The sequence below is a fragment of the Sturnus vulgaris genome, chromosome 3 (genome assembly GCF_052056855.1).
Source record: "Sturnus vulgaris isolate bStuVul1 chromosome 3, bStuVul1.hap1, whole genome shotgun sequence".
NCBI lineage: Eukaryota > Metazoa > Chordata > Aves > Passeriformes > Sturnidae > Sturnus > Sturnus vulgaris.
The window spans coordinates 58,962,778-59,030,073 of NC_142245.1; the positions used below are offsets into that span (position 1 = coordinate 58,962,778).

Consider the following 67,296-nt stretch of genomic DNA (forward strand, 5'->3'; position numbering starts at 1 on the left):
TCTAAGGTGTGGGATGGTAAACCTTCCACAATTGTTTGTGTTCGCGAGCACATAGAAAGTATTCCAGCATTTTTTTCCCCCTTGTCAGCAGCTAGTTATTTTAAATTTATCTTTACAAGTGTAAATTACATTTGTGGGAAAATATGCTAGCTGATCAAGAGGCAGGCAGCCAGGGGCATGTAAAGATAAGTGGAATCAGCCTGCAGAGCTTAATATTCTGGGCTGCCTTTCTTCTTTACTTTCAAGTTAGTAAGTGTATTATCAGGCTACACCTATAATTTTTGTTTAGGAAAATAAGGGCAATGATTTGATAACCAGTCCCCCGATATCTTTGGGAAGATGACATTTAACTGAAATACTCTTTTGTTCTGTTTGCTCATCACATTACACAGTGAGAACTAACCTGGAACTTTTTAGTGCTGCTGGAACAAACATGTCGACACCCGCCTTGGGTTGTGTTTACAGTGTGGTAACTGGAGTAAATTAGCTTTTCAAGTAATTGGTGGTATCCTAACCCCCAGCAGTAGCATTGGTCCTTGATGAGAGGGCACATCATGATCTATCCAAAAAAAGCCAAAATTCATATATTGATTCATCTGTAATGATAAAATGGAATAGGAACCAGATTATGAATGTGTGGGCAGCATAGCTCACTGGGTTTTAGGTTCCTTGAATGATGGTGTGTTACTCATTAACTTAATTATCCATTAACTGGATGGCTCCTCCTTGGTTTTACCAGCTCAGTTCTGGGTTTTTATTCCACCCCTTGGTTTCACACAGAAGCTCTCTGAACCAACACAAATACCACAATGTTTCCTAGCTCCAAGGGATGCTGTTCGTCCCTGAGGAAGGCAGGCTCTGAGAGAAAACGCTTCCGAGTGTGAAACACTCATAAAAAAATTAGTCTGCAGATCAGGAAAGTGAGGAATTAGGGGGATAATGACATAAAGCCTTTTTCAAAAGTTTAAAAAAAAAAAAAAAAAAGAAAAAGTTTAGAGTACTGTTCATACTCGTGGCATTTTAAAGGACCTTGAAATACCAGGAACTAAAAAAAGGCCAATTGGCTGTTGCAAAGGCTGTCCTTGACTTGCAAGGACTGGAGATGGAGCAAGGCAAACCCGTGGTACATCTGCAGCAGAGAATGAGCTCTCAGGCACACCAGAAAAGGCTGCTGCAGCCTACAAGTGTGGGATAAAGATAAAACCTATGGATTGCACTGAGAGGAAAGTGATACAGAGAGGCCCTTTGGGTAAATGCTAGGTAAAGACCTGGGCTGCGGTAAGCCCAAATTTGACATCGGAGAACACTCTCTTTTAGAGAAGCTTCCTGAATGCTAGGCTGCAGACTTAACACTGTCTTTATACTCCCTGCCAACATGCTTTTAAGGTTCTTAGTGGAATTATCACCTATTTTTCTTACATCTTTATAGAAAGAAGTAAGTAAACTTCTTCAGAAAGCTCTTGAAATAATTACTTTCTAATTACCAGTAAATTTTATTTATTTATTTATTTATATGTAATGAGTGAACTCCAGAGCCTGTCCTGAAGACATCCCCTAACTGATAATCCATCCAGATACAATTGCAACCAAATGGTAACTCAAGCTAAATTCATTTTTGGGGATGCTTTATAAATAGTGCAAGCTTGCATTTGGAGTACAGGTGTGTATATAGTGGCTAAGGATACAAGATAAGATTAGATTAGATTGTGAACTAATTCGATTTTGAACATTCCCTTACAAAGATGGATTCAAGGAAAACACAGGTTGCTCTTAACACAGCAAATGACATTTTATTGTCTTGATTTCCAAGGACCCCATCAGTCAGGTGGAAGATTGAGAACTTTTAGAAAATGTAGCTCTTTACCTCACTGGGAAAACAGCGTGTCTGTTTTTAAAACATGCCTTATGTGCTCAACGTACTCGTAGACAACTGAATGTCAGTCCACTCCTAAGAAAACGTGGAAAAAAAATGAATTGTCCTTCTACACATAAAAAAAGGTCTTATGGTACTAAAGGCGTCCAGGAAGCCTGAGTGCCCTAAGCAGATATTAGTACCAATATTTGTGCATAAGACTTTATAGACTAGAGAATTTGTTGTTGCAGGAAAGTTGTGAAATCTATTTAAAAGTAAAAAACGTAATTATCTCATATTAAGATTTATGAATTTAAAGTAATTGGATTTTGTTTGGGGTTTTTTTTCCTTCAAGAGATGCAGCTTAGTTTTTATTAAAATCACATTCCCCACAAAACTGTTTTTGCAAATATTCATTGACCAAGTGTCAGATTTAGGGGGGAAAAAAAGCAAGGGGTTCACATTTTGGTGACAATGCTGATCTTCTAAAAGGTCAGATTTAGAAAAAAGTTATCTAGCAGGAGAGTAAATCAGTGAACACTGAAATCCTCTAACTTTTTGTCTATTTCTAATAAAACTGAGCCACCATTAGCAAATGAAAATGCAAAAATCATTGTGCCTTGAGTATTTTATGGAAGGCACATGTCCATTTGATTGTGTTCATAGCAAAGTAGTAAATAAACTTTGTGCAACTTATAGCAAGTAAGATCTCAACTGATTACTTCATTTCCCAGAGTTTAAATTTCCAAGAAATAGCAGAATGTACCAGCATAGGGGAGTAGTTTGCTATTGAGAACATAACGCTGTTCATTAACTACACTGAATTTAAAAGCACAGCTGCCTATTCCCATTCAGTAGGTTTTTTTTTTACATTTAAATAACTTAACTTTGATCTGTACATGCACGTTTCATAATTATTTGCCTTTGTGTGATTGCTACATTATTTCACTATGTTACATGCCCTTTTGTCCATTTGGATCTCATCTCATCTGGACACCATCCAAGCAGAGTTAAATAGAATACTGCAAACCTGATAGACATACCAAGATGATAAAATCAATCTCTGTTGTTTTTGACAACAAACCTCACAGCCTGGTTTGCCACTAATGTTGAGCTGCAGCACTGTTCTGGTGGTCGGGGCTGAGAGCAAAGGTGCAGCAGGTCAGCTCACTGGCCTGAAGTCCCTAAGTCTGCTTCATATTCGAACTTTTTCTGTCTGCTAGTGAACTTCCCTCTGCTATGGGAGGGAAGGGGCTGAAGTGTCACTTTCTTCAATTCAATATTTGTGGTGATATTTGTAGTTTTAAATTCAAGAGAATCCTGCTCATAAGGCTTACTTCAGGTGTCGTGTCAGTTGTGGACTTTGAACAATTGCTGACATTTAATCTGAGCTCCTCTCACATTATTGACTTTGTATTTCCATCGATGGCCTTAAGTTGCAATTGGTCAAATGTTACATTAAGAATGACATACTGGTATATGGTACAGTTGATAAACAAGGTTACTTGGTGCTGCCCTCATATGTCTGTTACTCCCTCTGTACTGAATTTTGAAAATGTGCAAGGACTACATTCAGTTATACATACAGGGTTGCTCAGGAACTGTGCAACATTTTTCTAAAACAATCACTGTATTGCTTAAAATCTACATTCCTGAGTTTTGCTTGTATGTTAGTTCTACTACTTACTTACTGATAGCCTTTTGAAAAGACACAAAGCATGTTTTTCCCCTCTAGATTTAATCTTACATTTTTGTCAGTGTTATCAGCTGCTCTGAGTTCACAGCATCATTAAAGAAAAGCAGTGGTGCATGCAAGTTGCAAATAATGCATCCTTTAATGCATCTCCTTAGGAGACTGGTACATCAGTCTGCCTAAGCATTTGACTGCCTGAGTGATTTTCTAGAGATTTTCTTTCCTGAAGGTATCTGAGAGGATTCTTCTCTTGCTGAAAGCTGGAAACCCCAAAGTAATTGAAGAAATGTTATGACATGTGATTTTCTGCTTTGGCCTTATCCTTCACAAAGACCAAAATATCTAAAAGGTGGAATGTATTTTGAGTGTTGGAGTCCTGTAGTATGATTTAACAGAGTTATTGGTGAAATCCACGCCAATCTTGCTCTTCATAGCTGAAGTAGGATTTTTTTCCCTATCTAGTAATGCTGTAGCTTTTTACATTGTGAAGCAAGAATAGAGGCTGATAGGAGTCATAAGCTTAGGTATCATAGTGCTCCTGTTGCTCATTGTGCCCACACAGAAGGTTCAGATGCATTTTGTGGATGAAGATTTAATACTGCCAAGTTCAGATTAACCAACATGCAGGACGTGACCGCAGGTGTACTGGTGCAAACATAACCACATTTATGTTTGTCGGTGTCTATCATGCCATGTGCTTTTTAGGACTTAATTTGTACTTTTGTTCTCTCTTTGAAAACCTACAGAATTTTACTACCTGGATAGAAAAAAAAGTCTCCCAACTTTGTAGCTGAAGTAGGAACAACGGCACATTTTTAACCATCTTCTTGGCCTTTGGATGCAAATTCAATGCAGTGCTTTGGGTGGCATGTCCCTTAGGCCAGGTATCTATGAATGAGGAAGGAAGGAGTAAGGACTGAAAATCAAGGCTGTGCAATACATCAGTTATTTCAGTACATGTAATTTTTTTTTAACTTTAGTTAGTTAGTTGCTTTGACTTCCTTTCTTGGTTCCTCCCTTTATTTGTCCCTTCTTCCTCCAGATATCTTAATATTGTTGCTTTCCACCTTACATCTCGAAGCTTCCCACCTACATTTCCCCGCAGAGAAATATTCCTGCCTGCCCGCCCTGCTGTGGGTTGCAGCCACTGCTGCAGCTGCCTCCTCTCCTTCCAGCTCCCTGGCTGCCAGGAGCTCCTGCTGCCAGCGCCGCGTCCTTCCAGGTTACCTCGCCTTTCCCCTTGCGGCATCGCTTCCCATGGAAGCAGCCTGGAAACAGCCCCCTGCTTGCCTCTTTCGTCAGGTCAGGCAAGAACAGCTTGTGGGCCAGTGGCAGAGCACCGCCTGTACTAATACAGATAGATAGATAGATAGATAGATATGTGTATATATATTACATATCATATATCATATATCATATATCATATATCATATATCATATATCATATATCATATATTATATATTATATATTATATATGTGTCAGTCTTCTGCTAAGATTAAAAAAATAAATAGATTAAAAGGCCGAGTTGGGTGTTGGCAATCTCTGAGTCTCAGTTGCTGAGCAGATCAAACCAGCGATAGGCAGCTTTGTATAGTTTTATTCAAATTATTGTTCTTTGTCCCTGCTCACGCGGATCCTAAGAAATGCCGTCATGAAATAAACAAACTGCCCTTAAAAATATTACAAGAGAGCACTTGACCCGCACGCTTTATTTTGTAAATAAACAATCCGGACGGAGCTGGCAGCCGGCGCTGCGCTGGCACCGGGTGTGCGAGCCAGGGGCACGGGGAAGTGCCCGGCCCCGGCAGCCCCAGCCTGGCCGGGAAGGGGCTGGGAAGGAGCCTCTCTACGCCCGGAGCCCCTCCTCTCTCCGCCCCGGCTGGGAAGGGACTGGGAAGGAGCCTCTCTACGCCCGGAGCCCCTCCTCTCTCCGCCCCTGCTGGGACGGAGCCAGCCAAGGCCACGCTCGCCCCATCGATCGCCCCAGAGGGCGGCCCGGCCACGCCACCGCCCGCCCGGCCCCCGCGCTGCCCTCGGGTGCCTGGCGACGAATCCCCTGCTCGGGCTCCGTCCTCCTGCCCCGCCCGCCGGCGGCCGAGGGGCGGGACCGGCGCCGATTCCGCTTTGGCTCCGGCCGTGGCCGCCGCTCTTCCCGGGCTCCCGCTGCTCCGCTCCGCTCCGCTCCTCTCCTCTCCTCTCCGCTCCCAGCGCCGCTGCTGCCGCCATGAGCGCGGACCCCGTCGTCTTCGTGTCGGCCGCCAGGACCGCCGTGGGTGAGAAGCGGCGGCGGGCGCGCCGGGGGGCGGATGCTCCCGCCGGGGCCGCGCGGGTGTCCGGGTGCTGAGCGCGCTCCCTCTGTGTCCCCCTGCCAGGCTCCTTCAACGGCGGGCTGTCGTCGCTCCCCGCGCACGAGCTGGGCGCCGCCGCCATCCGGGAGGTGCTGCGCCGGGCCGGGCTGGCCCCCGAGGAGGTGTCGGAGGTGATCCTGGGGCAGGTCCTCACCGCAGGTACGGGCCGGCGGCGGGACCATCGCCTCGGGGTTGTGCCATTGAAACGGCTCGGGTTTCGCCTTGCAGAACGTCATCCCTCGCCACTGGGAACACGGTTCCTTAACAAAGGACTTGAGAGGCATCTTCTCCATGCGTGGGTGGCTCTGGATGACCGAAAGGATGGGTTTTTGGAAAGGATGTTGTGAGCGATAGTTCGGGTTTTCTTTAAATCCATGAAGTAGCCAACAGTGTATGTGTGAACGTCAGTTTCTTTTCTTTGTTACAGCATCCTTCTCACCTTGGTCATCTCAGTTCCTAAATGTAACATCCTAAGTAATGAGAACTCTGAGATTTTAAGAGCTTGGCCTGCATTTTTGTTTATCTGCAGGACCGACCTGCAAGGTCTGTGATGCCACTTGTTTGGAGACAAATATTTTGATTTAATGAAAATGCAGCTGTCAGGGAATTGTTTGTTTTGGCAAGGTAATGTTTTATCAGTAGAATCATAAGCAGGTTTGTATTTTAAATGTGGAGGAAGGAAACACATGTTTTTATCTTAAAGATGATTCAGATTCCTCTATATTTTTAGCTTGCTGAATGATGGGCTCTCCTTGTCCTTTGCTTTGTATACAAAGAGAGATGCAGATGAAGACTGTTGTGATCCTGATGGAGATAATAGGAGCACTATATTCAAAGAAAGCAAAGACTGGAAGCTTCAGTTCCATCTGTGCCTAGTTGTGCTTTTGGTTTCCATATGAACCTTCAGGAAAAGATAACTGCTGGTGATGTACCGAAGATGTCAGAAATAAACTTTTCAGCAAGTAGCAATTTAAATGATTTCTCATTTTACACATACAACAGGCTAGGGCTAATCTGAAGTAGTGTTTCCTCTGACCTGGCATCAAAAGCAGAGTTGTAGATATAAAACTTATCATTAGCAGGTATTTATTGATCAATATAAATGAGAGAGGTTTCTGTTTATAGATTACTGCTGGGCACTTCTCTACTCACCAGCTAAGAGTAGGAGCGAGCTCTGAATTTTAGTGGAATCGGGGTATTGTGAACAGTGACAAGGCGGGCGTTTGTGTTTTTAAGAGCGGACAAAAGCAAGATTCTGCCTGTTCCCACAGGTGCTGGCCAGAACCCTGTGCGGCAGGCCAGCGTGGCTGCGGGAATCCCATACTCCGTGCCCGCCTGGAGCTGCCAGATGATCTGCGGGTCGGGCTTGAAGGCGGTGTGTCTGGCTGCTCAGTCCATACTGATCGGAGACTCCAGCATCGTGGTTGCAGGGGGCATGGAAAGTATGAGCAAGGTAAAGCAGAGGATTCGGCTGGCGTTGTGCTGACGCACCGGGAGCAAAGAGCCGATGTTGAAACCCCGTTTCCAGGCTGGCACCTGGAGGCAGATCGAAAGGCTCACCGCTCTTGCGAATGAATTTACACACGCAGCAGTTGACTTCAGTAGCACACCGCTTTTAAAAAAAGGAAAAGACCTCCTACTGCAGCTACTGAAAAGGTGCCCTGCAAACACACGCTGCATTTAAAATTCCATTTTCATTTCCATCTAGCCCTGTTTTGGTGAATGATTTGCTTATGACAGATCTCAATAGACAGGATTTTTGTATTGCAAGAAGCCCAGAGAAGGAATAACTGAAAATGTTATTGTTCACCAAGCTATTAGAGCTCAGAAAGAAAGCAAAGCAGTTTTATTTTGAGGTCTTCATCCCAAGGCTGTATTCAGGAATAGGTCTGAGCTGGTGATCTGATGCCCAAGAAATGGATGGCCTCTTCTGCCAGAGCTCAGCCTGTGCTGAGAGTGATGTTGACATTCCCTGACAGCAGAGTGCAATTGGGAACTACCTGGAGCAGGCTAGTAGAATGGGAGAGCCACAGCCATGTGGCCCCAGGAATGATAGATTTGGTCTGTGGAGAGGAAACAACACTTGCAGTGTGGTGATCTGCTACCAGGGGAATGCACAGGCCAAATGGCACGCCAGCTGGCAGGCTCTGGAGGGACAGGCAGAGTGGGCAGCTGGAGAGACTGCCAGGATTTGGGATGGGTACCCCCAGCTACCAGGCAGGGGTCTGTCTCTGCAATGGGCTGTCTGAATTGTGTACTGGAGGTGTAAACATCTCAATCCTTTCAAAATATGCTTTTGCAGGCTCCTCATGTCATTCACATGCGAGCTGGGGTGAAAATGGGAGAGGCTTCCTTGCAGGACACCATAATCCTTGATGGCCTTACAGATGCTTTTTATCAGTATCATATGGGCATAACAGGTAAGTTATGCCATCCATGAAATGAAATGGTCAGCTGAAAAAATTCACTGACAGGAAATTTCAGAAATCTAAAGTTAAAAATAACATGTTTCAAGCTGTCCTTATGTAGTAGTCATGACAAAGAAAGAAAGAAAGAAAGAAAGAAAGAAAGAAAGAAAGAAAGAAATGTGTAATATTGAAAGGCATTCAGGCATTTTCCATTTCATTTGTAAAGCTACTGTTCTGGGTTTTTCTTCTGTCTGAGCTAATCTCTCTGCATCTCTTCTACATCTGAGAATTTTAATTTCAGAAAAAATATGAATAAAATAATCCCTGTGTGTAACTGGAGCATTCAGCAGCACAGATTTGCAGTGGGGAGCAGTTATATAAAGTGTCCTGTGGGTATGTGTAGTTCTGCAGCTTCAGGTTATTGCACCCTGGATGGGATGGTCAGCCAACTGCTTTCTCAGATCCTGCTTATGAAACAGAGTGACTTCAGAACTGTTCCCTCTCCTGAAGTGGCTGTAGAGATATCTGAGCGTACTAACGCAGAGAAGAAGTAAACTACAAAAGCTTATTTGCATTTGTATTTAATTCGATAATATCATCTGAGAGGAGATTCCACACAGAAATTTTCACCCTCAAATGAAAATTCAGTCAAAAATCATGAGTAAACAAAATGAGGAAATCAGAATGAAAACGGTTCAACAAACTCAGCTGCTTGCTACAGCAAACATTAATGACTACATTTCTGCTTACAATTTTGCAACTTAAAATTTTGGCATTTCCTGATGGCAGTTTGCATTTTGTTCCTGTTTCAGCTGAAAATGTGGCGAATAAGTGGCAAGTCAGCAGAGGGGAACAAGATCAACTTGCTGTACAATCACAAAACAGGGCAGAGGCAGCACAGAAAGCTGGATATTTTACAAAAGAAATTGTTCCTGTTCTTGTACCTTCTAAGAAAGGTAGGTGTGAATGGCTAATGAGAGCTGATTTTAAGGAAAAAAATCTATTTTCTGCTATGTCTCCTGTAATCAGTGGATGATTTCCCACTTACACAGCCTTTTTGTAAGCATGTAGCCTGTTGCTCTCTTATTTAGCAGTTATATTTTAAATAAGAGAGAAGCAATGCAAATGTGGAATATCTCAGTGTAGCTTTCTGCAAATACTACTAGTGTGTTTTACTGGAGATAGAGTAAAAACCTAGACAAAGCACTGACTTAACATAGGCTTGGATATGGTACCAAGATTAGTATTTTTCATTTTCTTAAGCTTCCTGTTGTATTAGACTTAAAACAGTCATATTGATCTGGTAAACCTTTCCCATCTAGTAAAATACATAGTGACAATAATTAGGGTTACTAGTTAATTATGTAGTCAGATTACAGATAATGGTTATGTTTCTTTTTAGGTCTGTGAGGGATATAAACAGACCTATCACAATACTTGAGCCAAAGGTCTGTTTCTAGAGCAGAGGAATTATCTAGCTCCTTGTGAGTTAGATGCAAAAACTGAATTTTCCAAAAAGAAATCAAGAATCAGTTCTTCAGCAATTCTGTTGAACAGACCCTGCAGACTAAGTCCCGGCATTAGGCTGGCTACAAATTATTTAATGATACCAGTTTAGATGATAATATTTAATGACACTTGATTACTCTTTGTAACACGATTACTAAAGTATCATTTGAAATACAGCCTCCTGCTGAAAGTGAAGCTATTGGGTTAAGAGCAGCAATACTGACTTTTGCACAACTAGACAGAATTTTAGCTGCCAGTGTTTGTCTTAGAAAACCTGAGCTGTCTGCCCTGCTAGAAGGAGCTGGAGGGTTACAGCCACTTGTTAAACTGCCTTGAGTTGGCAGCTGTCTCCAGCATAAGAATGCCTTGTTGATTGGAAGGAATATGGTGTATAGTACCACTCAGAATATTGTTTTTGCTGTCTTTCTGTTTGAGATGTGTTTGTGTGATTAGACTCTTCTGTGAGCATAATGCTCTGTTTTGCAGGTCCTATAGAAGTTAAAATAGATGAACACCCTCGACATGGGAGCAACTTGGAAACAATGGCAAAGTTAAAGCCCTGCTTCCTGACAGATGGAACTGGGACAGTAACAGCAGCTAATGCTTCAGGTTGGTCCATCTGGCTTAAATGAAATGAAAAAGAGCAGTAGCTGTTTGTGGCTCAAGGGAGGGTCTCTGCAAGGAGTGGCTGCTGTGTGTTTACTGCTTTGCAGGAAATGGTAATGTGTTTGACAACATAGGTAGAACTCGATTTTAGATGTGGTGGAGGATTTCTTTACAGAGTCATCTTTTGTTTCCTTGTTTTCTATGAAACAATACAGGAGTTTGGACAATAACAGCCATATTTGATAGGCTGGAAAGAATATTTCCTTTTATAACTGTCCAAGGGATTGTGACACTGCAGGTCTGGACAATAGAAAACTTAATGATTCATGTTTGAAAATGTTACTCCTGTGGGACTGCCACAAGCAGCTTTTAAATGTCTTCCTGTGTCCTTATGCTGCCCCTTCTAAAGCCTGCCTAACAAATCTGATGTACTTTTTTTTTAGATTGTGCTTTGATTCTTCCACCTGCTGCTTTACAAATAGAATCACAAATGTGTCACATTTACAGCAATATAAGTTTCAAGTGTTTGTGGCAGAGAACACACTTGGCTGATAAGAACAATACTGACCTATACCAGTACATGATTTGTGATTTTTGTTTTGTCTAGATTGTGATTTTATGCAAGTAGAAGAAAGTGGTACAGTAAAAGCCATAAAGTGCAATAAATACATACAAGTTGTTTATTACCCCACAGGTTTAAATGATGGAGCTGCAGCTGTTCTTCTAATGAAGAAATCGGAAGCTGCTAGGAGAGGTCTTATGCCTTTGGCTCGGATTGTATCTTGGGCTCAGACAGGTATAGATCCATCTATTATGGGAGTAGGGCCCATTTCAGCAATAAGGAAAGCTGTAAGTAATCACTTATGTATGTGATTATGATGTTAAAATCCTTGTATTTAATTGCTTTTTGTCTTCATGTCTTGTTTTTGCCCTGTTCTAAGAAAACTTGATAGGAAAAAAATAAACTATGTGAAAAAAGACTGAAAATAGTGTAGTATATAAGATTAGGAATTCTAATGCTACTAGGCTAGTACTTACTTGTTGGAAGAAGAAAACCCAAATGCCTATGTGTATAAATGGACTTCAGAACATAAACTAGTCAGGTTTGTGGAACGATACCTAGATAACCTAGGAGGCTAAAGATCAAATTTCAGGGATGTGTGTAACTAACTTAATTCAGTGATACGGTTCTGATGCTGTGTCTGGCCAGGTTAATTTTCAGATCATTGCCTGATTGTATTTGCAATAGTACAACACTGAGGAAGGGGCCACTGAGTGCCATCTGCATTACCAAATGGCAATGATGCCCTTTGTGTTTCAGTTTGGTCTGCAAAAAGCTTGGAGCTTACAAATTGTTTTCCTTTCAGGTGTAACTAAACAGGAAGGTGCATTCCAAAACCACATCTAATGTGCTCAGAGCATTCCTGCACCACTGATATGCTCAGTGTTAGTCCACAGGACAACTGTGCTCAATGTCCCAGTGAGCAGCCCTTCTGGTACCACACTGCTTGCTAATACACACATAACCCAAGGCAGCCCCAGCTAATCATTTGTTAAAGCTTAGCTATGAAATTGAGCATGAAAAGAGCTAAGAACAGATTTTCTTCAATGTTCCTTATTTTTTAATACTGTGTAAAGGCCTTATTCACCTCTGAAATATCCTGGCAATGTAGAGGTCTCCCTGAACTCACCCAAGCTCTATGGCTTTTGACAAGAAAATCAGAACTGTAATACTAAAGCTTTTTCTTATCAGATATCAAAATGTTCTTTTAAATGAACTGCATATACAATACAGCTTAGTTTAAACTGTGGGACAGACAAACTGTACTCTATAACTGTATACATACTATGGAAAAGGGCACACTACTTCATAGAGCATGGTCCTAATAACACCAAGGTCCTGGCTTTGATCCCTTTATGGGCCATTTACTTAAGAGTTGGACTCGATCTTCATGGGTCCCTTCCAACTCAGAATATTCTGTGATTCTGTGATTAAACTTTGTAATGTGTGTTACCAAATGTTCATACCCTCCATGTATTATGGTTATCACTTCAGAATTTGAAAGTAGCACTTTCTAGTAAGAGAATTTTCTATGTTATACATTAAGTGTTACAATAACATAGTATATATTAAGTTTTTCCCAGAATGGGATACTCCATACTGTCTATTTTATCTAGTAGAAAAAGGCTTTCCTCCTTGACTACAGCCTTGGAGGTGCACCAGTCTGGCTAGCCTAGGTTGTGAAATACCATTGCTGATGATTCTGCTGATAAAGTACTGCTGTTAGAAACAAAGTGAGTGGAAGTAAAAATGTGCGTATGTGAAACATGTCTAAGCCTGTACCAGAGTAGGCAGTTGCATCACAAGTTTCTCAAGTAAAAACATGAGCCAAAGTAAAAACATGAGCCAAACCATCTTTCAAAATAGTCACTTGTAAAAAGCTTAAAGTGGCAGCTTTCCATGTAAAGGCAGGAGAGACTGGACACATCAGATGTGGCACTGATCACTAATGGTTGACGCCTCACTACTTCCTGTGTAAAAGTCTCTGTCAAGTAGAGACTTTCTAATGGAGTCAGACTATGTCCCAAAAACATTGCTTTTAATCTGTTAAAGCCTGCTTTTGAATCCAGTGCTTGTTCTAGGAAGGGCACCAGGTACAGTTTGATTCTCACAATTGCACCACCACTGCTACACATGTAAAGATTTTTATGAGCAGTCAGCATTATTACAGCTCATTGTACTGACTTGTCTGACACTGAAATCTGTTGTCTTCAAGAATTCTGTCATTAACAGTGGCTAGAGAAAATTGTTTTCCTTCCACTTTTTTGAAGTGGTAGCTTCAAATCACCCAATTTACATCTTATGAAAAGCTTCCTCTGGTGCTAAGGAAGATCTAAAAGATAATAAGGTCCTATTTGTATTGTTTTCTCAGATTGACAAAGCTGGATGGACTCTGGAACAAGTCGACCTGTTTGAAATCAATGAAGCCTTTGCATCATTATCTGTTGCAATAGCAAAAGAACTGAAAGTAAATCCAGAAAAGGTAATGATTCGTAGGCTGGCATTAGTTTGCCTCCTGTAATTCAAACTTGTCCCGTTCTGTGCATGTGGATTGAGCACAGCTCAAGTAAGGATGAGCACAGCTCTCTTTCAGTCCCTTTGGTGTAAGCAAACAGGGAGCCCCAGCAGGCATTTCCTCATCCTCACACTGCTGTCCGCTGGCTTTGCTAGCAGTTTCCCAGCTGAACAAGTTCCAAAGTTGTTGCAGTGGATTTTTATGCAAATCTAGGTAACTGCTCAAGCATACTTAATTCAGAATTTGAAATTGCTGCTGCAGGTATATTTGCCACAGTATTCTTTCAGTGATGGTAAAAAGCATGGGTGTTATTCTCCCCTTCCTAATTCACCTCTTTAGTGAAGATTGCACCCTTGCAAAAGAAATACTGACTACCAGCTGTTGAACTCCTATGCACTTTCTTGTATGAAGTGATGTTTATAAAGTTTCAAGCTTACTAATGATCATGGGGTAGATCCCAGTGAAGTCATTTATGTTGAAAGTCAGCTAAGCCAGTTGAATGTCCTTGACCGTCTATATTGGCTTTTTTTTTTTTTTTAGATCAATATTCAAGGTGGAGCTATTGCTCTCGGCCACCCTCTGGGCGCCTCTGGTTGTCGCATCCTTGTAACTCTTCTATATGCACTGGAACGAACTGGTGGAAAACGTGGTGTTGCTGCTCTGTGTATAGGAGGAGGAATGGGAATAGCTATGTGCATCGAGAGATAAACGTGAGGGAATGAATGAACAGCTAGTGTGAACTAGCTTTGAAACATTTTACTAATAAACTTCTAATAATGGAGGTCACATTTTGTTTGTTTTGCTTAAAAGTAAATAAGCTTACAACATTACTTTTTGACACTCACAAAGAGGTCAGTGGTTACTGCAGGCACACTAATTGTTAATACACACCAGAGCCTAAATTCTCACTGCAAAGACCAAGCTTGCTTTCAAAAATTAAATTTGTTCACAAGAAAATAGCAGCAACATTCAACCACTTGTTTTATTAACATTTTAGTTATAAGAGTGGGAAGTGTAAGTGAAACAAACATAAATAAAGCCTAAGTTATTCTTCGAGTGCTCCAGACTGAACTGCATCCTCATAGCATCCTCCTCTCTCTTCTTTAGTTTCAGGGTGCAGTTTAATAAGGTCATCAATTCGAAGAATAGTAATTGCAGCTTCTGTTGCAAACTTGAGGCTCTTAGTTTTGACCATGGTTGGTTCAAAGACACCAGCTTGCTTGTTATCACGAGGTTTTCCATTGATCAAATCAAGACCAATCCTGCAAAGAAGGAATGGTGTCAGATGGAGAGGGAGAAGAGTAGAAATACAGCTGGGCGTATGCTGTGTAGCTCCTACTTCGTTACAGCAATACATACACACAACTGAAGGGAAGGGGCAAAGGAGTTCACTGAGAGCATTTTTTTTTTTACTATGCAAATCATGGTTCAGTAAACTGGGAGAACAATTTTCCATCTAGATCACCAACCCACATCACTTTTACTAGCCTTCTAAAAGACAGATACTTGCCATTTCAGATTTTTGCGATCTGGGTTAACTTGAGCCTCATTGTGGAATGCTCTCAACTTTGCAACAAGGTCTGTGGCATCCTGAGCGGCATTTACTGCCAATGTGTTTGGGATTACTAAGAGGGATCTTGCAAATTCTGCTATTGCAAGTTGCTCACGTGATCCCTAGAAAGAGGAAAAAAGTTTTTAAACCAATAGCTACAACAAGAGAGGAAAAAATACATCCACAATCAAGAACAGCACTAACAGGTAGGGATCTTCACATGCAAAACCTGTGTTTGGGTCAAAGAACAATAGAGTCTAATTATCAGAGAAAGAATTAACTCGTATCCCCAGTTTTAAAGAACCATCTTAGATTCTGTAAGATGATTAGGTTTTCATGAACCACAGAAATGACCTATAGTTAGATGAAAATAAACGCTTGGAGATTCATTGCGCAAGTCTAATGCACACGCTCTTGTTTCTTTGTGCAAGACTTACCATGCTCGTTGCATAATTTTCAAGATATATTGAAAGTGCTGCCTCTACAGCACCACCACCTGGGACAACAGACTTTGATTCCAAAACCCTTTTGACAACACAGAGAGCATCATGTATAGATCGTTCCATTTCATCACACATGAAGTCATTGGCTCCTCTTAAGATAATTGATGCTGAAGTACGAGCCTTTGTACTAAGAAAAAAAGGAATCAGAAGTCAGCTGTCTTGGATGGAATATATATTAAAATTATTCTTGGTAATATTTTTCTTTTAAAGCCGAGTTCAGTGGAGCCTCATTATTTCAACATTTAAAAGAAAATCTTAACATTGTTATGTCTCCTTGCAAGATACATACATTGTAACTTAGTCACCATTTTAATTTCTAACATGCAAGCACTAGTTTGAATTTTAGTTCTTTAAAGAAAGCGATCTGTCAAAGTGTAATGACAAGATGTTTTCCCATCAAGAGGGGAAAGTGTACTTAGATAGTAAGAAAGACAGCTCTCAAGTAAGCTAATGACTGCCAATGTTATAGAAAAGGCTGTCACCATGTAGCTGACACACCAGTGCCATGGGCAAAGCAATTCATTCACACTCAAATGACACGACAGGGACATGAACACCCAGAAGGGATATTGAAGAACTGGAAAAGTTACTTTCCATAGAATGTTCTCGTTAAATGAATTGATATTTAAGTCTTCAGGTACAAGACAGCAGTGATGGCAGCGCACTGAAGTGAACACTGTCTTTCACTACAAACGAAAAGATTTAGCTCAAACCTCTTTCTTCAGATGAAATTACTCAGATGGTAACTATTTCCCTTTACCATCTCTAAAGGGAAGCCAATTTAGAAATATTTGTTTATGAACAAAAATTTAAGTAAAAACTGCCTAAAATCTTGTCTCATATATACTACAGTTCAAAAAATGTACCCAGTTTCAGCAAAAGAGAGTAAATACTGATACTTTCACCTCGAATTTGCACTGGATATGTGTATAATTACTTTCCCATGCATGTAATTACTCCAACCACTAAGACAGCATAAAGTAAATAAATGGAATTTTATCTCCAACTTAGTAGAGAACATATACAAAACTGAGTATTTTTAAAAGGATTCTTACTTCTTGATTAAAATCAGCTCATCATCACAGATTCTCTCTTGAATCACCTCTTCTGCCTGTCCCAGCATTAATGCCTCAAAACTCTCCTCACCTTCAAGGTTTGCAAGGGTTGAGCATATGGTTGCTTTAACAAACAAACAAAAAAGTGAAGTTAACATTCAATTTCTGCACATCATCCTTTGCCCACTTCCCAGAATACGTGTACAAAAAGAAAAACAAAAATAAAAGCTGCGTTAAATACATTTTTCTTAAACAACACTTCCACTTCTCAGGCAGCAATTCAGTATTTCAGTTTATAACTGATAAACTGACTGCTCCTTTTGTTCAATTTTTACAGCTCTTTTTTTTTCACAGCCAGTACAAGTCCCCATGCTTTACCACAATGAAAATGTTTTTTTCCACAGCAAGGCAGCTTTTTCTCTGCACTGCTGTAGATCTTCAGCAATCAAGTCTTAAAATACTACTACTTTTACAAAGATCACTTAAAAGCAACAGTAAAGCAAAAAAGAAGTGGCTCAGCTTTACTCATCCTGACCCTGAATGTTAAGAAGCTGTATTTTAAAAATCAGTTAACAAACACCCTAACAACAGCATCTACTTTAAGAATAAATTTATAAACCAGTTGTTCTTATACAAACATACCTCCTGATGCCTTAGCAATCCGCTTAAGGTCCTTCTTTACAACTCTTCGTACTGCCATAGCTCCAGCATCAACGAAGTATTTCAGACACATATCATCAATACCTCCAGTGGTGAGAATAACATTGGCACCAGTGGCTAGAATCTTCTGGATTCTTTCTTTGGTAATATCTGACTCTCTGCAAAGATTAATATCAAAGTTATAAAAAGGTATTAAGAAATATACCATCACATCCTGTCAGCCAATTTCATGAAATCTTAATGCAGAGCTCTGCATGAATGGACTACTGCACAAAAATACTTGCATTTCTTGAAAACTGACTTAATACTAGTACTGCCTCCAGAAGTGAAGGCTTCTTCCATTTCTATTTGGTTTTGCTGGGAAATGTTACATTCAAAACATTTTTCACCTCTTGCACTCAGCCAAAATTACATTGAGCCACCTCAACTGAAGAGACCAAATTAAGCCTGTGAAACCCACTGCCTCAATAATTCAAGCTTCCACACACCTCTGCCTTATCTGGTCCAGCTTCTCAGGGTCTGAGATAACAACCTGAACACCAAGCTTCATTTTTGCTTTCTGCAGGCTGAAGTCAAGGCATGCAATCTTTGCATTAACTATTCTCTTGGTCATACCTGATGAGGAAAAATAAGCAAGAAGGATTTTGTCAAATTGATTTAACAGAACATCAAGTCAGCATTAGAGATTAAAATTAACGTTACTGTCACATTTCAGATTTCTACGATTTGCTTATCCACCTTCAGTTCTGCCCTACTGCAGAAAAATGCCAACCAAGACTTTCCTGTATCACCTTTTTACATACACTGTCCCCCAAATGTGAATGACCATGACAATCTGACCTATCAGTCTCACATCCTCTTAAGTCGCCTAATCACAGCACAGCTCTGCTAAACACAACAGTTCCCCACAAACCTGGCACTGGCTCCCCACAAGGGAAGCGTTTAAGTTCCACCAGACCACAATGCTACCTTGCTGACACTGCGCTAGGGAAACTACAGCAACTCACCAACACTTTGTGGATCACTGCTAGTTGGCAGGCTCTAGTCTAACAAACACCAGTGAAGTGCAGTATTTTGTGTTCTTGTTTAATTGTTCTGGAACTGACAACCCACGTGATTTGCAATGAATGAAGACAGTAAGAAGAGCGATACAGAAAGATGAAGAGGACTGAGCTGACAGAGATTTCTGAAACACAGCCTGTTCTTACCCTGTGAGCCCACCACACAGTTCAGAGCGTAACCGTTCACAAGAATGCTCTCCTTCTGGCTGCGGCCATGGGCCTTCAGAACATTAACCGAGTTGATGGGGTACCGAGCCTGACCCTTCTGGTCTGTGTATTTAACTGCCAGTGCAGCATCCACCACCATGTTAGCAAAGAAATCACCATCACTGAAAGGCTGTTAAGGTTAAAACTGAAGAAGGAAACTAGTATTATGCTTAAGGAAAAAAAAAGAAACCAAACAAACCATGAACAGAAATAACTGACAGTGCCCACACTAAGTTTCCAAAAATGAGCTGTAGAAAGGCACAAAAGTGCTAGCTTTCCTTACCATTGTCTTAAAGGAATAAGTCATTCTAAAAGCTGCAACTCTGGTAAGAAAATTATTACAGACTAGTATGAAACCTGCATTTTATGTACCTTTTGTCGCTAAAGAAAAATACGTATCCTGTGTTCAGTCTGCACAAAAGCTAAAAAAGCAGGTTTTTCTGTGCCCATGGAGTAAACTTCAACTTTCCTCTAGATTCATTCCCCAGGTACCTCTGTAACACATTCTTCCATTCACACAACTCTTTATCTAGTCTCCCTAACAAGCAAAGCAATTGTTAAAAGCTATAATGATGTGCCAATCTAGATTTAAATAAATTGGGAAGGGTTTGAACATGCTTTCCCGTGCCAGGTCATAGTATCTGTAAAATGCCTGTCATAAAACACAAGAGCTTCAATACAGTGTCATGTTCATAAAAAAAATGCTGCCAAGGATACTCTAGCCTAGCCACTGAAGCTCTCCAATCAATCACTCTTACTTCACTCACTTAAGTTAAAGGATACACTCCTATAATTTTCGAGGACATTGATGTTTTAGCAGCATTAATTAGGCAGTCCCTGCCCAATTCATCTGTGTTAATAACAAGATTTTCATTGATGTAGCGAACAGCTTCCCTGTAAAATAAAGACAAATACACTGGTAAAGAACCACCCCCACAAAAAGACAAAAACTTTTATGTTTTCAGCTCTTCTAGATGTTACCTCAAAGAACAAAGGGATAAAATCAACTGCTCTCCAAAGACAGTAACGTGACTGTTATTCCATTACATGATTACAGAAATACAATTTTAAAAAAAGAGAACCCACAAGAAAACCCAAACCAACAAAAACCTCACCACCCCTGCAACAAAGCACCATATTCCACTTAGCGCCAAAAAGTCTGTACTAATGCAGTCATAAAATGCAGAAATTCAACTGTATCAGTTTCTTACTTGCAGGCAAGTCTGTAACCACCGATAATGGAGGTAGGATGAATTTTCTGTTTCACCAGCTCATCTGCATTTTTGAGAAGTTCTGCAGCAATAATTACCTGTTTGAAATACAAACACTGAATACGTGCATTCCACATAAGCAAAATAAGTACCTTGTGCAATGCAGGACTAAAAACAGTTTCTGATGTGAGGTGAGAGCTACCTAATTCTAACCCCCACCAAAGTATCTGAAGTCTCAGGCAAGTTTTCAACACTCAGTATCCTTCACTTCTTGCAATCATTAAAAATTAAAAACCTAAATTCAGCCTCTATCACCAACCTTCAAGATAGGAAAAAATCAACAATGAAACAGAAGTAAGCAAACTCCTTTCCAGAGCACCACTTTGCACACGGAAACTAGCATCTATGGAGAATCAAAACACTGACTTTTGATATATCTGCCTGTAAAACTTGCTACTTACCACAGAGGTGGTCCCATCACCAACTTCTTTGTCCTGCAGGTCTGCCAGCTCACAAAGGACTTTTGCAGCAGGATGTTCCACTTCTAGCAGTTTCAGAATGGTTGCACCATCATTAGTAATGGTCACATCCTAATTTTCAGAAATCAAATGTGCAGATGAGGTATATTTCTATTACACTTTCACTATTGTATTTCATAAAGTTAATACAAAAAGAAATTAATTATTCTTTGCAATCGCCCATAAAATTACTATTTATACCAAAATTTCCTGCTTCTTTTTTAACAGGAGTCCCATTCTAACAACACAAATGTTACCAGTGCAGAATCTGCACTTTCTTTTGATCAGAAAAGCCTTTATATTACAGAAACTCACCACATTTTGCAAATACTGGATAAGGAGCCATGCAATGACCTCCCTCCAACACAGTATTTTATTATATCAGCCTAGAAAATGACAAACTTTCTTCAATTGCTTGAAATATTTTAAAATAAAAAATATTGCTAAAAACTTGTTAATTAATTGAATTTTTTTGGTTATTTCTCCTAATGTGGAGACCAGGATGTACAAGTCATCACCTGTTAAACTTGACTCACATGGTAAAACTCACTTCTTGCAATCTGACCTGTATTTTAAGTGGTTACAAGAACTTACCTGCAGAAATGAAATAACACAAATTACAACCAATTTATGTACCACATAACTTACCACCACAATAGACGAAACTAAAACGATGTAACACAGATTACACCATACTTAATTTTACCACAGTTCTCCTACTCCTCTCCTGAAAAAATAGGCACATGCACCTATGAAGCACACTAAGTGGAAGTACTTTTACCCAGCAACACAAGTCCTCCTGATACTTCTTAAAGTAACATTACTTACCCCAATATCATCCACCAACATCTTATCCAGACCAACTGGACCAAGAGAACTCTTCACAATATTGGCAATAGCAGATGCAGCAGTAACTGAACAAATGAAATAAGTAAGAAAAAAAAAGTTTTATTTTCCCAGCTTTAGGATGATTCTCAGGTTTGTAAGAAATAGAACCAACGAATCAGGAACTAAAGAATGCTTTCTCTGCTGTCTGGGTAAGATGGAGGACAGGACTGAGGTCAGAGAAGCAGTGGCGTTAGATTAGGAGGAGTTGGTAGCACTGCTACTTTTGACGGCAGCAAGCTGTGCCACAAGACTTCACTCTCACTGAGTCCTCAGTTCGGGCTGACAGAGAACAATGGCATCACCACACATCAATCAGTAAAACATCTTTTGGTCCATATCAGGCCTATGACTGAAACAAAACATTTACTTATTCAAAATAAGTCACCGAAAAGTGACCTTTGAGTCACTACTAAAACAACACAAAAGCCTCTGAAACACAGGCTCATTTAAAGGTTGTTCTGCCATTTTCATATAGGAAAAAGATACAATCAATCTTTTCCTTCAGACCACGGCAAGTTTTTCTCTATCCCACAAGCATAGCCACTTAATCTAGAAATTGAAAAAGTGGTAGTTAAATGGGAATAGTTATAACTTCTTTAAACAAAACAACAGTTCATTTTGCTTAGGAGGATTAATGGCAGCTTTCAGGAAGAAATAACGTTGAACCAAGGGTGCCATTAGCACGTGGAATCTCACTCGTGAATTAAGGTAAGGCTTGTAAATTTTAAGCAGTCTGCCTAAAGTATCATCAGAGCTACAGGAATGAATCTCACTTTGACCAGGAAGCAAGTCTTTGGCTTCTTCCTTTGTCTTTTCTCTACTCAGAATCCGAGATCGGTCTCGGAATTTGCAGCTTTCCCCCAGGACCTGGGATACAATCCTGGGCAATGGATAACGTGTTTTGAGAACCACGGCTACAGACACGGATATCGAGGGCGGTCCCCACTTTCCGAAGCAGGTTATTCCCTGTGCTGGGCAGAAGGGACCTTCCCCAGCTGCCCCTTCCTTTGCAGAATTTCCCGCGGGCTCTGCAGGCTCGGGCCCTACGCGGTCGGGACGGGGCAGAGCCACCTTCGTGCAGCAGCAGCCGCCCAGGCCCGGTGTTTGCGGCTACCAAGGGAAGGAGGGCGGGGGACGCGAGATCGAAGCGGCCCGGGATGGCGTGTGCTCCTCGTCCGTGTGCCTGCCTCCCTCCATGTTTCCTTTATTCCCCCCCTGCAGGCAGCAGCGGCCTGGGACGGAAGGATCTGTCGGGAGGAGCGGCAGTTCGCGAGCAGAGCGGGGCGGGTGAGCACATGGCAGACGCGGCCATGGCCGCGCCATGTTCGCTCCTTCCTGCCCCTCCCTTCCCCCCACCATTCCCCTGCCGCTCGCCGGGGCGCGCCGCCGTTACCGTTTTGCGTGCGGACCGTGTCACCGCTGGTCCGCTCGCCGAACACGGCCAGGGGCCCCTCCATCGCCGACATCTTCCCGCCCGGGCGCGGCGCCACACGCACAGGGAAGGGACGGGAGGGCGCGGAGCAGCGGAGGGCCGGGGCGGCGCGAGGCACGCTGGGAGCGCGCCCCCCTGCGCGAGGGGGCGGTGGGGCGGGGCACGCCCGCGGGGGGCGGGGCCGCTTCCCGAGCCTGTCCAATCCCGGGGCGCGGCACCGCCCGGCCTCGAGCCCCGATTGGCGGGTGCTGCTGAACAAAGGCGCCGCGAGACGGGGTGGGGCCGGGGGCGCTTCCACGAGCTTCTAGAAAGTGTCGCGGGCCTGGGCGCGCAGGCGCGCGCGGTCCCGCCGGTGGCGGGGCAAGGAATGGGCACCGGAATGGCTCCTGCTAGCTAGCACTGGGAAGGAACCTGCTTCCCAAAATGGGGACCTCAGCATGCGTGGCTGTAACTGCGCTTCTCAGGCACGTAACCCATTGCTCGGGACTGTACCCCGAGTGCTGGGGAAAGGCCGCAAGTTCCGAGCCCAATCGCAGGTTATGAGATGGCAAAAGATGAAGAAGATAGACCTGCTTCCTGGAAATCTGAGATTCAACTGATCCTTTAGGCAAAACACTTTTAATGAGAGTTACTCTTAGTCATGACTGCGATTGCACTTGATACATTGAGGGTCTCTGAGCTATAACTGTTCCCATTATCCTATTCAATAGCTAGGTTGAGTGGTGATGCTTGTAGGATAGGCAAAAATTTGCTACAGTCTGAGGGACAAGTCTCAGGGAGTGGTGGGGAGATGAGGAACCTGCAAGGCTCAGTATGGGCATGTAGTCATTTGTAGGGCACGGTGTGAACAGGCTTCTCGTATTTTTGACAAACAGGTACCTTATGGGGCCAGGAGACACCTCCACAGCCGAAGTTGTGCCTGGCTCCTGCAGTGTCCAGAGTTCATCTGCCAGGTGGTGCCAGGGTCTCACCAGGTCTTCAGCCTCCTTTCAACACAGTTAGCTCTTAGATGGCCGATTAAATGCATTTTCAGGACTACAGCAGTTAAATACAGCTCCAAAGTAGGTTCCTGCGCTGTCATGCTTGTAGCAGGATGCTTTGTACCTGTGTGCTGTAGGAGCGGCTGGAAAGAAGCCTAAAACAGGATGATGGTAGTTCCCCGAACACCTATTGTTGCTCTTACGCGCTCCCCTGTCCCTTCCGCGCCTCGGCCCCTCTTCCTTACACCCGTGCCAGGAAAAGCCGACCCAGTCTCTGTAGGCCGGCATCTCCTAAAGCCATTTTTCCACGGGGAAAAGTTAGAAGATGATGCCCCAAGGCGGGACAGTGTTTTTTTGCTCTGTTTTGTGAGACGCGAGTAGCACCCAGCAGGCTCCCTTTGCCGGGGAGCTGGCGCTGGGGCGGCTCAGCCGGCGGGGCGGGAGCGGCCCCGCGCTCTGCGCTTCCGCCTGACCCCGCCGGCGGCGGGCGGAATTCCCGCAGCCGCTTCCGCGGGAAGCGCCGCCCCTCGCGCATGGCGGCGCCCCGGTGTCCCTGAGCCGAGGGAGGGGAGTGGCGGCCGTCCGGGGCTGCGGCGAGCCCGGCTCCCCATGGCGCTGAGCAGCCGCCTGCTGCTGGCGGCCGGCGGGCTCCGTGCAGCGGGTAAGCCCAGGGCTCGCCGTGCCCGCCCTTCCCGGCGGCGGCTCCGCGACCCCCGTGGTCCCGGCGCCGTCCGGCGGTGCTGCTGTGCCAAGGATGAAGGGTTTATACCGTGTTATTTGGTAGCGCTGTCTCTGGTTCCTTGTGTACTTCGCTTTCAGTGTTTCGTAAAGCTTTGGTCCTAGGGATTTCCTAGTCACACGTGAGTTTATATTTTACATATGAGTTTAGAAACGAGTTTAGTATACTTGCAGTTCACCTCATAAATTGGGGAGACAGGTTGAGGTCTTGTCATTCATCTGTTAAGTACTTAAAAAAATAAAAGCAAGATGATTCTGCTCTGCTGACTTCTGTAAGCTGTGTCATTCTGTACTGTCTCCATTCTGCTGTCTGCACTACGTGTTTCTTTAATCTTTGGTGGCTTTTTATTTCCTCTCCCCCCGCAAGGTCGTCGTTTTGCATCAACTACAGCCAGTCTCAAAACTGAGACTGAAGTGGACACAAATGAAAATGAGGTTGTTGCCCCAAACTTCACTAACAGAAATCCTCGGAACTTGGAGCAGTTGGCCCTGGCTAGGAAGGAGCGTGGCTGGAAGACAACATGGCCAAAGCGTGAGTTCTGGCACAGGTGAGTCAGGAAGTTACTGCCAGAAATGAAGACTCCAAAAGAAAAAGAAAACACATACAAAATGTGTGTTTTGGGTTGCTGAATCAGTTAATTAGTCTCTTAATCAGCAGGCATCTTCTGTGTTCATAGAAGAGTGGACTAGTAGCACGTGAAAGCATATGTGGTCAAGATTTTCCCATCTGTTGTTAAAGAAACGGTAATTGTTGCTTAAGCAACAGCTTTTTAAGTCGAGATTCTCTCACTCCTGTGCTTACCATGCTTCCTGATTTTATTTGAGGCACCATAAGAGTCTGTTTGGGGTTGTTTTATGTTTGTGGGTTTTGTTTTAATTTACTTGTCCTCTGGAAAATTAAGTTCATTTTAAGCTGGCATTTCAAAGTCTTGATTTTGTTCTTGTAGGGAGAGCGCCATCCATTTTGTTCATACCAGGAAAGCCGATACTGTCTCAGGGCAATAACAAATAGTTGTTCCTAATAAATATTCTTTTTATGTGTGGACGCTTATGAGGTACTTTCTGACTACTTGCAGATCTTAACAAGTTGTTACCTGCTATGTCAGCTCAAGCTTTTAAGGGACTGCTTAGTGACCCTAAAGTTCCATTTCTGTTGGAGCAGTTCCCCTCATATATTCTGTTCCACACTGCACAGGTGTACAGTGCTTAGTTTGGAGTGGGTGCTGGTCTGAGGCAATGTAGGACTGTGGCCCTGAGTAACTGGTGGAAAGCTGCTCTTGGAATTTCACTCTTCTAGTAATAGGAGTTGTGTGAGTTGACACAAGCAGGCAGCTGTAACGACCACAAAACTACGGCTAAAATGCAAAGAGTACATTTATTTAATTACCTTGCTAACTGAAGGATCTCAAAGCAACACTCAGGTGGAGACACATGGCACCAGTCTGTGCAGGTGGTGAGCCTGCTGTTGGCACCCATTTATTAGGGGTGTTTAGGTTTACCATCATGCTGTGGTCTCCCTTGCTTTTCATGATCTCTGAGCTTTGATCTTCTGTCTGTCAGAACAGGAAGATCAAGCACGTCCATGAGAGAGTCTCCAAGGCTCTTCAAACATCTGTGTTATCTCTACACAGAGATTCTACTCCTCAAAACAGACAGAGGATAAACAGCAGTAGGCATAATACATGGGGTTTTCCACAACGTTATCCTCCAGGCCTTGGCATTCCCAGATGCAAGGTCACTTGAGCAAATCCTCCTCGCCATTCTTCCACTTTTATCCCTTTCTTTCCAACATGAGTCCTCTCTTGTGTCTTAATAAGCAAAACATATATATGATATAATGTGTATTAATACATTCAATTTTATTTCATAAAGAGAGTAATTTAAGCATTTGACTGTGTTCTCTGGAGAAGACATTATAATCCTCTCTTATTTCTTTCCCGCACTCAGATTGCGGCTTGAGCGGACACAGCATTACGTAGAAGCCTTTGTTGAGCGCTCCAACGGGGATGTTGTGGTATCTGCCTCTACCCGAGAGTGGGCCATAAAGAGACACTTGTACAGTCCCAAGGGAGTGGCTGCATGCAAAAACCTTGGCCGTGTGATGGCACAGCGCTGTTTGGAAGCAGGAATCAACTTTGTGAACTTTAAAGCCATTATCCCCTGGGAACACCATTGTGACTCGGCAAGTACCCATCTCCTTATTCCTTTGGCCCTTTCTTCCTTTTTAGGCATTAATTTTATTTCTCTTCACCATTAATTTTCTCATGTGGCTTTACAATCCCTCCTTGCAACACTCAGAAGGGCAGCTTTGACAAGCTGCAGTTCCTGGTATTATGCTTCTGTGAGGCTGTTAACCTCTGTTCCTTCATATAACGTGTCCCCATTGATATTTAAGTCTTGCTGACTTTTTAAAATTTTTTTTTTTCTGTCTTTTAAACAAGATTCAGGAATTTGAGAAAGCTATGGAGGAGGGTGGTGTCATTCTGCGTGAACCACGAAGAATCTACTAGTAAAATGCAGACCATTGGGAAAGCTTTCCAAGGAACAAAGATCACTTCTTTAGGTTTGTGTACTGGCAGAGGGAAGGTCCAGAGATGGAAAAAGTTTGAGTGTGTCATCTTATAATAAAATATTTTCAAAGGTATAGAAGTCTGTCATATTCTTTACTCTAAAATGATCAACACCTTTAAAGCTAGAATAAACTTACCATAGTTCAGCTTGATAGAATTTATTAATAATTCAGCGTTTTAAAAATATATTTTACTTTTAATATTTGATTTTTTTGTTGTTGTTCCAGCCTGAACTCTGGAAATGCTTTGATACTTGATTCCTCTACACTGCCAGTCTAACCTAGCAAAGTGTAGTCATTACATGAATGTAATGTGCAAATCTTGGTGAAAAGATTAAACTCCCACCGACTCATCTTTGCACCCTTCTTGCAATCCTGAGATTCCAAGTGCTTAACCACATGGGTTAGGGGAGCTGCATAGATGCGCGCTGTAGGGAATAAGAAGCCCCATTGTCCCCGTGTGTCTGCGTGCTGCTTGGCACAGGCTGGTGCTGTCTCTGCCTGATGGCTTTGCAGAGCTCCCTAGTACGACCAGGCTGTGAAATCTCCACAGACAGTGTGTTGTGTGCCTGACAAGTTCAGGGAGGCCAGCCTGGCCAGTGCAAGTCCTGTACCTGTGTCCCGGTGCTGTACCTGCTGCCCCGTGTTTGCGGGCTCTGGGGCAGAAGGGAACGTTCAGCAGCGTGTGCGGTGAGCCCGGCCCGGTCCTGGAACATCAACTCAGTGTTCAACTGACATAATGAAAAAACTCTGTTTTACTGGATTTTTACCTAGTTGTTGGTTCATAATAATAGCAACTCTCAGACAGTGACGGCCTCTGTGCGATCTGTACTTCTGGCAGTAGGAGCTGCCCCTGCGCTCCCTTTGAGCGCGGGCTGTGCCGGGCGGCTTCGCAGCCTCTCCAATTTCCAGCCTAAACCTCCCAGTCCTTTGCTCCCGCCGCTCCGGTCACGCTCGAAGCTCCCGTGGTGCTCCTTTTCCCACGCCTTGCTGCGGATGGGGCCCGCCCCGCGGGGCAGCGCGGGGCACGCAGGCGCGCCGGGCCGGGCCGGGCCGGGCCGGGCCGCGGCTGGGCGGCGATGGAGGTGGGCGCCGAGAGCTTTGCCCGCTGCCTGCCGCGCCTCAGGCGCCGCATCCTCCGCGCCGCTTTCGTGGGTGAGCGTCTGGGAGTTCTCGTCAGCCCCTGCCCGACACAGGGATCTGGGCGCTGAGGGGTACTGCAGCCGGTAATGGCGCTGCTGCGCCCTCGACAGGGATCGCTGAGGCGCGGGATTCAAACAGGCAGCAAAGGCTGGAAAGGGAACTGGGTGCTGGCCTCGGCTCGGCGGGCTGGGGCCCGCGGGTGTTGGGGGTTCGGGTGGGGGCATGAACACAGTGCAGGGTGAGGCAGGCCCCTCCTGAGGGGAAGGAGTGTCCCGGCAGCATCCCGCCGCAGGAATGAGGCAGCTGGAGGTGTAAGCCCCGCAGCTTTTTCTCTTGAGTCTGCTTCCTGTGGTTTGACAAAGGTTACGGTGAGAAGTGTTGGAGAGACCCCGGTCCTGGTGCTGGTGAAGCGCATGCCTCAAATTTCAGATTCTCTTGTGTTGTTTTCACCTCAACAGCCCTTGATATGGAGTTTACTGGTTTGCATTCAACTTCCCTACAAAACAACGAGCCCAGGTAAAGCTGTTGGACTTGAAATGTGAGGGAGACTTATTGCTCTAGCCCTGTGAGAACAACCTGTGCATAGCAACCCTTCATGTGTCTGCTCTCCTTTCCCCAATTCTATTTTTGTTCCCAGCCTGTTTGACTCCCCTGCAGAGCGATATGTGAAGGCCAGGCAGAGTGTTCAGCGTTTCACTCTTGTCCAGCTTGGTAAGTATGGTTCTGACACGGAAAGTGATTTCCCGAGGTTGTACAGGTAACTGGCCTTTTGCTAACAGATGCGTCCTCCAGGTGGCTCTGGCCTTTATTCACTCATTCCAGAGACGTTTTCTTCTTGTATTTCTTTTTCCCCTCTGATGTTTAACGCTATCAGCTTTTCAATAAATAATCTAAAGTCACGTGGCCTATATAGTTTTTACTGGTCTAAAGTTGACCATATTTAAAGGTCACAGTTAAAAATATAAGGCTTTTAAATCAGAGGATGCAAGCATATGACGGCAGCTCCTGTTCAAAGCGATGTCATTTGATACAGTGCATTATGAGTAAGGGGACTATGAGGAAAATGAAGGCTGCTATTTCTGTTATTCATAAAATAACAAATCAATGTAAGAAAGGGCCTGTGGAGGAAAGCTATTGACAGTTTAGAACCAGTAAGGAGTCAAGAATCCAGCTCGAAAACAGTTTGAAATATTGTTCAAAGTCTTGCGGTATGTAAGATCTTAATGTGCTTTTTAGGGATTAACAGAAGTAAAAATAACCTGAGAAGTAAAACCCATGTTTCAGTCTTCTCTGGTGCCCAGCTTGTTCCAAACATTATTGTGGTGTAGTTGGACCCACAGACTCATCTATGTATGCACAGTCAGAGACTCATCACCATCTCATCTCTTGCCCATTGCTCAGTCTGTTTGTTATTTAATTCTGATTTAACTCCTTTTACCACATAGCAGTGAAAGCTTGTCCCGTTCAGCTCTCAGGAATTCAAGGAGTAGCCTGGCAGTTGATGCTAGGATTGGCATAGTGACATTCGTGAATGGAAAACATATATTTCTTGAGGGGTTCCCCACATGCCTCATCTAATTTGCACACTCTCTGTAGACATCCAGCTCAACGCTGCCATCTCAACAGAGGTTTCTTTCTTGCAGGGCTGGCAATATTCTCAAAAGAAAATTCAAACAAGTAAGTAGAAAAGCAGTTTTCTGTTACAATGAGGATGTTTTAGGATTTTATGCATAATTTATAACTCCGCTTTTGGGCGGAGTTACTTCTTGTAATTATCTTCTAGAGATATTTTTATTTTCATTTTAGGTATGTGGTGCATTCATACAACTTTTTTCTCTTTCCCTCAACACTGGGAATAAGGGATGTCGAATTCACCTTCTCTGCATCTAGTATTCAGTTCCTGTCTCATTATGGCTTTGACTTCAACAAGGTATGTAATCTCTGCCAGAAATGCAGAACAGAGGAAATTTGTGCAACTGCAGAAGAAATCAGATTAGTATCCCTAAATGTTTATGTTTCTGGGTTAAATAGTATCTTCCTAAAGTATGAATGCATCATGCAGTTCTTTATCAACAGGGGTGGTGAGTGCTGTTTTTTTCTGAACTAATGTAAAGGCAATAACCACATCCTTGGCAGCCTCAGACAGATTCTCCTGTGTTTCTCTGGTTTTCTGGCCTTCTGATGTTGATGAATTTCTTTTACACTTTCTCACACTCTTTCTGGTAAACTGTATGTTTTGCATTCCTCCTTGGAGGAAGAGAAAATTGAGGGACATGTGATGAACCAATAGAGTCAAGAGGTTTCACCATCACTGTCCAATCCATGCTCATTGTTAAAATTCTATAGATAGACATGTAATGTAAGTAAAGAGGTCTTTTCCTGCTCGATTTCCTTGGAGTCAGGTGTGAGTCTCTCTCTCTCTCTCTCTCTCTCTCTCTCTCTCTCCCTCCCTCTCTCTGTGTCAACTGTAACACTCCTGCCTCAAAAAAGCCACCAAAACCTACTCTAGTGAGCTAAGGATTTACTAAACAGGCCCTGGTGGGTGTCTTTACTCTTGAAGGTGCAGGAATACCAGTTTACCAGCATCCCATGTATTGCCACATCTCCCTTTAAATTCAGACTCTGTTATCCTGTAAGAGTACTGTTTTGCAGGAAGCATCTGTCTTCTTGACTCTTGGAAGCATCTTATTAAAGGAAAGGTAAAAGAAAAGCAAAAAAATTGATTACAGTTAACAAATAACCTTTTCTTTCCTCCATACCTGTTGGATTGCCTACAGTTTGTTTGTCATGACTAACCTGCTAATTCTCTAATGTGCTGTGATAAAATCCAGGGGAATGTAACCAACCTGGTATTTTCTCTCCCCTCAGTTCCTCAAAGATGGAATCCCATACATGAATGAGGTACAGGAGAAGATCCTTAAACAGCACCTCTTAGCAGGTACCTGGAAAGTCTGCAGGTGAGTACTTTTCAGAGAGGTGTCTCCTCAGTACTGTGTGCATTGCTTAGCATCACTCAGATCACATTTTGTAGAAATACTGAAACCTGTTTGTCTGAGCACCTCGCTGCCAGCTGTTCCAGCATGACATGGTGTCTGAAGGAAGATTGAGATCACAGGATATTATGTGGAGAGTTGGGTCCATGTTGGGAAAAGAAGCTTGTGCATTCCTACAGCAAAGCATAAGGCTTCACCTGTAAAGAGCATTTCTCACACTGCCTCTTTCCCCTCATCCAGCACTAGTTGTGCAGACAGGGATGTCCTGAAGAAAGCTATTGATGAAGTGACCTCTTGGATAACTGCAGCAAAAGAAGAAGATACTATGATTCTGCAGGATCTGAATGGTATGAAACAGTGCCTCTCCTAGGCACCTGTGGGCTCATCACCTGTGGCTTCATCATTTCTTATGAACCTCTGGGGCTATAACTGTACTTTCTTCTGTTAATTTGCTCTATTGGGAGGGAAAGCACCAGTGCCCATCTTTACCCCAGTTTATACTTTAGCTCTTGTCTGGAGTTAATCTCTGGGCTCTGCTTTTCTGCTTTGTTGGAGTGGTAGGTCTTTCTGAAGCAGAAGTGGATTTCTGGTTGCTTGGAGCATGCTTTGTGGTAATTCACTTCCATTTTGTGCTTCTGAGCAGCAACTGGAGAATTTGTAGTTACTCTGAATCAGGATAACATTTTACATGTTTTAAATCCTGGGTGATCTGTTTTTTTGTTTATTTTCTTCCCCTTCTTTCAGAGTTTAGTCCCTCTCATGTAGAGCAACAGGGAGCCCCATGGAGACACATATATGCCAGTGGGAATAAACAGGCCACTTACCCCCTGTGTTAGGTTTTGGGAGCACCATAGCAGAGCTGAGGAACTTCTGTGCTGACTTGAAGAACAGTGAACTTTTGCAGGGAATAATTTGTAGATTTACTCACAGAACCCAAAACTTAATCTTTTAGGTCAGAGAATAAAATATAGAAGCGGTTAGGAAGAACGGAGTATTCAAGGCTTTGTCTGTTGACTTTTTTTCCAGAGTATGCAAAAGGAGGGGTGGAGACTGTGCTGTGCTTTTTATCTGCTTTGTCAGCTAGATATGATACTGATATTTTAATAGAGTCTGGCAGTGGTGAGCACCTGTGATAAGAAAGACATTTATTTAAGTAAGCAAGAAGACTGATTCAGGTGTCTCTTTTAATGCTTTTCAAAGGAGGACTGAGTTAGGTCCTTATCAGCTGTGGAGGAAAATGCATTGGTACCCTTTGTGTGCTTGGCTTCTTAGTCTGTTGCTCTGAAACTGTCCAAAACCAGAGCGCATCTTCTTTAGTGTAGTAGCCTCCTTCCTCTTCAGTTAGTCTCTTTTCTTTTCCTCCATGTCCTTACAAAAGCTCATTTGCCTGAAATTTTCACTGTTTTTTTGTGTTTTGTTTAATTATGTGCATTTGTGGGTTTTGTTTGTTTTGGTTTTTTTTTGGTATGTGTGTCTATGTTTTTTGTTTTGTTTTCTTTCTGTCATTGCATATGTTAATGTACCAAGATCATATGTTGAGGAGTATTTTCTATATGTTGTGGGAGAAACATGTGGTCAGTCTCTCTGTCTAGAGGAATGATGTTTGTGTTTTCCTTAGGCTTGTCTGCACCTCTAAAGTTTTTACTGCCTTTTTTTTCTTTTTTTTGTGTCATAGGCTATCATATGCTTGAAGTTCAGCTGGTTCTGAGGCAGGCTCTCGAAAATGTTTGGACAGAGCCTCTTGGAGACAAGAAGGTGAGATGGAATGTGGACCTTTTGGAAAGAGGATTTCTCTCTGGACGTATAGGACTGGCATTCTTGCAGGGACTCTGAAATATTGCTTGTACTTTCAGTGATAGGGTCGAGAAGGAGAAGACAACAACAAAGGAAATGTTGATTGTGGGATCCTAAGAAAAGGGATACAGAAAACTGAGCAACTCTGGTTTCCGTTTGTCCTGTAGCCCCAAAATCCCTTTCAGTGGAAGTGCTTGTCCTTGGAGCACTTCTGGAGGCACCCTCTCTGTGTCTTCAGACTTTATTTAAGTCCCTCCTTCAATACCTCCACAAGAATATACAGTTTTAGCATTTTTTGTGGTTTTCCTTTGCTGACTTCTGCCATGAAGTTGCTTTGAAGACTTTTACTCTGTTATTTGCTGTTTTGTTATTCACCACTGGCATTTTACATTCAGTGCAGTATTTTCTGTATTAAAACTATGGTTGTGGACTTCTCAAACTATGGGTATGAGTATGATATCAGTCAGTTGCTTAGAATTAGCTTATAGAAATCTTTTTTTTTTTTGCCTTAGTCCTGCTCTGGTCTGATAACGAATGTCCCCAGAACGTCAGATTTACCCAGCCTTCTCATCTGAAGCATGAGAAGCATTGCCTTTGGGAACTCAGCTTGTATGATTGCTGTCTGTTTCTAGGCTTTTGGTACCGTGAACTTACCATATTGTTATAAAGTTAAATTGAATTAGGTTTATTTGTGTTCCAAAAACCCTTTGGTAGGAATCATCCTCTTAAGTAGAGAAGCAAAATTAATACTCATTTTGAGCAGGCCTGTTTATTTACTGGGGCACTGATCTCCATATAGAAGTGAGACAGTTCCAAAGTCCCAAGGTGATGCTGTTTTTCTGTCCTTCAGTGCCTTGAAGCTGAATTTGACCTCAGCATTGCTGAACCCCAGTAAGCAATGCACATACCACTGACATGGGAGGCTGAGATAATCAGTGACTGTTCTTTTCAGGTAATGGTGAAAAAAGTGAGTCCAGAGCAACGTCAGCTTCTGGAGAACTCTTCTTATGACCACTGTCAGAAAAAGCTCATTCTCCTGTCTGCCCGGGGCTTTACCAACCTCTTCCAGATACTTGTTAAAGCCAAGAAGGTAAAATGCCTTAACCCTACTCTCATGTTTCATCTCTTTTTAATTTTGCTGTGTTAAATGCAGTATTAAAAATGCTACTGTTACCGTTTGAGTCACCATCTAAAAAAGCTGAGCAGATTCTTGCCTTTTGGGCAAGCTGTGTTTTTAGCATGCGACAGACCAGTTTATTGGACCACGTAGACCATTGGTCAGACTCTATGTGGAAATTCATGCATTCTATATGCAGCTTATTAAATGGACTTCAGCTTTAGAGGACTATGGATGATGTGCAGCAAAGACCATCCCTGTCTTTGTGAGCGAGTGTATAAATCCGATGGCTGGTACCTTGTTCAGCTGAACTGAGAATCCACTTAGCTCCTTAGGTCCACTGAAAATAGAATGCTGCTGAGATAATACCCTCTCAGAGAGTCTACAAGTCTGATTTCCTGCAGGCAGTAGTCCTCCTGTGAGCCTTGCAGCCTGAATGACTCCTGTGCAAGCATGTGTTGATGTTGTCTGCTGGAGTAAAGGGTTGCAGCTGTTGAGTGTGCCTATGTTTGTTTATCTCTGAGCTCTCTTCAGAAACGTGCTACAATGGGCTCTTATGTTTATATTCCTCCGTAGCCCCTGGTGGGACACAACATGCTTATGGACCTTATGCATCTTCACGACAAGTTCTACAGGCCCCTCCCAGGTACTGCTGCGTGTAGCTGCTGCCCAGGCTGCTGCCTCTGCACTAGGGGTGGAACAGGAGGTCCAGTGGCCATTTGCCACCACAGACACCTGCAGGGCTTAGCAAGCAGCAGGGCTGGTTGCCTCTTCTGAGTTCTAAATGCTGGAGAGGGCATTGTTGCCTGCTGTCACTTCTCTTTCCTATTACTTTGCAATTCCAATAGATTTTTCCCAGTTTTCTGATGTCTTTCTCCACACGTGCTTTGCTTTCAGAAAGCTATGAGGAGTTTAAAAGGAACATTCACAACCTGTTTCCTGTCATCATAGACACCAAGACTGTAACAAAATCCGTGCAGAAGGTGAGATGAGTGCCCTATGATAATAACAGAACTGCATCCAGTTCTCAGTGTTGCCTTGGGAAGTTCTAATTTTAGATCTCATTTAACAAATTGGCAATGCAAGTAATCGAACTCACCATAAGATCTGTCGTGGTTGGTTTTATAATACATTCTTCTTTTATAGAAATGTCTGTTTCCTCGAGTATCTAGTCTTTTGGAGGTGTATGCAGTTTTGTGCAGGTAAGTGGTGGCCAATAGAGCTTTCAGCAATCCCTGTGCCTTCTTTGAAAAGATATTTCACAGCCATTTCCCATGTTCATACTTTCCTCCTCTCAGTTGTTTTTCAATTGAATCCTCATCTTTCTAAATTTAAGAGCAAAGGATTTGCACATCTTTCTTATAAACGAATTCTGTAGTAAATTATTTGTTCTGAGTCACTTGTCGCATTGAGTCACCATTATTTCGTTGGTCACAAATTTGGTTTGCATACATCTGTACATGCAGCCTGAGAATTACGTTGCTTATGTCATGTTCTGAAATGAGTAGGATTCATTTCTTGGTGAAAATCCTAATTTCAAATGCCTGTCCTAAGAGAGGACTGCACTGAGCCCAAAGCAGTAATTAAAGACAATGTTCAAATGGAGCAAGAGTACATGTTCTATCTCATGAGCTTAGTCGTGATGTGGTAGGAGACTTATTTCACACTTCTTTTGTGAAATAATCTTTTCCATGTCAATTTTGCTAAGGAAAGGAAAATTTTGCCTGTTTCCCATTACCCCCTAGTCCCAAGAAAGAGATGCAAAATTAATATTTTTTTAAAAACAGTACTGGGATTCTGAGGGTTTGTTTATTAGCAATTTCACACTGCATATTCTGCTTGATTGTTCTTTCTTTTATTTCAGTCATTCCAGGGGTATGTGTTTATCCTTCAGGGTTCCCCGTTGAAACAGAACCATCTAGTCAACCTCTTTCCCTGCAGTTTTAGTTCTTCTCACTTTTCTTTTTTTTTGTATGCAATTAGATTTGCTACTATGAGTTTTGAGTGAGGGAAGAAACTAAGGAAGTATTTAGGAGTTAGTTTTCAGGAAGAAGACTGGTAGATATTATTCGAGTAAGTATTTTGGACTTTTCCAAGAGGCCCACCAAAGTTCATTTTAAAGTCTCCAGTAGCTTTTTCTGAAATGAAGCTACAGGTCACTAGAGAACGGTAACTTTAACATACTGAGGAAAGACAAAAATCTCACACATCCACTTGTCTTCAGCAGCAACCTAAATCCCAAAGATCCACCGTGCCCTGTTATAGCTCTTGCAAGTGGCTGCTCAAGATACGGTATGTTTTTAAGCAAATCTTCACAGTCAGATAGATGAAAATAAATTTGTTGTACTCTCTGGGTATCCACATGTAAAGCATGAGGAAATGCCAGTGGGTCTGCTGAATCTGCCCAGAGCTGCTGGTACACATTTTTGTCCAGACCCAAAGCCTGGGCTCCCAACATATCTGTTCTGCATGTCCCTGGTAGCTGCTGAGGGTAATGCAGGGCAGGTTTTCCTCGTGCTGCTGGTACAGACAGCATTTACACCAAGTTGGGATGAACAGAACATAACTTGGGCTGTGAAGAGTCAGCAGCCCTTGGAAGGGGCAAGGCTATGTGTGAAACAGCTATCTTAGAAGGGAAAGTAGAAGGAGCTCGATGGCTGGTGTGCAGGGTTAGTGATGCCTGTGCAGGAGGCTGTGTCCAGGACATGGTGTGATACTGGCTGTAAGGCAGATGTTTTCTGGTTTCTCCTGGCAGCATTGTGTCTTACAGCACAGGGCATCCTGTGTTTTGAAATGGTTCCCATACCATCAATAACATAAATGACACAGTTTGGTTTAGACTTTCATGAAAGTTAAAATGTTTTAATGTGCATCTTGCTAAGCTTTTCAGACATTCATGTAACTGCTGCTTCTTTTTTGGTGGTGTTTTAAAATGCATGCTAGAAGCACAGACTTTTTACCGAGTGTAAAGTTTTCAGAGTGAGGAAGGAAACAGCTGAGGGGAGGGGGAAAAGAACCCTCAGAATAGTGGATCTTATGAATCAGGATTCTGCAGTGTAGTGGTTTTCACAAGCATGCTAGATGTGTTTTCTTCTTCTTGATTTTGTTGGACGCTTACAGCTGAGAAGAAATCTCCTCATGAGGCAGGCTATGATGCATTTCTCTGTGGTTCAGGTAAAATGCTTCTTAAAACCTCCTTGAGAATTTGTGTTGGGATTTGGCAATCTTTTCCTTCTCTCTAGATCTATTTGATGCTAGGAAATATTTGTTTATATACAGTCTGTTGCTCTTAGTAACTTAGCTGCACTTCAGTGCATTTTTGCTTTCTATGTATTTAGCTGTGTTTCTCTAGCTTTCTCCTAATGCTATCTCATTATTCCTTTCTCTAGTTCTTCTGATGTCAGCTCATTTGCTACTGTGCAGATCCACAGAGTGAGTAATGTATAAGTGTTGACTGAAAATTGCATTACATGGGAGGTTTTCCTATGGAAAACAGCCTTCCATTTGCTCTGGCTGACTTTTTGTTTCACAGGCTGGCCTTCCTTTTGGACAAAAGAAAGTGTTATTGGAAATGTCATCTTCTAATTAGATTTATATTTTATAAATCTGAAAGTAGTAGTTTTATGTCAAAGCTGACATTTTAAAAATGAAATCAGGGGCCATGTGATCTCTCAGAGGTTGGGAAATGACATTGTGACTTCTTTGTTCTTGAACAAGCTCTTTCAAGTTCAGTTCACTTGGGTAAGGGTCAAATAATTTTCCATTAGTTTCCATTTTTGAAATCTCTGAATCAGTGCCTTCAGTTAAGTTCCTTTTTCATGCAGCTTTTTGACTTCTGTAGGAAGATACTAAGATCTGAAATATCTGTTCTGTCACTAGTTGAAGAGCTTGACACTGTGTAGCAGTGCAACACTGGAGAAACAAAACTTTGTTCTCTTTTGTTTTGTGATTTAGTGGTGCAGTGGACACTGAGCCTTCTTTCTCGCAGTATCTCACCGTGTTAGCTGAGCACGTGAACAAAGTGAATTTCATCCGAGGTGGTGTTTCAAGCATTGTGCGTATGAATTGCAGGTCTGTGACCTGTTTGTGGGGTGCATAGGTCAGTAGCCTACTTGGTAGCATCCTTAGAGGAGAGGAATCCACTGGTACTGGGGCCCACCTTGGCAGAAATTGTCATCATACAAGTGACGCAGTGGACCTTTTAAAATGGCCAGTGAGTTGAATTTCTGCTGTGCAAAATGTATTCATGCTGTTATTCTGTATGATGGCATTAGCCAGACTACATCACTGTTTCTCAGGTAGTTTCTCCATGGTAGTCGTGACAGTTTGCTTTTATGATGATATTTAGATGAATCTTGGGGCAAAAAAAAATAAATTACACCAACAGCAGTATTATACCGCCTGTCATTTATTTGTCATGTTCTGAATATGTTCTGATTATAATACTAGTGCCTCTATAGTATTTCCAAATTCAAGTATGTCTCAACATTTTCCAGAATTTTTCTGGGGAAGATGCTCCTTGCCGTCATCCCCCTGCCTTGGTTGTTCATGTCCGAGGCTGGCCAGTGCTGACAGAGAGACAGATTTACCAAGAGTTTAAAGCTCGCTGTCGCTTTGATGTTAGACGGCTTTCAAAGAACCAGTTCATTCTGCTCACCAATAAACACAAGCAGTAAGTGATCAGAAAGTCTTAATTTTCAGTCCTTTCTTCCCCTGCTCCAAGCCTTTGTTTCACCCTCTCTCTGCTGTGACAGCTCTTGGATAGAAATTCCTGCCCTGAGCTGTGGGGTGCTGTAAGCAGCCTGCGGGCTGAGCTGAAGCCATGCTTTCATTGCAGTGTCAGGCTCGTCCTGCGGGATTACAGGCACCACCCTCACCTGCAGGTCTCCGTCTATCGCCACTGGAGGCACTCGCCGAGCGTGAACTGCCTGCTGCAGTGAGTTGTGGGAGCACGGGAATGGGGCGGCGGCAGGGAGTGGGGGAGGAAGCATTCCTCTCAGGTCCGAAGCCCTGGCACAGCAGCAGCCTGCCACGTGTTTGCAGTGTCCTCCCGCCAGCTCCTTGGAGGAACAAGGCACTCAGAAGCAGGTTTGTTTGCCGACTGGCTGCTTGTGAGCTTTCAGCCCTGGGCGACTGGACTTCAGTCTCACTCATGGTTAATCCAGGAATGTTACCCTGTGGATAGCACAAAACTGTGTATGTGCTGTCACAGCAGAGAGGTGGTATTCTTAATGAGCTGTAGCACCAGCTCTAATAAGATTGATGAGAGGGAGGCAGAATCTCAGGTGTGGGATGGATGTGGGTTTTTTTCTACAGCTGAGTTGAAAGCTCGGTAGAGGGAGAGAATTCCAGATTCAAACTACACCCCTCTTGTGAGGTGCTGATAGTGATGCTCATGAAGGGTGAATTTGTGCCTTGACATGGTTTGGAAAATAATCTAAGGGCTTAATAAACACAAAATTAAGCCATAAATATAAGTAACCTAACAGTATTTTATTACTCTTGTCTCTTAGAATCTCTGGTATTGTGGCACTGTGGTCTCTCTTGGCCTTTGCACTTGGAGGAGCTCGTAGCTGTTGACTTTAAAGGACTACTGTAAAGATGAGACATGATGAATGCTGATGTTATTTCTTGTGTTTGTCTATTTTGTTTTGTTTCATACAATAAAAGATGAGAAAAATTAACGAAAAAAAACCCCAAAACTATGATTACTGTCTGAATTGTTTTCTTGGAAATCTGTTTTTTAAAGGGAGTGTGTTGATTTGCAATTTGTGGTATTTTATAATCTGCTCAAAGCATCATCTCCTGAAGGGGGAGATGATTGTTTCAATGCCTAATTTACTTTGGTCCTATGTAGGTTCTTCACAGCTGTTCACATCCTCAGTTTGTTCCCAGTGCTGGTGCTTGCTGTGTAAAACACATTTCTGATAAAGTTTGGGAAGTTATGAAATGCAAGGTGCTATTTTTAGCTTCGGTTGTAATGCAGGGGAAATGTCACTGTTTACCAAATGAAAAGGGGCTTATGACAGATTCTTGGGAATAGTAAGTAATTTGCAGTGCTGTCAGTGCAGTGTCATGCACTGTTTTTTTCAGTGGCAGGGTTGCTGAGGTTTGACACAGATAAGTGGAATTTATCAGGTTCCAATTTGTGGAGTATAAAGAGGTCAGGTGGGTCTGCACATATTTCTGTTTGCTTCTAGTGCACAGCATGAGACATGCTTTGTGGATCAGTTTCTCTCGATATAGCTGGGGTATTTGTCAATCCAGGGAGTTTGGTCTTCAGAGATTTTTCTTATTAATCTCCTTCTCTTCTTTAAAATAACCTGTTGATCCAGGGTTTCCATATAATGGTTCCTAGATGTCATTAGTCAGACTTAATTGGATGGGGCCCATGCTCACCTAGTAGGCAGAACCTGCCTTTAATTGAGTGTAACGTGGGAGTTGCTGCAGGGAACCTTACGGCAGCAGCACAGCACTGCTGTGTGCTTGAGGATCACGTGCTCTCTGCTGCTCATGAGGGGAAAAGGGCAACACATCTTCAGATGTGATTGTTGAGTTTTGCACAGCTTGTGGTTTACAGCTCTTGTTTCATAAACAAGCTTCTACAAGACAAGTAACTGACTTCCTGATGACCTTTTTTACAACCCTTCAGCGGTGAGGTTCTCTCTCACAGTGCTCCTTCAAATACCAGTGTGTCTCCCTGCTTATTCTGTAATGTTAGGTTGTCTTCTAGCATCATTAGACACCCCCCCTTGTGTCAAGGAGAGCACAGGCTCTTCGTGTTGTGTAGGTTGAGGAAGATTGTCTTTGGGTGTTACATACAGTAGTGTGTGTTTTCACATGAAACCGCTCTTCTTGGCTTATGAGCTGGGAAACATAATACTCTTGTTCTCCAGAGTCTGGATTCAGCTATTAAATGTGGGGAGACAAAGCCTCACTTGCGTCTAATCTTGACAGTCTGGGGATCATGAAGATACAGATGCTGTTACCTATGAGAAGCCCAGCAGTTTTTAAGGGAGCATGCACTTTGAAGGAACAAAGAAATTGTTCTGTCTTTAAATTTTGTTCCTCCCATTTTCTTCTCAGAGTGGCACACAGACAAAAATGACTCAGTTCCCTGCAGTGCTATTCTCTCTCTTGATTCACCCTCTGGAGAAGCACACTTCCCTGTGAACAAGTAGAGATCCTCTCACTGTTTTTGGAGAAATAGCCTATGGTTCTGACCATGTGTTTTCCATTTCCAAGAGGCACACACACCTCATGTAGCAACGTGGCGTAGTGAATCAAGAGACTTGATTTTCCTGCTTCAGAGCTGGGAGAAATAAGTGACAAGTGCTGTAGAACTACGCGATGTTTTTAGTACAAATCAGCTAAGTTTACGTGCAGAGTAAAAATATGAAGAGATCAGAGTGAGTTGAGTATGTTCTGGTCTTCTAAGGAAAGACTTTAGAGAAACAAGTTGCCTTTCTTTAATAATTAAGGGTCACTTGCTGCTCAGAGCCTCTTAGAGAGCTCATTGAGATGTACTGGCAGTCAATTCCAATGAAATGTGTTAGCTGGAGGCTAGTCAAACAAATCAGAGCACAGACATTTGGCCCTGGGAACAGAGCTGCAAGTTTTTCTGAGCAGCTGTTCATCAAGGCACAATCTTCCTGAATACATCAATTTGGCCAATCCAACCTCAGGCGTTGCTTTTGCTCCAGATTAGGGAATTCTTACTAATTGAACTTGGAAGTATCCGAAGTATTTCACGTTATGCCTGTTCCTGCCTGTCTCCTTGCAAGGAGTAGGAGATGATTTTGATTCTTGTGAGGCCAATTCATGGTGGTGCAACCTGACTTGTAACTCTGGCCCTGAACAGATGCATGTCAGAGCTTCTGAGTTGTTCTGAGGGCTGGCAGTTCAGAAAATCAAACCTGTCTCCCTTAGAGAGTGGTAAAACCGCAGCAGAGTGCCTAGCAGCACACCTGCCTCTTAGCACCGTGAGAAATCCGTGCTTTAGCTGCAAGGCTTGAAAGGATAATTCCAACCATCAACGAAAAAAAAAAGTTAAAATTCAAGTTGTGAAGATGTATGCTAAAAATATAGCCCTGCAAATGGAACACTGCAGATCAGAATGTATTTATTTACAAGAACAATTTGATTTTTGATACATAAACTTTTTAAAAATGTCTTCAAGATTAAATATGTGAGTTTTGATTTAACATCTCTACTCCAATGAGAAGGCATGGAAAAGGCAGAACTATATCTAAATATTCCTCTGTTCTTGCTGCTGCTCATTGCTTCAGTAGTAATAGGCCAGATTTCAGCTGGCACTGGAGGATAGGAGAGCAGGATTTACCTCTCTGAAAAGATAATTTTTTCATCTAGAAGGAAATTTTGTATAGTTCTGTGTTTTCAAATGGTGTGAATCAACATTTTTTCTTCACAATATGCTTTCATTCAAAAGCCATCATAGCAGAGAACCTTGGAATGGGGAGGTTGCAGATGTCTTGCTGGATGAATGAAGTGCAGCAGCCTGGTGCCAAATGCCAGCAGTGCTCAGCCCCTTGAGGGGAGGTTCCCTCACGAGCCAGAATGGTTTTGGCTGTGTTGCAGCACCACAGCTGGGTCAGAACTCTGTGTGCTGATGAAATGACTGACAAAGTTTCCATATGCCTTAGACGTGGGAAAACCCTGCTGTGCAACTGCTCTGTTAACACATTTTTGTGGTGTTCTTTTATATGCAGCAGCAAATCTGTCTTTTATTTTCTGGTTTTTATCTCCCTTTTTCCCATGGCTTTTCCCAACAGCCCCTCTCCACTGGTTGGTGTTCTCCAGCACTGGAGAACACCCCCCAGGAAAGCTGAGGATAGGGGCAGTGCATGAAGTGTCATGGGTGTATTTCTTTCAACAACTCTTATGCTTAAGGAAGAGGGGGTGATTGTACCCAGTCTGGCACAAGGGACCCTTGCAAGGGGAATGTTGCATCAGCCCAGTGCCATCTGAAAGGCGTCTCTGTAAAGGCCAGACCAGCAATGCTGGGGAGAGCCCAGATCTCCGATGCCTTGGCTTGCTGGAGGTGTGGCATGGCTGACACCTGTGCTGGCTGTCCTGCAGAGCTGTCACCACACACCCTGGGAGCGCTGGTGGAGAGCGACCCACACGAGTGTGTGTCAGTGCTGTGTTAGAAAAGCTGTGGCTGAGCAGCAGGGCGGGGAGCAGGACCTGTGCCCCCAGAGACAGGTGAAGCTCATGGCACAGAACATGGCCAAGGATTGCTGTGGTGCACAGAGTGGAAGGAGAATGTATGCGGGCAGAAGCCATGAAAAGATTTTCTTCCAGAGGCCCCCGAGGAGCTGGGAGTCTGGTGCAAGGCAAGAGGCCATGAAAAGTGGAGAAGAGTTGTAGTAGTCAGGATACATGAAGGATGAGGGAGAATTTATGCCCAGTGTCTCATCTCATGCTTTCTCTTGCTGCAGAAACTACCTTGTTCAAGCTTGTGGTTTTAACAAAACCAGTGCTTAAAGTATTATGGGATTGCCTTTGGGCTTCCCTTCTGGGAGGGATCTTGGCACAGTCCTGTCTCTGAGGGGTACCTGGGCTGGGGTTGCTCCCTTTTAAGCACAGACACAGTATGCAGAAATACTCCCACCCGCCATTCAGACCCCTGCCCTGCAGCAGGGGAATGAGACTCATATCCTGAGAGAAGGTGGATTCCAATCCCACCAGCATCCTAACAAGCAGGTGAGTAGTTGGATCCTCTTGGACTTTCTCCCCAGCCAAATGAGCATATAAACAGATGTTTTACCAAAGATAAGATGAAGCTAGGACTTCTGCACCACTTCCTCCCCATGGAGGACAGCTAAGAAGCCCCTCCAGACACAGGAGTGATTGGCACTCATTCTCCTGTTTCTGGGGATGGCTGTGTTAATCCATTGACCTTCCATGGCCAAGCTTTAAATGAAAATGGCAATAGCAAATGTATTGGCAAAGAGCCTCATGTCAGTGACGTAAGTTAGGCTGGCTTTTAAAATATCTGTGGGATGGAACTCTGTGGAAGGTAATAGCTACTATGCAGGAGAAACACATCCAGTTAAAAAGCAAAATAAAAGAGTGCTATTTAACACTTAAAGACAACTTATTAAACATCACCCAGGCATACACAAATTCAGGAAATCCTAAAACTAAACTAAGCCTAAACTTCCAAGTTTGGACCTGGTCCACCCATGAACACTCCTGGAGTTTACCTGGGCTTATAAGCAGCGGAAGGATAATCTGCAATCCTCCTTTTGAATTTTGAAGTAATACAAACTATTTTACTTGCCCCATAAAACTTGGCACTAGTGTTTGTCTGTCACATGTTCTGACCTTGCTTGAAAAGGTGCTGCTAGAAATTGCTGCTTTGCCTCCAGCTTTTAGTTAACAAAGATTCAGCTGTCTTAATTTCTCACCATTTAACAAGATGCTTGCTTACAAGTGCAGCCAGCCTAACCAAAACAGGCAGTCATTTGCTCACTCTGGAACTCATCTGTCCTGTGCATGAAACATGTACAACTGACCTTGCCATTCCTACATAAATGTGAGGATTTGCAAACCCACAGGCTCCCACAGCTGCCTGCAGTGCTCAAAATTTGCCCCCTCCCCTGGGATGCAGGACAGAAGCAGCTTGATGTAATTGTTCCACAGGGCCACTGGGTCATGGGAAGCAGTGCCAGAGGAGACATGCTGGGCTCCTGGGCCTCCCTTGGGGTCCTACAGCCTCCAGAAGCTGGGCAGTCTCCAGGGGTTAGACTGGGTCTGGCTACTCAGTGAGGGGTGTCTGGGGGCTCTGCAGCCAGAGGCACCCCTGTGAGGGGGGATGCTCTTGCTCTGTGGCTTGCATTGATGAATGTCCTAAATGTACCAGAATTTAACACTAGAGTAGTGCAGGGTGATGGGGGTACAGAACTGCAACCAGCACTCTTTCCAGTTACACCCGTGACAGGTACCTGTCACCATTTTTGGACTCTCAAAGTACTCAAGTACTCCCAAAGACTCAAGTACTTGTAGTTTGGCTGGCACTTCTGATTCCACATCTGCTCCCTACGAACTTACCCTCCTTTACCTGCATGCTTCCAGTGGTGTCACTGCTGAAAGAGGCACCTGGAGGAGCAAAGAGTGCCTGTCGGTGGCTGCTGGCTCATGGTGGGCTCAAATTGAGCAGGGGGCATGGCTGTGACTTCACAAAGCGCTGCCCCATCCCCTTGCTGCAGGTAGTCCCCAGGGAAGATGTGCTTGCCTGTCAGCTATGTCTATATTTGTGCTAGAGCAGTAGCCATGAGCTCCTAGCACACATGCCAGGATTAGCAGCCTCATTGCTGGTGGGGCAAGAGGATCCTGACCCTGAGATTGGCTCAGCTGGTCAGAGCATGGTACTGATAACACGCAGGCTGTGGGTTCAGTCCCTGTATGGGATATTTGCTTGAGAGTAGGACTCAATGATCCTTGTGGGTCTCTTCCAACTCTGAATATTCTGTGAATCTGTGAACCCTGGTCCCCCCCTTTCTTCCAGTTTTTGGCCCCACCACATCCCTGGAGCAGCACAGGAGAGAGATGGACTTTGCTCCTCAGCAGGGAAGAAGGACTCAGAGAAAAAGTTGGATTTTGAGAGAATGGACGGGATAGGTAACAGGGAGCTGGAGGTGATGTGGGAGGGTTTGCTGAGGATGATCTGCAGGGGGAGAACAGTGTTTAGACGGGAGATTTTGACACTTCAGCTGCACATGAGTTTCTCCTCACTGAAGGTTACTACTTCTCAGAGTTTTGCACATTCACCCTCTAATCTGCCTCATTCACTACACATCCCACTAGAACTGGGCAAGGGGGCTGGAGCAGCTGACGTGTGGACCTGGCAATCTTCAATAAGGGTCAGTATTTCTTTCCTGCTTACTCTCCTCCTGCAACTCTGAAGTTTAGAAATGAATGCAGCTTCCTCTCTAAGTATGGATTTCCCCTGACACCAACACTTCTTCTAGTGGAGTTATGGTGCTGGCTGTGTTCACAGGTCTTATTGTCAGGCAGGTGTCCCAGGAAGCTGAAAGCACCCATGGTTGCCCTACTCTGCACCCAGTTTGCCAAGGATACAGGAACCAGCCCGGACCCCTCTGTGCTGGAGCTGGCTTCTCTGCCCCTTTTAGTCTGCTCAGCTGGCTGGTTCAGTTGGGGCAGAGGCTGGGGGGAAATGTCCCTCAAATCGCTCTGGCAGGGACCCTGTGTGATTTTAATTTTCTAGCCAGGGGCAGGATGCCTACCTGGTAAGGTGGATTGAGCATTCCTTCCTTCACTCCTTTACTTCCTTTATTCCTGCAATACCAAAGCATCAGCTTTCTGTTCTGTAGCCACTTGTGCTCCATTTTTTGAGATGTGAAATGCTATATCTTACTAAAGTTTAGAAGATTTGGTGGGTTTTGGTGTTTCTTCAAGAAATTCTCCAACAACTGGAGTTTTCCCCACAAAAACTGGGACTATTTTTGAAAACAACAAAAAAGTAAAGTTTATTTTTTTTCCCCCAAAAACCTTTCCCTTGCCAATGGCAAAATGTTTGGTTTTGCCACATTGCAAATCCGATACCACCACCTGCCACTGGTTTACCTCCCCCTCAAATCCGCTTGTGCTGAAGACTGTGACTCTTCTTGGGTAGTATCATGTAGCATTATCCTGTCATTATAGTTTTCAAAAATCTGAAAAACTCATCCACCTGCAGAGTGCATCCCTTCAAGAGGCTGTAACTAAACTTCTGAGTTTTCAACCCATCCTGTGTTTGTTTGTGCCCTCACCTTGCTACCTACGTCCCATCTATTAAGGCTTTGTGCAGGGCTCTCTGAATGGTTTCTCCAATTCTTATCATCTTTCATGCCCTGACACAGAAGGAGGCCAGGGGTTTTGCACTGCTGGTGGTGATGCTGAATGAAGCAGAAATGTACACGAGCCTGAGTGGCAGCAATGCAGGGAGCCTTTGTTTCACAGCAGTGTTGAGTCTGACAGCACAGAAAAAATGAGAAATGTCATGGCTGACCACCATGGCAAGGTCAAGCCTCCTTTGGAGGCCACTTTTAGACAGACATGAGCAAGATTAAACTGGAGAGAACTATGAGTGGGTTAAAAATGAGGTTAAAAATGACTGAAGATAATTTTTGCATTGTTGCTCCCAGAGCCCCTAGCAAGAAGTTTGAGAAACCTTAATTTCCTGAAATCCTCTATCCCACTGAAACCAAAGTAATGAAAGATGCTTCTCCTCTTTTGATAAAGACCCAGGAAATATAACCATGTTGGCAAATCACCTGAATTACATTGTGATTCATCAGCTACTAAGTACTTAACATGGAAACCAATCTGATAAAGTTGTAACTATCATCAAAGAAAAAAATCAACATCTGGATAAAATCTTGTTTATGTAACTGAACAGTTTGTAACATTTTTTAGAGAACATAAAGTCATTGATCAGCGATCTGTATCTCTCTATGTCAAAAAGTTAATTAATGCACTGTGGTAATAAATAAATATGCACAAGTATGTAAAGATAACTCACAGTATCATTCAATCTTTCACCTTTTGCTACCTAGTGTAGTTTGCTCATATTTGCATAGACTTGGAAAAGTAAAAAGTACCAAGATTCTTTTACCCCATTTATGGTAATAGAAGCTGATACTGTTCAAAATTTGGTGGGAACAGGTCTTACATTTTCCACGAGTCATTAACTCTGTTGTGCTTTGCCTCCAGGGACCCAGCTGGGGGTGCAGCAGGGATCTCTCCAGCTCTGGTGGGCTGGTTTCAATCGGTTCTCTGTATCCATCAGAAAAGGGGACAGCTTGATTGTGTCCTGGTCTTGTGCTCCCTGAGGCTGTGTCTCAAGGCGAGGAGACTCAGCCTCAATGCCTGTGTCGTGAGGAAGGGCTGAGCACTCAGCTCTTCACTGTGACCTTCCCCAGCGTGTCCTGGGTTATCTCCTGTCAACAAAGGCAAAACACCGTCTTATCAGTCTGCTTTTAGACCTAACAGCAAATGTGCCAGGGTATTTTAGAGTATATAAGTAAGAATAAAACCCTAGCATTTCTCTTTAAAATGAGATTATAAACGAAATTAAGTTTGGGATGAAATCTTTATTTTGGTGCATCTGATAGCTGAGTTTTGAATGAAATGGCAGAAACCCTTTAGGCTGTTTAAATACTTATTTGTGTACTCTATTTATTAAAAAAGGCAGAGAAAAAAATTTGACTACTAGGTAGCATTGACTTAAAACAATAAGCCAACCAGTATTATAAATCAAATTATTTCTCTTCTCTTGTAAGCAAAGTGGCTCAGAGGCATTTGCTAAGACTCTTGCTTTATGCTCGTGGCACCCACACCTCCCATCCCCATGTCCTTCTTGCTGGGGCTGAATGTGAGCCTCGTGGCAGCCTCACGTGCTTTTTGATTCCCGTGAAGGAGGAACTGTGGGCACAAGGGTGTATTCTTGCTATTACAAGTTGTTGGAGGCTGCTCTGGTCTCCAGGGACTCGCAGGACACAGCCACCTTCTTTCTCATACAACTCTTGCTTGCAAGACCTGAAAAGTGAAGCAAATGGGGTGTTGAAGGCTCTGCTGGTCGTACAGGAATGGAAAGTCACAGACATAATCATGAACTAGATTAAAGCCAAATAAGCAGACTTGATTAGTATCACTCCTGCAGAAAAAGTGCTTGAATCTAGAATTCCCAAGGGCAGAAGAGAGGCAAAGGAGAATATGCTGACTTTTTTTTGTGCTACGCTGAAGTAAGATCATTAATGTGCTCAAGAAAAAATGCAAGACTAGAAGAGAGCTCTTACTTTGCAAAGCTGAATTTCTTGTTATTGCAATTTAAAAAGAAAATTTTGAAAAAAAAAACCTCCCCTGTTTAAGCTGATCATATTCTTTCCTGAAAGTATTCAGGATTTTCTGCCTGCTCTTATTCCAGGCTGTCCAGAAGCCAATAGTTCTCTGGCTATGGTTAGTTTCCAGCCCAGTTTTACTGTCATGCTAGAGGTGATAAAATCTTGTCAGCCAGGCCAAGTCACTCTGACACTTCCAGATAATGTCCAACAGAAGTAATCATATCATTTCCTAACTGGAGGAAAAAAGTGTGTTTGATAGGCAGTTTTCCTCAGTTTTTCAGAACAAAAAGTGTAAGTCAACATTCAAACGAATGTCAGGCTGGGTCCTGCTCCCAGTCAAGCCAAGAGATGAGCTTTGCTGGAGGTTTCAGTGAGAGCTGTTGTGGCAATTAAAATGTTTAAGATATGTGTTAGACATAATTATTTTATCTTGAAAAATGCCAGCACGCTACTTTTGCAGATAATGGGTACTCGTACAAGTGAAGAATTGCAGACATTCAGTAGCAACCACCGTGCTCATGGTGAGGGAGCCACCAGCTAATCCAGCTCATGACTTTTTTTGTCAAGTGTGTTAGTGGTGTTCCAAGTCTGTAGATGAGCCATGAGGGAGGAAAGTGAAAGAGAAAACTGAGGCAGGTCACCACATGCACTTAGACAAGCTCTGGGGCTGATGTTGCAACTGGAGGGACAGCATAATGCCTCCAAAAAGGCAACATTTCTTAAATGCTCAGTGTGTCTAAAGGGTTAAGGTGACAGAGAAGGTTTTCTGCCCAAATCAGGGAAGAGAAGGAACTTCTGAGATTCCATACTTTGTTTATGTCTGTGTCTTGGAAGACCTCTACCAAATAAAGACTTTACATAAACAGTTGGACAAAAATAAATTTTCTCCCTGAGGTAGAAGGAGCACATTGTAAGAGGGGGTGAAGGCAGCGCCCTGGAGCCAGCAGGTGAGTTTGAAATGTAGACATGTAGACAGAGAAGAGCTTTAATTGCTGATGATGTGACAGGAGAAGGGTCTGCATCAGGTTATGATCACACTAGTGGCTTGGTGAGTAGAAATGCAGAGAGGGCGTGGCAGGGAGATGCTGAAGATGCCTGCACTCTCCACACTCTCCATATTGGTTTTACTTATGCTTTGATGGCTCTGTCTGTACTGAAGTTAAGGGAAAAGTCCCATGCCTCTTTGCCTTAGAGCTTTTTTCCTTTGCATCATTCTTCTTTCTGTTTTTCCAGTCTCTCAAGTCCTGTCTGGCACTTCAGGTGTTGAAAAGAAGAGAGTGAACATCTCAAGGGTGAGCTGCAAAAGCGATGAGAGAAAGGACAGAGTAGAAAAAAAAAGCCATAAGGAAGAGGGAAATAGAAACACCCAAAGCTGTGGACACTGGAGTAATATGATGGAAAAAGGAGGCAGAAGAGTAATTTCAGTACTGCTTATTTTGTTCCTTCTGCTTGGTCCAATTGAACACAGGGCTGAAAGTTTGCAGCCAGTGCAATGGCAGAAATACTGTTTTAAGGTCTATTTGTTTTCAAATCAGCTGTCAAACAGTTGATTCAGCACCCCAAGCCTTTGCCTAGCCCCAGGAGGACATCTCTGGCTTCTACATCCATCAGACTGTGCAACTATCCAAGAGCAGAAAAGACCAGGGCAGATGCCCAAAAAGAAAATGCTGACCCTCCTTTCCCAGAAGTGTTTCCAAATCCTTATCTGAGCTTGGCCTTGATATATGAGGAAGAAATAACCCTAGAAGAGAGGGGCTACCTGTGCCTATTTCAGAAGAATTTTTATTCTTATGCAATACTTTCTATGGAAAGAAAGGCTTTGAAGTGCACAAACACATTATTTGCCTTGTGTTGCTACAACAGCCACATCTGAGAGCAATACAAGGGGGTGATGTGCCTGTGATATAATGGGGTATTTGAGGAGCAAGTGAGAATATGAGTACTGCCAGTTACTGCAGTGGGGAAGCGCTCTTGGCTGTGAATTAGGGCAGAGACTGTATCTCCTCTTGCATTAACATAAAGCCTGTTCTTGGAAGCCAGAAGGGATAATTAGGCTTAATCAATCACACGTTTCCCACCAGGGAAGTCTGTTTCACCACTGACACAAGGAGATGAATGCTTGAAAAGTCAGGCCTTGTTTTGCCTGGCACAATGTTCCTTCAGGAATCATGCACCTGCAGTTTAATGATCATGCAGAGAAAGATTTACATTTGCAATTATGGAACAGGCAGTACCACCCCTCAGGTCTTTCTTCCCAGCTGATGAAAATGTGAAGACTGAAGAATTTAAGCCTTGATTGAATAAAGTGCCTGAAGACAAGCTAGAGTTTAGGTGGTATTTAAAACACATTCTCATGCCATCCTGACTTGAGCTTGCCTTTCAGTAGAGTTTGTGGTTTATATATCATACAAAGCCTTTGTATTCAGAGCCTGCACCCTGATCCCATCCTGAGGTGCAGATAACAGCTTGCTTAAGCAGCTGTGAGGATGCAAGAAACCCCTGTAGAACAAGTTAGCTGGGATCAGGAAGCACCTGATTCCTCAGGCTCATTCCTGGTTTTGGGCTCACATATTCTGTACTGTAGTTTAACTCTGCCCAAACAGAATTAGTAGATGCCCACTGAGACTACCACAGGTGAGACTCTGTCCCAGCAGAGTCATCGGACCAACAGCTGTGGTGCAAGAGAAACAGACTGCAGTGACTCACCTGCCCCGTGACACCTGCCCCACTGCTGTGCCATCCTGGTGTGGTGCTGCAGGAGGCTCTGCTTCAGGACTCTGTCACTGGAGTTACCTTCCAGCTCTGAATCCTGGCACTCCATCTCTGTGCACTGTCAAAAGACAGCTCTGATTTTGGTTTCAGCTCTGATTTTGGTCTTCAGCCATCACAATGCCTCCAAAACTTTCCAATGAAAAGAAAGAGATGCAGATCATCAGGTTATTTTACAAATCTCTTAATCTACTTTTTTTCTTCTGACTCATATGGCTTCTACATGACCAACTGCATTCTAGCCTCTTGCTGATTCTTTCTTCCCCCATCTCTGTCCCTCAAAAAAATACCCCAGTGCCACTGGGAGAGTACTAAGTTTAATTTTGACAATATAGATGCATAAACATTATGCATATTACATGCTATACAGTGATCTGGGTGATTGGTTCATTTGGCCTGATGAGGAGCTGTATAGCTCTGTGACTGACACCTCTCTATCTCCTTCCATCAATCCATAGTTGGAGGAGGATTAGGAAATAACTTTGCTGAGAATGTCTCAGATTAGTGTCTGATCTCTTTGCACCACAGCAGAATAATCCACAAAACAATATAGTTGCAGAAAACTTATTAAGTTTATTAAAGTGTGCCCTGAGTCAGGCTTGTAAACTCTGCTGCTCCACCTGACTGAAAATGTGTATACAACAGTGGGAGTGTGGGTGCATGTAAACTACAACAAGGTATTAAAAGATTAGGCCAGGATCAGAGAGAGAGAAAAATAACAAGATAATGAGAAAGGGAAACAGGATAGATGATACAGAGCCACCAGCCTTCAGTCTTTTGCATGTAGATGCCTTGTGAGCAGTGAAAGTGCAGTGAAAGTGCTTTGTTGCCAGGGCTACTTCCCGTGGGACTGTGTTGGCCTGGGGGCTGGTGGCAACCTGAACATTTCTGCTCTGCACAGCCTCTCAGACTCACTCCATCCCACCATGGGTGCACAAGTAGACAGGGCTACCCATCTGGGACATGGCCTGGAGCCCTACCTGCATCTACCTCCACTGTGATCAGCAACACTTACTGCATGGCCAAGAGCCACACAGAGATGCTGGTGTGTTGTTCATAGGGCAAGGAAAATCATGGGTCCTTGTTATCAAAAGATAAGGGCAAAGACCAGGAATAAAAAATATAGTCCTGGGAAATGTGTTCAGCAGGATACAGAGGCAGCAGTAGTCCCTGGAACATCTAAATTCAAGGAAAATATTTTCAATTAAATAAAGAATGAAACTTCAATTGACTCTGAACATATTTTAGTTGTTGGAAGTCCCTGTTAAGGAGAGGGAGAAAGCAGTGGTGTCTTTAACCCCTCCAGCTCAGAGGAAGAAGGAAACTCATGTTTTGATCCAGGAAGAAGAAGTGGAATGCCTAAAGAATGCAGAATTTCACGTTCTTTATCTCTAGCTGCAATTCAGTTGGTTGTTGTCCACTACACAGCTTATTTAGTGTTATCTCAACTCTACAGGGCAAAGACTTCGTTACTAAATCAAGCTATGAATAGAAGAGGACCAGTCAATACTGTTTCTGAAAGCAAACTGATGACACAACCAATACAGAGGTTTATGCTGGAACTTTGGCAAGGTGTACCACTACATCACTGTAGGAGACAGAAATCCCGAACTTGAAGTCCTCAAAAGCAGCCTTTGTTCATGCGTAGGACCTGAATTATTACCTGGTTTAATGACATGGATTTCCGTGTGATGACTAACACAGCTGAGCATCTTGTCCCATTTCTGGTGAAGGTATAAAGAAGTTGAAAAAGGTGAAAATATATAAATAAAAATCCAAAAGCCCTTGGTTTCCTGTAATAGGACCAAACTAATTTCTTATTGTTTTTGTGAGGTTGAAGCAGTAGGTAAATTCCTTGCATTTTTAGTATTTATATTACTGTATTAAAGAAGTCTCACAGATTTGAAGTTGCCTCCCAGTGCTCCCATGCTACTCCCATTTTGCAGAGGAGGAATTTTGATGATGTTGAGGCAGTCTGAAACAGAGTAAACCCAGGCCTCGTGATTTCTACCCTCAAAGTCATTGTCCTGTACTCTTCCTGCACTTCAACAATTTCATTTTTCAGAAAATATAATGGCCTTTTTTGTATTTTAAGACTCTAGATCCACTCCATATATTTATGTACACTTGATAGAAGAAACAGTTCAGTGTTTTCACTCAGTGACCTTCTGACTTCATGCAGTAAACCCACTGCATGAGCTTGTTTTGCACTTGTGTTCAAGATGCATCACCTTGAAAAATAAAATTTATCTCTGAGGCTATGTTTTGTCTTTGGAAAGAGACGGGTATTAGAAGCAATTTAGAAATAATAAAAGAACTTTACTCAAAGGAAAATGTTTAGCTACTTGAGACTCTTAATTTAAAAACTCAGCATTTGGGAAAAATCCTAAAGCAGGAGGAAGTATTTCCCTTCTGCAATGATATTTTGATGCACTGTGCTCTGGTTCTCTATCAGTCATGCTCCCAGCTGGACACCAAGAGAAAAGAGGATTGTAATACAAAGTCATATTCCACGGTGCACTGTGGGAGGTTCTGTTCAAAAATGAGAAACGAGACATGAGAAAACTGGGCTACAGTTTCCCTGCAGAGCCACAATGTGATATACACACATCCATCACAACACCGAAATTCTGGTTTTTAAAGTACTGTATTAATTCATGGACCTTTAGACCACTTTAACAGTTCTGATGGAAATTCCTTCTTTAAACCCCAGCAACACATTATAATACACACCTCATTCAGGCATGTTGTTATAAAGCTCTTGTTGTTTATTGCTTATTATCTAACTACAGTCACACACAGTAGTTCCATTTTCAGCATGTCATTAGATAACTTGTAAAGATGTTGCCCTAAGGAGTCACAGACCCATCCTGGCTGATTCTAAAGTGTCCAGAAAGGGCTGTTAACAATACCTGTGTCATCTACATCAATTTTTTTTTAAACTCCTGGTGCCTCCATAAACCACTTATCATCCTTTTAAACAATTTTCCAGTACAAGGAATCCTCAGCAGTACAGCTATTTCTCTTGTGCAGAGGACAGAGAGACAGATGAGCCACCAGACTTCAGGTGAAAAATCCTGAGTGTTCAGTGAACTGAACAAAAGAGATTCAGGTTTCACAGTACCATGCATCAAGCACCTTACTTAACTACCTATTACTGCAGTAGAGAGGGCAAATAAAGAATAATGGCTAATTTCTGTGATAGGTTGGAAATGCATGCAAATGATAAATATGTGATACAGATTAAAAGTAAACAGAGGTAAAAGACAAAAGACGGATTAGTACAATCAAAAGGGCATGACTTAGTCTGGCAAGCAACACTGTTTCAAGAAGAATTTGGCCATATGTTGGTGGGAACATCCAGAAACAACATGGGTTGAAAGAGAGAGCACCATGGTTTCAGACACTTCTTTCATTAACTTCATCAGTAACACAAAATGTCTTACTCTATATGCACTGCTGGCTAATTGGCCTTCAGAGCTTTCCTTCCAACATTTTATCATGGGAAGCTCTGACTCATCTCTATCACGCCTCAGTCACATTTTCTAATGTGTAACTTCTGCTTTGCACAACTAAAGCTGAAGTGGTTTAAACCGCCTATACCAATCATATACGCCAAGTTATTACTGCCATTCTTACCCTGTTGTCTCCCCAGTGGTTTCCTGTATTGTTTTACATACACAAAATGAAAATGTAGAGAGAAAACACTGTTTCCTGTATTGTCTTACACTACATAGCAGTGGTGGTCCTAATGCTTTGTTGCTGTTGGGGCTGCCAGCAGGCAGGTGCAGTGTATTTTCTCCTTTGATGCATGATGATGCTGGGTTTGGTGCAAGCATTTGTGCCATCAGTGACCAGACCAAGAGGGAAATAAGACTGAGAATGATTTTAGAAAGGGTAGTTTACCACTGGGGACAGACTCCTGTCTTCAAAGTAAGAACAACCACCTGCTATGCATGTTATGAGTGAAGGTAGGTCTGCAGACAGCTGGGAAGCCTCTGAAACTCAAGGATATAGGGAATAAAGATGGGCATTAGGAAACCTTGTTATTTTATATCAGTTTTCCCCAGCTCACAGCAACACCAAGAGCTCCTCACTTGCTGATACTCTCTGATTTGGGAAGCTCCCTGCAATTTACTCTGGCTGCTTCCTCACCTGCTGAGACGTGACACAGGTATGAGCTCAGATCCAGAACACCACGTGTGCTGCCACCCAGGTGGGTAAACACGGTTATCTGTTACTGTGGGAATGGGTCTGTACAGCTTCTCTAGCCAAACTGGCTGATTTCCCCTCTGGATGTGGGGAGTGGAGCCAGCTGTGTCCCCCCACAATCCAGCAGACACATAGGTGAGCAGCACACACCCCATCCCGAGGCTGCCAAGCTGGAGCTCTGCTCTGCTCTGGCTGCTGCTGGCATCACCCCCGAGTGCTGAGCCCTGGCTTGCCACCCAGAGTTGTGCAGGTCAGAAAAAAGAAGGTGTGGCTCAAGTCAGGAGCAGTAACATCTCCAAATCCTCCCTTGCTCACGAGACAATCAGTCCATAAAGCTAACATGTAAACAAGTCCTCTGACCTTCCACCAGCCTGGGCTACACCACCAGAGTAATGGGCCAGACACTGCTTCCAGAGATCTGCACAGCAGCTTGGGGCTCACCTGGCCCTACCTTTTTTCTGCTATTAATTGCCCTTGTCTCATCAGCATTTTCAGAGCAGAACCTAAAATTCATTCATCATTCAAAAATATCTCTGGCAAAGAATTGAAAAGTAATCTGAAAACAGCCTTGCCAAACTATTTCAGGAGCCTGTATGGTCCCAACACCAACCATCTCCCATCTCTCATTATGGAAGATAGGGCATATACACCCTATTCTTTCCTCAGGTAGGTTCTTCCCTGTTTCCCACAGTACACTTGGCTTTCAGGTCCTAAATCCACTTTCATAAACAAAATGTGGTGGGTCTTAACCACCCACAAAATAATACGACTAATTCACCTCTACCAACTTTAGCTGTCAAAATTTCTCAGTAGGAGTACAGGATTAAGCAGGAATCCTCAATTTAGAGCCTGCTATTTCATACTGTTCTCATGAAAACACAATCCTATGATTGCTACTAATAGGATTTTACAGCTGGCCTCACAGCAGCTGAGCAGCCACCAAGGAGTCTTCAGTCTTACACCAATTTCAGATTTAGACGTCTTTATCTTATGTTTTCTAGAATTTTAACACCCACTGTAACCTTAATTTTATTTATTAACAGATGACCTGTGTTGGGTTCAAAACTTGCTGTGACATACATTTTCACTTTGTTTTGCAGAAACCAGCAATAAAGCCAGCTTTCATGCCTGTTGCCTATAAAACACAATCCATCAGTTACCACCCTTCAGGGAACTGGTATATGCTAGGATCATGGCTGGTACCAGTAGGATAAAAGATGTCCAGCAAGTTCTGTGGGGAGTTTTGGGTTACGGTAACCTTAAGTTTACTCCATGCCTAACTCTTACTTTACTCTTACTTTAATGCTACTGAGGAGCATCCATAAGTCATCATGGTGTTTCCAGTCTCTGTGAGACTTAAGGGGTCTTAAGACCCTTAGGATCCATGCATTTTGTAGAGTCACAGAATGGTTTGTGTTGGAAAGGACCTTGAAGATCATCCAGTTCCAATCTCCTCACCATAGGCATGGATACCTTCCACTGAATCAGGTTGCTCAGAGTCCCAACCAACCTGGCCTGGAACACTTCCAGGCACAGGGCATCCCCAGCTTCTCTGGGAAACTCAGTCCAGTGTCTCACCATCTTCACAGTAAAGCATTTTTTCCTAATTTATGATTTAAACCCACTATGTTTCAGTTCAAAGCCATTTCCCTTTGTCCTATCAATACATGCCCTTGTGAGAAGTCTCTCTCCAGCTTGGTCTGTGTATCCCATAGCCCTCTGCTTGCACCCCAAGGACTCCTGTTTAGTCCCTGGCCCTCTTACAACCCCTGTTTCTCGGTGTGCCTTTCAGCTTGCTGTAAGTAGTTTGCTCCCAGAACTTCAGTCCACACTCTGAAACCGAAGCCCAACTCCTCGCCTTTGTTAGAGCTGAAAAATTAAGGAATGAATTTCAGCTGGAAAGTGGTAATGACAGAATGACCATCAGGAAGAATTGCACTTCCCGAAAATGCTACCAAAGCTCATCCCTGAGGGGTTTTGGTTATGGCTCATGTAAGTCTATAGTGGGAGATCTGACTCCTGGGTACACAGGAGCTTTTTTATATACTGGTGCCTGTACCAACCACATCAACCCCTCTAATCTGGTTTATAAATCCAAGGTTGTTGGGTTGTTTTAAATGAATGAATTGGAAGTTCTTTACAGGTTGCCTTCTGCTTCCAGGAATTGGAGATGGGAGAACATTATTCAAAGACTCTTAAGAAAAATGATAAAAGGTAACACTACTAGCTTCCTACATGCAGGATTCTTGCAAGTGTTAGTCCATTCAGTTTACATCTGCTGCAAAGCTGCTCTGTCCTACCAAGCTAGTGTCAGAGAGAAAGATTTTAGGATAAATTATCATTCATGTGACATCTTGCTGTATATCCAATTTAGGCAAAAATTAAAAGCGTTTCCATACTGCCCATCATGTCTTTACTGTTGGTACTAATTTCTAGTCCCAGGAAAAGTTCAAGTTCCACATTTTGCTATTGTAGCCCCCTTGTTCATATCTGAATACTTAAACTGATTCAGAAATAGCTGCTCCAACTCTTGGCAGCATCTGATATAAAGACCTTCCTCTTACTCCCAAAATCACCAAGGATAAGGATGTACTTGTGACCTATTCCCCTCCAGAGCAGGTTTCACTCTGGTGCCCTGGCCATGAAGATGACAGATGGTGCTACAGGGATCAGTCATGAAGGAGGTGCTGTATGCCTGAGGGAGGTCTCACAAACCTGCCTCTCATCTGCCTCTTGGAGACTGGGAAGCCAGGGAATTTCCAATTTTGGATTGCAGTGGGCTGCAAACACAAGTACCTGGTCAATCTTGACATGTTAACAAATTCCTACAATGACTCTTCTTATTACTTATATGCATGTTTCCTTTTTGGGGAAAGGAGCAAGTTTTTTCCTTTTTCAGAGGTAGCTTGAAATTTTTGGTCCCATAGGTGTTGAACATAAAGTAGGTTACAACTTAAGCCAACAAAATATAGTTAGAAATTGTTTTATTTCATTTATTTCACTCTGTTCATTTCCTAACTTTATTCTGACCCTCACTTTGAGGTCATTTATTTCTCACATTAGTTAGTTGTTCTTCCCGTTTGGGGATTTGGTAGTTTTAGTGAAACATTTAAAGGAGAAGACCAAGCAAACTCTCTCCTTATTTGGCTAAGAATGTTTGTTCTGCTAATATCTGAATATAAAAACAACCTAATACTTGGGGCAAAAACAAGGGGCATCCTCAGGAGACTTTTCAAGATCCTTGTCATGTTTGAACTTTTCAGGGGAGACTATTTATATCTCATGAAAAGGTTTTTGGGTTTGGTCTTGGTTTTTTTTGGTAGAATAATCTCAAGATAGAGATTTTACCTAGAGGAATGGATGTATGAGACTAACACAATGATGGGCTATTTTCTTTGCTCTGTAATCTTTCTTTCTTTCTTTCTTTCTTTCTTTCTTTCTTTCTTTCTTTCTTTCTTTCTTTCTTTCTTTCTTTCTTTCTTTCTTTCTTTCTTTCTTTCTTTCTTTCTTCTTTCTTTCTTTCTTTCTTCCTTTCTTTCTTTCTTTCTTCTTTCTTTCTTTCTTTCTTTCTTTCTTTCTTTCTTTCTTTCTTTCTTTCTTTCTTTCTTTCTTTCTTTCTTTCTTTCTTTCTTTCTTTCTTTCTTTCTTTCTTTCTTTCTTTCTTTCTTTCTTTCTTTCTTTCTTTCTTTCTTTCTTTTGTCCTCACTTTCTTGTTTTCTCTTATCAAAAAATATAAAACAAATTTGTGAATTGACTTTTATTTTTTTAGATGGCATGTGATGGCACAGTTCTAATTTGAGATATTTTTTCTTTGGGTATTAACATCCCCAAATAGATTTTCTACTCCCTTCATGTTTGTTTGTTTGAACTAGGTCTCCTGGTATTGTAGAAGCTCAGGACAACTTTCCATATACTGCCCTTCAGTTCCCACAAGAGTTAATCCCAGGCTTTCAGCTAGATGAGTTGCCAACTACTGAGTGATGCCATTTGAAGCTCGGCCTCAGATGATGATTCTGGGACCTTTTATTTGGCATGCCTCAGACTTTTGGAGCAATGGGAGGACTGCACACTTCTTTTTGAGTCATGGTCAGAGTCAGTATTTGTTCCCCCTCTCACCAAAGGCAAATGGTTGGAGAAGGTAAAATTCAGCTTCTTCAAGGAAGTTCTTCAACAGCCTCAGGGAAATCTGAACAAACCATGGATGTATCTGGAAGAAGAGGATTCTTTCCATCCTCGTCTCTGAATGCTGTCATGTGGGAATGACCTTAGTAAGTCGAGAACTTTTTCCTTTTTTATTTTACTCTCCAGAGAGAAAACTCCTTTCCTACAGTGATAAAAATCAAGAACTTGCTTGAATATTTTAATACTCTTTTTTTTTTTCATACTTTTCATTCTCTTTTTCCTTTCCTATTTGCTTTAACTCTTGAAGTAGATAATTTCTCCTCTCCTTTTTTCTTGTGAACCTTTACTGTACTTCCAGCAGCACGCTGTTTGAGCACCTTCCCTCTGCAGTTTTTGTAGAACACTGCTTTTGGGAGGCTTGCCACTCATTCTGATTGCTGCATTTACTTGTTGCATTCACACTCCCCTACCACATCTCCAGCTATGATGTTTGTTGCCTTCAACTGTCTTAGGTGGTAGCATGGTCAGCATACAGGTGGGATTATCACCTAACATTTTTGCCCCGGTTTAAATGCCAGCAAGGCCTGAGGCTTTGCCAGTTTGTTTACAGAATGCTCATTCTTAGACTGTGATATCCTGTCCTAAGGAGCTGTTTTGAAACCAGGAAATGCAAGGCTCAACTATGACTGGGGTGAACAGCTCTCTTTAAGTAATCATTGTTGTTTAAATAATCAAGAAGTTGCCCCAGTAAAACTTCTTTACCTTGCATTTGATGTTCCTAACTACTTGGCAGTATGGGTAAATTCTCATTATGGCATATTAATTAACAAGGTAACTTATATAGATGAACCAAGTCAGTCAAGTAAGCTTATTGCCAACAGTTAGTCCCTGCTAATATCAGTAAACCCAAAAGTGTCCTGAATGTGACTGTGTATCATCACAGGGCAGCTGGGAAGTTAACAGGGACTGGGATATGAAATATTTGTATGGATATCAGCAGAAGCCAATGCTTCTAACTCTCTGTTATGACATAAAAGGAGACATACAAAAGGAGAAGTTACCCCATAAGTCAGCATAAAACCAGTTAAAACCATTATAACAATAGCAGGGAACCTAAACAGCTTGTGGTGATGATGATTATGAACACAATGTGATGAACATCTCCTTGTAATGGGTTAGATTTATAATGTTTGCAAGATACCTACAGTCATGTTAAGTGTTCAGAGTGTGTGAACATGTTTAAATTATGTTATGCTGTGATAAATGGCACTTAAAGCAGGTAAGAAATTGCTCTCTCAAAACAGTGCCATTTTGCCTTCCCTCCACTCCTGTACTTGGAGGGAATACAATGCTGAGTAACTACATATTATTTTTACTTAATTAAATCCCTTTCTGGAAAACTGATGTTGGTATCAATGTTTTTTTTTTTGAACCAAACTGAACCTATGAGCCAAGTTCACTTGAAATGCATATGTTTAACTTAAAATTAAAGCCGTTAACTTCAATAGGAATTGAAGAGATCCATCTGGGAACAATGTAGGGCTCTAACAAGGACTATCGATGCCTTTTTTCACAACAATATAATGAAACTATGCAATGTGATGAAGACATTGCTTGTCCAAAAGCTCTTTAAGAGAATCTCTTTAGCTGTAGTTTAGCACTCACAGGCTGAGCCCTTTAGAGAAGACTGCTCAGGACTTCTGCTATCATGATGGGCTTAGTGATCTTTAACATTGTCAAGAGCAGTTTCAACTGGGTTTTAGCTAGCATCAGTATATCAAAGTTGGCATTCCTTTTGCCAAGGCCTTCATGTATAACCAGAAACTGAGGGTCCACAAAACAGAAGGAAAAGGGGGAGGGGGGGAGCACACAATGCTCACAGTATATTTTTATACATATTTACAGAAGGAAGAGCTGTGCTATCCAAACTTGAGCTTTCCCCATGGATGAGTCAAACATAACGTTTCATCCCAGCGAAGGCACAGAGAACATCTCAATGCACAGAAACATTTCTACACAGGAAAGGGTCTGGGAGATATTGACCCCACTTTGGGTAATTATGATCATCTCCTTCCTGGGTTTTTGTGAAAATGGAATTGTCCTCTGGTGCCTCTGCTTCCAGATCAAAAGAAACCCATTCACTGCGTACATCACACACTTGTCCATTGCTGATATTTCCTTACTGCTTTGTACGTTTATTTTGTCAATTGAGTACATTGCTGGTTTTGGATTCGCATATGGTTTTGACTATTATGTAACCACCACACTGTCTATTGTCTTCCTTCTTGGCTATAATACTGGTCTCTATCTCCTGACAGCCATCAGTATTGAGAGGTGTCTGTCTATTGTTTACCCCATCTGGTACCGATGCCACCGGTCACAGCACCAATCGGCAATTGTGTGTGCAATTCTGTGGACTCTGTCTTTTTTCATGACAGTAGCCGAATATGTAACGTGCAAAGATGATTCAACCAAGGAACAATTCGACGATGACAACCATTGCCAAGCACTGCTCATCTTCACATGGATCCTGACTTTCATGATCTTCATTCCTCTAATGATTCTGTCCAGCCTGATCTTGGTTATCAGGATTCACCGTAACTCCCTGAGGCCTCATTCGTCAAAGCTCTACATCATCATTGTGGTCACAGTCATTGTCTTCCTCATCTTTGCCATGCCTATGAGGCTGCTGTATCTTCTGAATTACCACCACTGGTCATCTTTGCTCAGCCAGCAGAACCACGTCACCATTGTTCTCTCCACTGTTAACAGTAGCATCAACCCCCTGGTTTACTTCTTTGTAGGAAGCAGCAAGAAGAAGAGGTTCAAGGAGAGCCTCAAAGTGGTTCTTAGCAGAGCTCTCACTGACGGCTTGCGGCCGAGAAGCCAGGAAGTTGGCATGAGTTTGGATATAGCCGAAACAATTTTCTAAAGCTCAGGGGGGAAACTCTAGGGGCAAATAATTGGACGTGGAACGTTAATAAACCACTGCAAAACTAGAAGTATTTTTCATAGAATGTAAAAGGCAGTGGTGAAATGGTATTGTAATCTTTGGTGCTTGAGCAATGGAAAAACATGGACTAGAATAAAGATAACTTTTATTTGTTTTTTTTTTTTTTTTAAATTTGTATTTTCTTAGTTATTAAAACACATCCTGATGTGACTATGCCAATCAAGATACCACTGTGAAAAAGAGACAGGCCAACAGAGAATATAAAAAAGGACACAAAAATATGTTATAAATAGTGTGACATTTATAAAAGCACCGAGCACCCATAAATGCTATTGAAGTCATCAAGGCCTGTGTGCGTTTGCATTTTTAAAAGTCAAACCCACTAAACACAGGATTCACATTACATACTGGGATTTAGTTTCAACTGTTTCCAGCTTGTTTAAGTGCGCAAATGAGCTGCTCCCTGGGGGAAACAGAGGAAGAAATCCACGTATCACAGTAAGTCCCCATACATAGCCAAGCACATTTGGTGTAACTTTGATCTAGTGAGACATTCAAGTATATATTAAATGGCTGATTTCATCTATTGTTAAACTTCAGAATTTGTTTTCAAAGTATATGTTGCATAATTTCCACTGCCATGGACATGTGTCTGGGTCCTTGGATTGTTTGGTACTTGACACATAGGTGTATCTGGCAACACAGGGATGCTGCCAACTCACAGAGGGCTTTTGTCCTAATTATGAAGGGTGGGGCTGGCTCATCCCCAAAATGTCAGCATTCCTGTAGGTTTAGATATTCAAGGAGTCTATGCGAAAGTCAGTCCCAACATTTGCTGTTCCAGCCACATACTTATTTATCTCTTCCTTGGAGAATATATATTCCCTGTGTGGCCTTTCTGTTTTATAACAACCAGTTTTGGAAAAACAGAAAAAAGAAAGGTGCCTCACACAATGAATGACTGGAGCTACACACTGGCCACAGTGTTCCAGCTGCCTGCCTCCCTCTGTTGTATGCCAGGATACTGGGGCTGGTACTTTGTGGAATTTAATTCCCAGGGCCACTTGCCCAACTATAACCAACTAAGCTGTAGAGTGCAGAGCACAACAGGAAAGAGAGGATGGGGCCAGATTAGCTTTATCACACAGAACATGGGAGATCTTGGCAGTCAGAGCACTGTGGAACTTTCAATGAGACACCCATTAGCTTCTGGCTCCCATGGAGCTCCAAATTCAGCAGGAACTGAGACCTCCCCTCACAAGCAAAAGCAGCATCTTCAGCTTCCTGGCCAAGTTTCCACTGGCACACTTAATAGCTAACTGGGGAAAGAAAAATACAACCCACCCCTCCTTTGTTGAAAGATTGCCAGTCCTGGAATAAGGAAGATTGTAGGTTTAGACAGAGGGTTGGATGGGAATTCATGTAGAGAAGAGATCTCAGAAGGATAAATGTTCTTTCTACACATGTGCCCCTTCCTCCTTACATTAAAGTGCTGCAATGTATGATTGTAGAAAAGACTTTGGAGAAGGAAGAGGTTACTCCTACATCTTCCTGAGTCCCTCATTCCATCAAAACCTTTTTCTATGACAGCCCCTCCCCTTGTCCCCATTTTTTGTCTTTGAAACTCTAGTCCCAGGCTTGTCACCTCTACTGGTTGAAGCAGTAAATGAGGGGAGTCTGTTTCTCTCTTAGGACAGAGATGTACAGTGCTGTTGGAATGACACATCAGCTGAGCTGCACCCCATTGTCGATGGGAGTGCAGGACAGGGCAAGTAGGTCTGTGGACACCTTGTGAGGGAGGGCCAGGGGGAAAAGTGAATGCAATGTCCACATACATGTGTAATGTGTGTGCATGCAGCTGCTGAGGGCTGGGGGACTGTCAGGAAATTTGTCAACATTGATGAATGCCATAAACTTAAATACTAGGGTAGATCTAACCACCACCAAAAACACCCCAGGTTTTCCTTCAAAGCTGTTCCCTACCCTTACCTCAAAACCCTTTACAATAATCACACAGAGAACCAGAGAGAGGGGCAGCATTGCAGGAAGCATCTTCAACACATGCTTCTGCTGTAACCACACATGTAACCCAGTTCTCAGAGTCATTCAGGTGAGGTAAGGCATATGATTTACAGTGCTTAAACATATCCAGATTATTACAACAGGCTTGGGTTAAGGATCACTATGCATGCAGATAGAGCAGTAGATCTAAAGAGGCAATAATATGCAGCAGGGCAATTGGGATGCTTGTGAGCTGAATAGGTACTCTAGGACTTTTAGCTTCTTTCCTCTTTTCACCTGGCTGTACCTCCAAATGTTTCAGATTTTGGACAAAGGTCCACAGTTCAGTTCATAGAGCAACAAAAATCAACACTCAGCATGAGATTAACATCCAGAAGGACAAATAAGAATGAACATATAGGAGTTGAAAAATTATTATTATTTCCCAGTGGATAGATAGAAATAAATTAGGGATGTTCATTCTTCTTTATCACAGCACTTGGTGACTGTTCTCTGTGCAGACAGACTGTAGTACAAGGGGAACTAATAAGCACATGACTCCATGATTAAAAAAAAAACAAAAAAACCCAAGACAGGGAAAATGTGACAATTTGTTGCACAACAAGGATGTGATTCTCCACCAGCCTGCATCTTTCAAAATTATTTGCAACTGTGGGAGAGATTGAAATACCACTGTGGAGATCAGATGGTTTAAGCACTCTATAGTGGTGCAGAACAGGAAAGGTTGTCTTGTGGGTCAAGACAACCTAGTTATGGAGTTTAGAGATGTGGGTTCTATTTTCATGCAGTATTGGCATCTAATTTGTCTGTGCCACTCTTTCCTGCCTGTAAAATGAGAGTTATATTATTTTGCCTCCAGTGTTCTGGTTTCACATTTGCACTACAGGCACTTCAGAACAGCAACTATCTCTTGGTTATCTCTTGTAATGTCTTGGGCAATAAGGATGTAATTTTGCTGTGCAGTCAAGACAAGGAATTATGCAGGAAAGTAACTCCCAGTATAGAGCTTGCTTTGTTAAAACTCTCTTTACCAGGCTTCTGATCAACTTGATACTAATGAATGTTGTGTACATAAAAGTAGACTAGAAATACAAGGAGACAAATAACTTCCCTAGGCACAGAAGAGTTTTTTCTCTTGTAGCCACTCCCTGGATGGAGAGGATAATACAGGGCAGGCTGCTGTTTCTGGCCTAAAATGATGGTGATGAGTTTATGCAGCAGCTTTCCTCTATAACTCATGGACTTTGTGAACTGTCCTTGTGACAACAAGGGCAGAGAAGTGAGGAACAAGATATTGCCCAGTTTACTTGTATTGCCCAGCCTGGAGCATATCCTGGGAAATCTTCTAAGGGAAGCTGAAATGCTTCCCAGTTGTACTGGTTGCTGCAAACAACAAACCTCCCTTTCCTAGCATGACAACAATCCACAAGTCCTCCTTCTCAGTCCTCCTGCTGTGCCAGTCTCAGGGAGAGCATGATCCACACACTGGGTTTTATGAGCAGACATTGCAGTGATGATACTGGCCAGCAGAAGATATTCTCAGATCAAGGGGAAAGCAGAAATTCAGTGTGAGCTTGTGTGTAGCTCACCCATTACAATGCTGCCTGCCATTTGTGTAACCTGCGGCTTCTCTTCCCAGCTCCATGCAGAAATAATTCATTAAAATCCACTACACAGGCTTTCTAGCTACCCATCCAACTGGAAAGCCAGTTTGCTTCCTATTTGATTACCCAGGCACTTGTGTGATGTCCACATAGAATTATTTTCTTTTCTAGTTGACTCACACAAGCCTAAAAGATGAAGTATTAGGATCCACATTCAAACAAAAGTATTATAGGTGCGAAACTTTGAATTCAAAGAAGAGGCATTGGAATAGCCTGCATGGTTCTAATACTTCTTCCTTATAACAATTCCCTTTTTAATTATGTGATTGCAACCTATTTTTTTTCTCCAAACTGGACTCTTGCCTCATTAAATATACACAAAACTGGACCTGCTGCTGATTTAGTTAAGCATTTCTAGAGTCCTTGCTTCAGTTGTTTCAGAAACATGAAGGGTAGGACAGGGGAGGGAGTGGCTGTGGCTGTATCCATCTGGCCCCAAATCCTGTCTCCAGCAGTGTTCACAAGCAGATGCCTACGGAGGAGAAGGAACAGAGCAAACATCCTTCTTTCTCATCCTCTCCAAGCCTTCAACAGTTACCAGCTCAGAAACACTTTGGTCTAGAAATCTTTACACTTGGTAACTTTCAATGGATTTCTCTTCAACAAAAACGTCTGACGGCCAGGGAAGCTGCATGAGTTTTTTACGTCTTCGACACTTTCACAGAAGTATTTCATGGTTATTCTAAAGGATTGTCTTCAGGAATAGGAGGATTAAATCCTTACTTGGATTCCATCATTCTAACACCACTAAGCAAGATGCAATACAAA

At 42.8% G+C, this 67,296-nt stretch overlaps 5 protein-coding genes and 1 non-coding gene across 8 annotated transcripts; 4 read left to right on the top strand and 2 right to left on the bottom strand.

Moving 5' to 3' along the window:
* The first annotated feature begins 5,701 nt into the window (after positions 1 to 5,701).
* Positions 5,702 to 14,281, top strand: ACAT2 (acetyl-CoA acetyltransferase 2). The gene is made up of 9 exons (XM_014874167.2): positions 5,702 to 5,820; positions 5,920 to 6,054; positions 7,167 to 7,348; positions 8,198 to 8,315; positions 9,116 to 9,259; positions 10,299 to 10,421; positions 11,113 to 11,267; positions 13,352 to 13,462; positions 14,036 to 14,281. Exons 1-9 carry the CDS (start codon positions 5,772 to 5,774, stop codon positions 14,201 to 14,203), a joined length of 1,185 nt encoding a protein of 394 aa, XP_014729653.1. The 5' UTR covers positions 5,702 to 5,771; the 3' UTR covers positions 14,204 to 14,281.
* Positions 14,282 to 14,452: 171 nt separating this feature from the next.
* On the bottom strand, positions 14,453 to 22,733 carry TCP1 (t-complex 1). Its single transcript, XM_014874163.2, has 12 exons — positions 22,544 to 22,733; positions 21,091 to 21,176; positions 20,206 to 20,334; positions 19,745 to 19,842; positions 19,317 to 19,427; positions 18,474 to 18,655; positions 17,754 to 17,880; positions 17,248 to 17,423; positions 16,606 to 16,729; positions 15,485 to 15,677; positions 15,006 to 15,169; positions 14,453 to 14,757 (listed from the first exon to the last, which is right to left on the bottom strand). Exons 1-12 carry the CDS (start codon positions 22,614 to 22,616, stop codon positions 14,541 to 14,543), a joined length of 1,680 nt encoding a protein of 559 aa, XP_014729649.1. The 5' UTR covers positions 22,617 to 22,733; the 3' UTR covers positions 14,453 to 14,540.
* Positions 21,598 to 21,733, bottom strand: LOC148224366 (small nucleolar RNA SNORA29). Its single transcript, XR_015802946.1, has one exon. It is a non-coding gene; the product is annotated as a small nucleolar RNA SNORA29 (small nucleolar RNA).
* A 1,329-nt stretch (positions 22,734 to 24,062) lies between the features above and the next one.
* On the top strand, positions 24,063 to 26,944 carry MRPL18 (mitochondrial ribosomal protein L18). Its single transcript, XM_014874168.2, has 4 exons — positions 24,063 to 24,223; positions 24,668 to 24,848; positions 26,248 to 26,482; positions 26,742 to 26,944. The coding sequence occupies exons 1-4, from the start codon at positions 24,172 to 24,174 to the stop codon at positions 26,808 to 26,810; spliced, it is 537 nt and encodes a 178-aa protein (XP_014729654.2). The 5' UTR covers positions 24,063 to 24,171; the 3' UTR covers positions 26,811 to 26,944.
* A 962-nt stretch (positions 26,945 to 27,906) lies between these two features.
* Positions 27,907 to 39,618, top strand: PNLDC1 (PARN like ribonuclease domain containing exonuclease 1). 3 transcript variants are annotated; one of them, XR_015802479.1, is made up of 19 exons: positions 27,907 to 28,024; positions 28,471 to 28,528; positions 28,650 to 28,723; positions 29,656 to 29,689; positions 29,819 to 29,942; positions 30,881 to 30,969; positions 31,246 to 31,352; positions 32,681 to 32,760; positions 33,752 to 33,889; positions 34,493 to 34,562; positions 34,814 to 34,899; positions 35,063 to 35,118; positions 36,141 to 36,208; positions 37,037 to 37,090; positions 37,306 to 37,348; positions 37,871 to 37,970; positions 38,413 to 38,588; positions 38,754 to 39,004; positions 39,430 to 39,618. XR_015802479.1 is itself a non-coding variant. In XM_014874164.2 (19 exons), the coding sequence occupies exons 1-19, from the start codon at positions 27,949 to 27,951 to the stop codon at positions 39,494 to 39,496; spliced, it is 1,599 nt and encodes a 532-aa protein (XP_014729650.2). In that variant the 5' UTR covers positions 27,907 to 27,948; the 3' UTR covers positions 39,497 to 39,618. The 3 variants fall into 3 exon arrangements, 2 of the variants coding, with proteins under 2 accessions (XP_014729650.2, XP_014729651.2); XM_014874164.2 differs by having other exon boundaries at positions 38,754 to 38,852; XM_014874165.2 differs by having other exon boundaries at positions 36,144 to 36,208; positions 38,754 to 38,852.
* A 19,692-nt stretch (positions 39,619 to 59,310) lies between these two features.
* Positions 59,311 to 62,990, top strand: MAS1 (MAS1 proto-oncogene, G protein-coupled receptor). Its single transcript, XM_088161750.1, has 2 exons — positions 59,311 to 60,035; positions 61,795 to 62,990. Exon 2 carries the CDS (start codon positions 61,832 to 61,834, stop codon positions 62,819 to 62,821), a length of 990 nt encoding a protein of 329 aa, XP_088017876.1. The 5' UTR covers positions 59,311 to 60,035; positions 61,795 to 61,831; the 3' UTR covers positions 62,822 to 62,990.
* Positions 62,991 to 67,296: the final 4,306 nt, after the last annotated feature.

Coding starts and splice junctions, on each gene's coding strand:
- ACAT2 (XM_014874167.2), top strand. CDS start 5,772: ATGAGCGCGGACCCCGTCGTCTTCGTGTCGGCCGCCAGGACCGCCGTG. Junction 8,316..9,115: donor GTATCATATGGGCATAACAG/GTAAGTTATGCC, acceptor TTCCTGTTTCAG/CTGAAAATGTGGCGAATAAG. Junction 9,260..10,298: donor TCTTGTACCTTCTAAGAAAG/GTAGGTGTGAAT, acceptor TCTGTTTTGCAG/GTCCTATAGAAGTTAAAATA.
- TCP1 (XM_014874163.2), bottom strand. CDS start 22,616: ATGTCGGCGATGGAGGGGCCCCTGGCCGTGTTCGGCGAGCGGACCAGC. Junction 18,656..19,316: donor TCCTCGAAAATTATAGGAGT/GTATCCTTTAAC, acceptor ACAGCCTTTCAG/TGATGGTGATTTCTTTGCTA. Junction 16,730..17,247: donor GATTGCTAAGGCATCAGGAG/GTATGTTTGTAT, acceptor TGTTTGTTAAAG/CAACCATATGCTCAACCCTT.
- MRPL18 (XM_014874168.2), top strand. CDS start 24,172: ATGGCGCTGAGCAGCCGCCTGCTGCTGGCGGCCGGCGGGCTCCGTGCA. Junction 24,849..26,247: donor AAGCGTGAGTTCTGGCACAG/GTGAGTCAGGAA, acceptor TCCCGCACTCAG/ATTGCGGCTTGAGCGGACAC. Junction 26,483..26,741: donor GGGAACACCATTGTGACTCG/GCAAGTACCCAT, acceptor CTTTTAAACAAG/ATTCAGGAATTTGAGAAAGC.
- PNLDC1 (XM_014874164.2), top strand. CDS start 27,949: ATGGAGGTGGGCGCCGAGAGCTTTGCCCGCTGCCTGCCGCGCCTCAGG. Junction 34,563..34,813: donor GTTCTACAGGCCCCTCCCAG/GTACTGCTGCGT, acceptor CTTTGCTTTCAG/AAAGCTATGAGGAGTTTAAA. Junction 36,209..37,036: donor AAGTGGCTGCTCAAGATACG/GTATGTTTTTAA, acceptor GGACGCTTACAG/CTGAGAAGAAATCTCCTCAT.
- MAS1 (XM_088161750.1), top strand. CDS start 61,832: ATGGATGAGTCAAACATAACGTTTCATCCCAGCGAAGGCACAGAGAAC.